This window comes from Theobroma cacao, chromosome 9 (assembly GCF_053813885.1).
Source record: "Theobroma cacao isolate CCN51 chromosome 9, ASM5381388v1, whole genome shotgun sequence".
Taxonomy (NCBI): Eukaryota; Viridiplantae; Streptophyta; class Magnoliopsida; order Malvales; family Malvaceae; genus Theobroma; species Theobroma cacao.
This window is the reverse complement of record NC_142647.1, coordinates 10,945,037-11,017,125: the sequence shown is the minus strand read 5'-3', so window position 1 is coordinate 11,017,125 and position 72,089 is coordinate 10,945,037. Positions and strand designations below refer to the sequence as shown.

General features: G+C 32.5%; 6 protein-coding genes and 1 long non-coding RNA gene across 14 annotated transcripts; 2 read left to right on the top strand and 5 right to left on the bottom strand.

Annotated features, from left to right (window-relative positions):
- Nucleotides 1–14,498: 14,498 nt before the first annotated feature.
- Nucleotides 14,499–17,189, bottom strand: LOC18589114 (uncharacterized). Its single transcript, XM_018127113.2, has 3 exons — nucleotides 17,120–17,189; nucleotides 15,783–15,868; nucleotides 14,499–15,274 (listed from the first exon to the last, which is right to left on the bottom strand). Exons 2-3 carry the CDS (start codon nucleotides 15,791–15,793, stop codon nucleotides 14,560–14,562), a joined length of 726 nt encoding a protein of 241 aa, XP_017982602.2. The 5' UTR covers nucleotides 15,794–15,868; nucleotides 17,120–17,189; the 3' UTR covers nucleotides 14,499–14,559.
- Nucleotides 17,190–17,670: 481 nt separating this feature from the next.
- Nucleotides 17,671–19,490, top strand: LOC148760714 (uncharacterized). The gene is made up of 2 exons (XR_016028549.1): nucleotides 17,671–18,105; nucleotides 19,297–19,490. It is a non-coding gene; the product is annotated as an uncharacterized LOC148760714 (long non-coding RNA).
- A 20,827-nt stretch (nucleotides 19,491–40,317) lies between these two features.
- On the bottom strand, nucleotides 40,318–41,521 carry LOC18589112 (uncharacterized). The gene has a single exon (XM_007013939.3). It carries the CDS (start codon nucleotides 41,451–41,453, stop codon nucleotides 40,497–40,499), a length of 957 nt encoding a protein of 318 aa, XP_007014001.3. The 5' UTR covers nucleotides 41,454–41,521; the 3' UTR covers nucleotides 40,318–40,496.
- Nucleotides 41,522–42,722: 1,201 nt separating this feature from the next.
- LOC18589111 (uncharacterized) lies at nucleotides 42,723–46,663 on the bottom strand. Of its 7 annotated transcripts, none has more exons than XR_001929633.2 (6): nucleotides 46,508–46,663; nucleotides 45,361–45,445; nucleotides 44,402–44,515; nucleotides 43,856–43,957; nucleotides 43,639–43,752; nucleotides 43,358–43,459 (listed from the first exon to the last, which is right to left on the bottom strand). XR_001929633.2 is itself a non-coding variant. In XM_088810041.1 (5 exons), the coding sequence occupies exons 1-5, from the start codon at nucleotides 46,651–46,653 to the stop codon at nucleotides 43,333–43,335; spliced, it is 564 nt and encodes a 187-aa protein (XP_088666167.1). In that variant the 5' UTR covers nucleotides 46,654–46,663; the 3' UTR covers nucleotides 42,723–43,332. The 7 variants fall into 7 exon arrangements, 5 of the variants coding, with proteins under 5 accessions (XP_088666167.1, XP_088666168.1, XP_017984027.2 ...); XR_016028430.1 differs by having other exon boundaries at nucleotides 43,358–43,449; XM_088810041.1 differs by lacking the exon at nucleotides 43,639–43,752 and having other exon boundaries at nucleotides 42,723–43,449.
- Nucleotides 46,664–53,864: 7,201 nt separating this feature from the next.
- Nucleotides 53,865–55,272, bottom strand: LOC148760713 (uncharacterized). The gene has a single exon (XM_088810039.1). The coding sequence runs from the start codon at nucleotides 55,033–55,035 to the stop codon at nucleotides 54,079–54,081; it is 957 nt and encodes a 318-aa protein (XP_088666165.1). The 5' UTR covers nucleotides 55,036–55,272; the 3' UTR covers nucleotides 53,865–54,078.
- Nucleotides 55,273–58,434: 3,162 nt separating this feature from the next.
- Nucleotides 58,435–60,011, bottom strand: LOC18589108 (RING/U-box superfamily protein). Of its 2 annotated transcripts, none has more exons than XM_088810044.1 (2): nucleotides 59,365–60,011; nucleotides 58,435–58,640 (listed from the first exon to the last, which is right to left on the bottom strand). In XM_088810044.1, exons 1-2 carry the CDS (start codon nucleotides 59,864–59,866, stop codon nucleotides 58,627–58,629), a joined length of 516 nt encoding a protein of 171 aa, XP_088666170.1. In that variant the 5' UTR covers nucleotides 59,867–60,011; the 3' UTR covers nucleotides 58,435–58,626. The 2 variants fall into 2 exon arrangements, with proteins under 2 accessions (XP_088666170.1, XP_017982151.2); XM_018126662.2 differs by lacking the exon at nucleotides 58,435–58,640 and adding an exon at nucleotides 58,789–59,079.
- Nucleotides 60,012–62,734: 2,723 nt separating this feature from the next.
- On the top strand, nucleotides 62,735–63,316 carry LOC18589107 (putative EG45-like domain containing protein 1). The gene is made up of 2 exons (XM_007013933.3): nucleotides 62,735–62,837; nucleotides 63,042–63,316. Exons 1-2 carry the CDS (start codon nucleotides 62,735–62,737, stop codon nucleotides 63,314–63,316), a joined length of 378 nt encoding a protein of 125 aa, XP_007013995.3.
- Nucleotides 63,317–72,089: the final 8,773 nt, after the last annotated feature.

The window sequence follows — 72,089 nt, the reverse complement described above, 5'->3', positions numbered from 1 at the left end:
ATATTTTTTATATTCCTTTTATTCTGTTTACTTTTGTCTTTTTCTTATATTTCTTCACTATTTATTCACTTCTGGTGGGTAGATGCATCTGTCAATTTCTGATGGTTAAATGTATTCTTATTATTAAAATAGTGATTAATATAATTGCTACAATTGCAACTATTATACCAATTACATCCATGACCATAATTATTAAATAATGTCGCGTTTACTTCAGGCCATGGATGAGATATATGATTTTGCATTAGTAATTCGTTATTCTTGCTTAGCCATAAAAAGACATTAAATCTAAAACAAGTCATATTTTCATATTACCTAAAGTATAATAGTTTTCACTTGTTATAAAATAGATATCATACGGCATTAATTTCATATGTTCAATTCAAGATGTATTGTGCAAAATCTCATAGTATTAATGATAGATTTACATATATTGAGTATAATTATATTTGAAATTCAAAGTAAAGAAATAATGTATTGATCAAATCATATTCTAATAGCAGAATAAAGAGATCATATATAATTATATATATTTGTATGCTCAATCCAATTTAATAAATCAAGGGTTGAAATATGATGTACACTATATAATAGCAAATTTACATTCCGATTTAATAAATTAAGAGACAAAATATAATATATACACATATATATATATATATATTATATGATAGTAAATTCACATTAAGGTTATTTTTAGGGAGCGAAAACACCAGAGATATATCAAGTCATTTGCTTGATTTGATAAAACTAAAAGTTAAAGAGCAACCATTGAAATCTTTTTTGAAGGCAAAAATTGAGAGATTAGAGGATCGTACTGATAACGTGTTAAAAAATATAAATTGAAAGAACAATTATAAGAAAAAAGTATTAATAAAGTAAAAAAAAATCTTATTCAAGTGTATATTAGCAAATGAAGCAAGTGAATTTTCTTTCAAGTTTAATTTGAAATTTTAATGAATTTTATCAAAGCTAATTTAAACAAAGGTCAACATATGTTGAATTTAGATATTTAAAATTTAAGTTATGCTATGTTATTTATAGATTTAACTTGCCGTAAAATTTTAAGTAAGAATAACAATCTTGCTTATTAGCAAAAGATAAAAATTATGTTAACTTTTTTAAATTACAAGATGTACTATTTCAATTGGATTTTGACCAAGGTTTAAGCAGGGTTAAAGAAAAGATGAAGCAAACAATTCCCCTTTATGAAGACATATATCCATCAATAACACCCCTGATGACTTAGCAACAATAATTCATAAAATCATACCAAAGAAACCTTAACATGTGAATTAAAAGAGATTAATCTTAAAATGTAAAAACTAAACATTGAAATGAGGCTCGGCATCGAATACGACCAGAACCAACTATACATTACCAATCAAAGATGACGTGGAGAGGTCCTAATGGTCAACGTGGCGACCTGATGATTCAACTGCCCAAGTCTTTGTCAGAAATTTATGTGTCTAAGGTTAAGGTTTGGTCTTCCTTTCTTTTCTTTTTTTCTTTTTAATTTTAATTTCATTAATTTAAAATTTGTAAGTTTCGGTTGGGACGCAGAAATTGATATTGGATAGCTCAGAGGTGAGGTGGATAAAATAGTTAGCAAAAAGGAAACTGATGCTTATAAGTGGGGCCTCGGTTTCAAGCCACGTGGGTTGAAAAGCATGTGGACCCCACTTTATCTACAAAAGCAGCTCGCTGGGATTTTCTGCCTAAATAAAAAGTAAAAACCACATTTTTTAAAATTAAAATAAAAATAAAAAAGAAAGGAAAATCTGAAGGTAAGCGACTAGGCGGCACCTTGTTTTAAATGTCTGAGAAGTCGGGTGTATCTTGATTAGGTGAGGTGAGGGACCCAACTCAGGACTAGCGAGTGTTTGGTTTGTATTGCACTTGGAGTCCACTTTTTTATATTAATAAATTATAGAATTATAGAATTATGAATTGTAACATATTTGATTATAATCTATATTTAAAATCTAAATATATTCCAAATCTTTATTATTTACAACAAAAAATGTTAAGTTATATAAAATTATTATGAAATCAAACTTAATTTATTTAAATTATTTTTTATTATAGTTATTAAATCGAAATATGTATTGGGTGCTAAATTTTATTTCTAAATATCAAATATCATATCTTATCATATAATATCATAAAAAATTTTAAAAATTAATCATAAATGAGATGTATTCATGTAAACAAACTAAAGAAAAAATTTCCTAAAATATTATATTTATTAATAAGATTGAGCATTATATGACATAAATTGTACAGATAGTTGTTTTTAAATTTAAACTGTCAATTAAATTCAATTTTATTATATTTATTACATTTAGGTGGTGTTTGGTGTTTTACAATACAATATGATTATAGTTAATTTAATTACAATTAATATGATTGTAGGGAAAATAAAATTATAGTGTTTAGTTTATAAGCAAAGTAATGATTAAAATACAATGAAGATAACATTACAGGATTTTGTTTATAAATACTTTGTTCGGAATATAATGTTAATTTTTAGAATTATTCCTATTTATTAAAATGTAAGTTTAATATTTTTATATTTTTTATTATTAATTTTTATATAATTTCATCTCTTAAATATATTTTAATATCATATATTTTATTGTTATTTCTTATTATAATCTTATATATATTATTTTCATTTCTTAATATAATTTTTTATATTTTATATTTTAATTTAATTTTTTTTAAAAATATATGTTTTATTGACAATCACCAACTCACCATGGCTATTAAGAATAATAAAAAAACATCTTTTGAAATTTATATTAAAGAAAACAAACTTTAACATTGCAAAATTCTTTTAATAAAGTAATAAAATTGAATGATAAAAATGTCTTTAACAATATTGCAGAGTACAATGCAATTTGATTGCAATCACATTACATCAATTGATTGTAATGTGATTGCATTGCAATCTTACATTGTAGTGATTTTTTGTTAAACAAATACTGTAATGTAATTTAATTAGACATATTATAGAAAATGTATTCTCACTTCCCTCATACCAAACGCTATTTTAAAAAAAGTTAGATTATATTTTCTTTCTCTTTTTTCTTCAAAGAAAGAGTTTACTTTTGTATTATATACTATACATTTTCAATTGGTATGTTGTAAATTAGGAATTTTACACTACACCACCATAAATAGTAGTATATATATATATATATAAATTGAAAGGAATCCAACCCTTATATCATGAAAGTTAATATTTATTTAATTGATAAGTTAGAAAGAGTTGCAACTTCCCAGGTCAAATATCTGATTTTAAATTCACATAACTGTAATTAAAATAATGAAATTATAGATTTTGAATATTCAATTTTCTATAAAAAATCATTGGAATCTGCCCTTTAGCATAAACAGTTTATGTTACTTATAAATACCATCATATAAAGGGGAAGGTAGAGACGAGTGTTGAAGTATCCATTGGCATATTTTATTTTCTATTTCCTCGATTGAGTACTTATTCACAAATTTTTTAACATTTTGTAAATGATTTTATTATTATTATTATTATTATTATTATGATTATTATTTTGTAACAGCTCTTTTATACATAAGCGTTTATAAAGATCTATATAATTGTTGAATGGTAGGTTTGTTTTATAAATAACAAATGAATTATTTTGCTTCTACCATAAGCAAAATAAATGCATTTATAACAAAATAAATTATTCTCAGAATCAAATTCTTTGCATTAAATTCTTAATTAAATTTCTAAAGTATGAGATTCTATTGTTTGCATTTAATTTCTAAAAAATTCCATTTAATATTGTTATAATTTTCTAAGTCATAGTATTTACACTAATTAAAGAATTGAAGTTTTGAAGTCTTATAAATTTTTATTATTCAATTGATTCTTTTTTTTTTCAAAAAATATAATTTTTTTCCCTTACGTATTACTAGCATTAATTTTGATATTTTAGCCAATCTACCTCTCACCCACTACTTTGATGCTGCAAAATTAAATTGAATGCAACGGTTGTGAGACCAATGAAATACCCTTTTTCAAAAAAATAAAATAAAATGAATGCATATACATGCACTTTATTTCCCCATAATATTACTCATTGATGTTTGAAAATTTTTAGAATATGTTGAAAAATTGGCCTTTTTATGCAAAATTCCATATAGACTTATCTATTTTAGATATATATATATTTGAAAATCAAAAGCTTATTAAAAAAAAACATTTGAAAATCAAAATATAACTGTGTCAAGAGTGTCTATTATGTATATATTTTTAAAGAAGTGCCTATTTGTGTGTATAGTATACATAAACATAAGTCATGCGTTGCACGGGTTAAAAACGAATTTCAATATAAAAGTAAAAAAATTAATATTCACTCAACACTGATTTACCATAACAAATCAAAATAAAAGTTGCACCTATAAAACTTAGTTAGGACTTAGCGGGTTTGTAAGAGCTAAAGCATCGGCTAACCTACGGATACAATAATTTTTTTACTTCAACAAATCATTATCAAACTTTAATAAAATGCCAAATATAAAAACTCCAAAATAGTTGTAATTCCAATCTAAAAGTCAAAAAAATTAATACTCCCAGCCCTAATTTACTGTAAAAGTTAATATAAAAATTACACTTATAAGAATCAAGTCCCAATGGGTGTATAATAATAAAGATAAAGAAGCATAACCCATACAAATGTCAAATCTAAACTAAACCTAATATAATTAATATTAGTCCACCAAAAAAACCAACAAAATGTCAAATGTTAAACACAATTTGAGACCAAAAAAATTGTCAAAGTGTCAACCTACAAAATAACAAGCATTATCCTAAAACATCACTTGAGTTAGTTTTAATATATAATTAAACATAGATAGATGTTTATTGTTATAAAATTAAGATAATTATAAATTAAAAATGTGATAAAATTGTCCCTAAAGGGGTATTGGATGCCACATACACATAGTGAGTAAATAAACTGCCACGTGTCAACCAACAACACCCTTGGGACCGTTTTTGTATATATAGCTTTATAGATTTTAAAATAGTATTTAATTTTATGGTACGTTGTGTTAAATTTTAAAAGAGATACCTAATCCAAGCATCAACTAGCTATTATTAGATATATTAATATCATGTTTATCCGTTTAGAACATTTTAAAGGAGACAATGAAAATAACACCATTTATGGTGGTAGGTGATACCTTGTAAAATTTTAAGACGAGCATTTATCCTCACTATATTATCCAATATCTTAAATTTAATTGATGTAAAATTTAGGGTTTGGTATTACTTTCACATATATATTATAATAAAAATAATTATTTGTGATTTATATTTGACATAATGTTGGTTATAAATTTATATTTACAAGAAAAACTCCAATGAGGTTTTTAAGCGAAATTCATGAAGGTTTTATTCTAAACAATTAATTAAAACAATTTTATATTTCAACTAATAAATATTAAATAAGATCCATATTTCCTTCTGTATGAGGTAATGAAGCATGCGACCTAAAATGATAAGTTAATTAAAGTAACCAATTACAGGTTTGCGGCACCGGCATGCAACTGATATGGGCAAGTTTAAGGTATGCTTCGGTTGCTTTATTAGTATTATATTGAAGAATAAAATGTCAATTATAATTAGGATCGAGATATCTTGTTAAAGATAAACAGTTGTAAGCTATAATTGAATATATAGAAAAAAACCATGAACGTGGATGTCACATGCCCGTTAACCTTGGATCTCAACTCATTGTTGTATACGCATCAATCTTGGACAGAATTTTTGCTGTGTAAAACGGCATTAAAATATAAAACCACACCAAACCCATTGGCCTCAAGCATGCTAATCTTGTTCCAAACTTTTCTAGTTTAATGAATTTTCCACCAAGTTGAAGCCTTGTGGTTGGCCAGCCAAACTATGTCCCTTTCCACACCGACTAGAAAAGTTTGTTATGGGAATTCTAATACGGTATTAATTGCTTTGATAATCCAAATGCCTTTTGGCCTTTGTGAATGGCTTGAAATTACAAGGAATATTTCATTGAATAAGATTAGTCCAATGCCGTCTCCATCCTCATTCCATGTTCAATTGGTTTTATTCCAAAGAATATTATTCATTTTTTTGTCCTTTCTTTTACTTTTTTCTTTCTCAACTGTTATTATAATAATTTTTTTTATCAAATATCAAAATCATAATTTCACTATAATTTGAATACTAAATATATGATTAACCCAATATAAAAGTCTTAAATACCGACTTGGAAGCATCAGATGCAAATTGGAGAAAGCTTGAATAGCTAATTAGTTATGATCGTTCAATGAATGTTAAAAAGGGGAAATTGTTTCCAGTTCTCTTTGGGTTCCGTTGACTAACTTCGTTTACTTTCGTCACATATAGCAAATCAATGTTTCAAGAAGAAACTCCCTAATTGGGTAGGAAGGTGGGGAAAAAGCAGAGCGAAAAAAGGCTAAACAAATGCGATATGTTTTTGTGCGTTCAAACCCAGTGTTGTCTGCTGCACTATACTTTTTAAGGTCTTCTCATCTTTTGCTTTGTCATTGGTTTTGATCGTTTCTTGGAATTTTCTCACCAAAATTATTTTAATTTCTATAGTCACCAAAATGTAGTTGATTTGATATTTTATTTTTTTTCAACATTAATTTACAATTGCCTCAGTTTAAGTGCCGTCAAGTATCGAATATTCGAGTTTGTTTCAATTGTATGTTATTTATAATTGTAATTTTATTAATACATATAATTTCAAAACAAATTAGAAAAGAACAGCATTTGAACTTGCACATGTTAAGCACATAAAATTAATAACGTTGTTCAACTTATTAAATCGGCATCATGTGATTGTTACGGCAAACAGTTTCATAAAGAGGAGGAAGAAAAAAAATGAAACACGAATGGTTTTCAATGTAACGAGATTGAGTTGTACAAGTTCAGTCTTGACTTTTTAGGGATGTGATAGGTTGTGCCAAAGTTATATCTCCGTAAATCGAGATTGCTAAAGAAGACAGCTAAAAGATAACAATAAGCTTTGAAAAGGAGTTTATCCCCAACTAAAAGGGGCAACCAATGAAAGTGATTCTTAAATTACTCAGCTCTATTTAATTCCTCAACTATAGTCCATAGTCGGCAAACCAACAAAAGTGGAACAAGTTAAAAACAGACCACCATTGAAATTGTTGGTTAGCAAGCCACCAATGCAACCACCGTCATAATCATCGTTGCTACCTCCATCGCTAATCATATGCCCAGAATAAGCAAATTAAAAGGATGTCTCCCTCAGCTCATGTCGGAATATCGGACCGATATTGTCTCTAATTTTCTAAATTCATCCCAACATGTCGTAAACAATTCCCTGTGTGAAACATTGAGTTAGTTTTGCTTGCACCATGATCTTCTTTGCAGTTGTGGCATGTGATCTGTGTACGGGAAAATGTTCCGATTGCGGCCACGTGGGGAATCCTTAAAGGGTGGTGTTTATAGACCAAGCGTTAGAAATGGTGGTGGAGCCCTTGCCCAGCTCAGTCCAAGCTGCCTCTCCTTGAATTCCCCTTTTGTGAAGTTGAATGGTTGGCTTGGTCCCAGCTCCCGCTCCTCCCCCTTCCCTTATCTCGTACTTTTTTGAGCCTTCTTCCAATACATATCACACGCAACAGCAAACAAAATTGTCAAGGATTTTTTTGTCCCTCACGTATCAAATAATATAGATTGATTAAAACATTAGTCAAGTTTGAGGAACCAATCAGTTGACAACATGTTGGAAGGTTTGACATGCTGTTGGTTGAGTGCCCAACGTATGGGTTACCTCAGTGGTCTTAAAAATTAAAATTAAAATAATCAACGTTAACGTTTTACGTTCCAATATTTATTAGATTGATAATAAATACCTATATGTATGTTCTTTATTTATAAAAATTATTGTAAATTTGTTTTTAACATAACATAAAATAAAATAAAATAAAATAAAATAATCAAAGTGTTTGCGGATATATACGACCTAGTAGGAAAGTGACATGAGCCCACCAAGATTTTTCCTAAGAAGAAGATTAGAGAGGAAGAGGACTTGGTATTCATTTTTTTGGTTGGATAAGTCATCAGCCCACGTTTTTGGCTGGTTTTGAAAGAGTTGTGAATATGTGTGAGAGAATGGGTCTACCTTTCACACCAGCCTCGCCTTGTCAATTGTTATATGCTTATCCAAATCTTTTTGTATTGTTTGAAATATTGAGCTATGTCCTTTCATAGGAAGCTGCCCACAACTAGAACAATGACAAGCTTTACCTAGTGTTTGAATTTTAGGAAACATGAACTAAAATATATTATACATAAAGAAACAAAAACATTGGATTCTTCTATCTTAAGTATTTCAATTTATAAGTAAAAGTTAATGTAGCAGTCATTAAAAACATATATTATTTCTTAAAATGACTGAACGTATAACTTTCTTTCATTTTGATCCTCATCTTTCTTTTTGGATTTTCCTTTTGTCATGGTTTAATCTTAACACAATTTTTTTTCGCTCTTGATCAATATCCCAACTTAGCTCAAGTTGTGGAGGAAGAAAATCTGGATAGAACTTCTTGTATTCTTATTTGATTTAAATGCTTTTAAATGACTAATTTTGATTTCTTCTTTATGCAGTCAAGCATAATTAATGGAGCTTTGTTTGTTCGTTTTTTTTTTTGACACCAGATGTAGATGTGGCAAATTAGAGACCCTTTGTTTTCGAGGTTGGTATAGCATCAACTACTCTATTTTGACATCATACCTATGAAGTCTGGCAGCGTAATACCTTGAACACGTCTCAAGAAGGTCTGGCAGTATGTACGTATCTATATAAAGTAGGAAGAAAAAGAAACCTTTTCCCCTCTATTATGCAAATGGACGGTATTGAGGTTGAACCAAATCCTTAGGGCTGCTTGAAGTGCACTCAAAAGGTTTAAATGAAAGATGATGGATGTTACCTGTAACATTAAAGCAACTGCATAATATATACGTTCTATATGGTTGCTGCTATAATATGACGGAAAAAGACCTTCAAGTTAGGTTCTTTCACACTGAGAGGTCAGTACTACTTCATTTTATTTGTTCTTTTAACTAATGTGATAATTGTAGGAAGTGTTAAATGTTGATAGGCTTTACTTTCAATAAGAGCATTTCGGCTGACATTTTTAATGAAAAAGCAATTTGTTATTGATGAATGTAAAACATTTTTTTGGAACCAATTTTTATTCATCCATCATCTCATCTCTTAATATTCTTCACAATCGATTCCAATCTTGACATCTGCCCCAGTCCCCTAGTGCCTGCTGGTTTATCTTGGCATATCCTGAAATTCTATGTAAATTTGTTTTCAAAGGGAACTGAATGCAACGAGAGTGAATGAAAGGTCTAAAGATAAAAAGGTCCATTGACTTAAAGAGGCTAAGAAAATAGGGGCTCAAAAAGGTGACCCATGGAACAGGCAAGCACATACAATGCATTTTGACGGGAAAATTGCAATCCTGGAAACGAATGAAGTGGTCCAGACTCCAGATCATGAATTCATGTAATCCCTTGCTTCAGCAATTGGCTAATTGAACCCATGGACCGCCCTATCTGATCTTCATTATTATTGAATCAGAATTAAATTGGATTGTTACAATGCCACTGAAACCAGATAAAGAATGACAAATTGCAAAGTCAGCAGCATGACACATCGCCGCCTAGCCCTAGAGCCTAGGACTCCATCTTTTGGGACATTTAACACCATATCCTTGTGAATCATTAACTTTGTGCTTTGTCTAACGCACATTAAATTAATAAATATCAAAAGATAGAGGGAGAGAGAGAGAGACAGAGAGAAAAAATAAAAGGAAATAATACAAAGAGGGACCACTAGCAAATTAATTCACTCTCAAATAAGTAGCTTTGTAGTACTGCCAATTACAGCAACCATTTAGTTTTTACCTCTCCTGAATAAGAAAACACACAAGACAAGAATTCAGATTTCTACCTTGTTAGTGGCATAGGCTCATGGGAGCCCAAGCTTTGAAACCGCATGTTTTCCAGGCCCACCTTTGTTCTATCAAGGTTTTGAGCCCATTATATCTAGCAATGAAATACTTCTATCAAGGTGGTAATTGGATGGGTTAAGTTGGTTTCTTTCGAGTCAAAAAAAATTTAGTCATTTAGGGTTTGGGTTGTTTCCATTTTAAGTTATTTTGGGTTCATGTCACGTTCAACAATTTATTTGAATTTAAGATTCAGGTTATTTGAGTTTGGGTCAGTCACATTCAAATTGTTGATTTTTTAAGTCAAAATTTAATCAGATTCGAATGAATAATTCATATTAAGTCATATCTTATCAACCATAATTAAATTATTTGAAATTATATTTTTGTCAACTTGTACCATACCTCTAAATTTTATATTTGATATCATAAGAATAAATTTTTGAAAAAAATAATTAAATCACATAAAACAAAAAAAGCAAGTGTATTAAATATCATTTATTAATTTAGAATACTTTTATATAAGAAATTAAAAATATTATTAATGATTTTTGGTTGAGTGATATTTTATTGTCGACTCTGTTACACTAATTAGTATTAGTGATTCACAATGATTATGGAATGACTTACAACTTATAATGTCAATCATAACTCCAAAAATTTAAAATGGTATTAATTAGCTTCCCAAATATTAAAATTTTTTTGAGATATTAAAAAAAACTATTTGAAATTTTGATTACAAATAAATTTTAATTTTCTCTTTAACTATTTGTAAAAGTTAAGATTTATTTTGTGAAATTTAAATCTTATTTAATGATAATTTTCTTTGAGTGTCATAAAATATTTTCTAAATCAGTATTATTGTTCCAGGTCAGTTTAAAGTCAAATATTTAAAATTAGATGTCAAAGTTAACTTTATTGAATTACTGACAATTATGTTTTAGTTTGGGTAAAATACATTGACCTCCAACTTTTGGCCATAATTACATGAGTCCATTAGTTTTTAAAATGACCACTCTGCCCTAAATGTGTAAACAACATTAATGCTTAGACATGATATGTTTGAGATGCCTTTCTTCTTATTCCACTCATTTCTTTTCTCTCAAACCTGCTGACGGCCCTTCTTTACACCAATCGGTCATTTTGCGACTGAATCTGGTTGTGGAAAGCCAGATTCAATCGGATCTCTCTTTAGGAGCGCGAGATTTGGCCACGCACTCCAGATATCGAGCTCCTTGGGGAGCACCCAAGGGAGCGCATGGTGCTCCCCAAAAGAGTGCTGTCGGTTGAGAGGTGGTCGGTTAAGAGCTTTTTTTTTTTGAAAAAGAGAGAAAAAATATAATATATATAGTCATAATTATTAAATTAATGAATGGTAAAATTATCCTAAAAATACTATCCCATCATCAAACTAATAAAAATATTGACAATTGACTAATGACATGATTTATGTGTCTAACGAAAATATCTTTTTGGGGCGGAGTGTCTATTTTGAAAACTAATAAATTCGCATGTAATTATAGCTAAAAGTTAAGAGATCAGTGTATTTTACCCTTTTAGTCGATAAATTACTTTTTATTTTTTTTCTTTTTTCAAGATTACTCTCTATCCATGGAGGATAGGATTATTGTCACCTATTCTAATTATTTATTTTATTATTCCTTGAAGTGAAAAAAAAACAACTTTTATTTATGATGTATTATTGTAGAAATTGAATTTAATAATAATAATAGAAAGAATTTGATTTTTTACTCCTAATTAAAAAGGGCAATATCCAAAATTAGGTCAAAATAAAAAGTAAAGAAAAAAGATTTTAAAACTTTTAATTTAAAGTTATTGAATGTCAGTGGACTTAATAGTTATAATAATTTTTTAAAATAAAATTGTACTCAATTTTATTTCGAATTTTTTCTAGTTCAAATTGACTAGTTTTCAAGTGGTTAACTTTTTCGGTCAAATCTAGTTAGGTTGATTTAGATTTGGATGGATTGAGTGGGTTTTTCGGTTTTGGATCAACTTTGACAGCTCTGCTTTAGAATAAGAAATAGTACTCTTGCGAGGTTTGGTTAAATTTAGTAAGCAACAAACAACATGCATCTAAAACAAATATCATAAAATGTTTTAAGATTACAATTGGCATAATGCTTTTAAAAACTTTGAACTATTTAAGAAAATCTAAATAAGTCTTTATTCTTATTAACTAACCTAGAATCTTTAGATCCATGACAATCAAGAATCTTCTTCGTAAGCAAAAGGGAAAATGAACAAATCATCCATTATCATTAGCTGAATGAAGAATCGAATAATATTTAGTGAAAGTAGTGAAATTCTTTGATGAGATACGATTCAAGAAAAAGATAAAAAAGGATTTGGTGAAATTTTATGATGAGAAATTGAGAATGAAACAATCTAAAAATGGTTTGGTGTAAAATCAAGTAAGAGAGAAGAGTTGATGTAAGAGAGAGGAAAAGTCGAATCATAAAAAAAAAGAATTGTTAAGACTCACAAAAGGCAGATTGTTTACTTGGGCTGTCCTAATAAAATAATTATATGGGCCATAGCTGTTTTTATTTTATAAGCTTCCCTTTCGCTTATCAAGTCTTTTCTAATTTATTTTAAGATATATCTATTATAATTTACTTTAAGTGATTACACTTCAAATAGTGCAGTTAAATAAAAATGTATTAAATGTTACAAGAAGAATTTAGTTACATTAAAATAATTGCAGCTAAAATTATGCATTAGAAAGTAAAATATGTTATAGTGGCCAAATAAGCCCTTATGACTAAGGGTTGATTACTTGTTTTTAGTTAAAACGTTTTTTTATCATTTTTATACACACGTGACGTTAATGTGACATTAACATGATGTTGATGTAGAAGGTAAAATTCTCACGTGGGCATGTCATCATACTACATAAACATACTGTGTCACTATCCATTATGATGTGTTAGCATGTTACGATAACATTATATGATATAAAATGACAAGTGATGCTTTAATTAATAACAGTTAGTCAATTATTAATTATAAAGCTTGTTTGGTACAAAATAAAAGTAAAAATACTTAATTGAACGTAATAAAATAATAAAGTTTTATTTAAATTTTTTTGAATAATTTAAAGATTTTTTTAAGCATTATATCATTATAATTTAACTCATTTTTTAAAGATAAGTACGTGGATTTTTTTGTTCTAAAAATTCAGATTTTAATTATTGTTTAACCAAAATATAAAAAATTTAGGATGAAATACTTGCTGAAGGTAATTTTGTCTTCATTTTTCTGCCCACTTGTATAATGAACGAAAACCGAATGATACCATATGAAAACAAATTACAAAAATTATATTGTTTCACATTAGGTGGAAAAAAAAGGCATGAGACTTGGGAAGAAGCCAGAGTAAAGGTGGCATAGCGATAAAGGGCTGGATCAATGTTATGGATTGGAAGAGGTATGACGTACATGATTACCATGTTTAATTTTCAACAATAACTGTAGTTGGAAGCAGAATGAATGGGTCCAAGCCTATTGCGTGAAAAAATTGACTGAGAAAACATATGAAGGCCATCCGTAAGACCAAGTATGACAAAAATCCCATTTGTTTTATTTCATATATGTTGAGAATTAATACATATAATCTAATGAAAATCATATAGCTATAAGAGAAAAGCAAAGTGATGAGAGTTATATTTCTTTCATGAAAGCCCATAATTTGAAGCACATGATGGTGATGCAATACGGATATCGCCACAGCCCTAACACCAATTACAGAGAAGGTCGAAAACCCCCAACTCCCTTTGTCTCAAAGACAAGATAAAAACTCTTCTACTTTTTACTATAATATTGGAATTTGGAAAGCATTGATTCTCGTCCAAGGTGATCATAAGCTTCTTGCAAAACCTAAATTTCTTTGACTATGCCACTGATTCTATATACCACCCTTTATTATATTCTTTAAATAAGATTAAGCTACCTAATCCTTTCACCTCATATGTTTGAAATTTGACTCTACTAAATAGACAATTAATTAAACATCCAATGCAATTTGGTATTGCGAACGTAATTTCTTGGCTTTCTCCATCCTCACTCACTATCCCCACTTGACTATTCCCTCCTTGATGGATTCCATTCCAAATTCCTTAATTTTTGTACATCTGTTCATTGTCTTGACTAACACACCAAAATAGAAAAAAAACCAAGTAACGTTTCCTATTTCCATCGTCCCTTTGTCTAAATTTCTTTCCAAATTATATCTGAATCCTTTTTCAATTTGCCATTCATGCATAAAACAATATGCCCGAAAGTTGGCATCTATAATACTCCTAATCCAAAACCTCATTTGTCTTTTGAGATTTCCAGTACAATTTAACAGATTCCACAAGCTTCTTGACATTATGAAAAATTATAGAGAACCTTACACTACAACATTTATTTTTTTGGAATGGCAACTTACTGCACAATATTAGCAAACGGAATGGTAAAAAGCATAAGCATTACATGACTTTTGATTTATATACAGGAAACTTTCCTGATTCATCATGGAATGTTTTCACTAATAAGTGGGACAGTGGGTATTTTGGTGTATTCCATATCTGCTTGCAATTCAACTTCTTCTCCATCAGTCTTCTTGCATTGGTAATGCAAAACAGTGTATGATGTATGGCCAAACATCCTCACCATCCAGATTGAATTCAATAGTAGCAACGTGATAACTATTAGGATTGCCACCGATTGCTTTAACATGATCGATCTTAAACACTGCAACAGTATTAGAGGTAATATAGTTAACAGAAGATTCAATATAAACCCTTGTAACTTCATGCCTTTGACAGTCTGTGCAGCCTTCCCAAGTGCTTCGATCCCGAATGGTTCTTCAAGTACGGAAATAAGAAGGGACAGATTCCAAACAACGGATAAATAAGTGTAGAAAACCATAGCTGAAATGGAGAGCAGGATAGCAAAAACTGATGAGGTGACTTCACTTCCAAGAATTAGAACAAGTGGAAGCAGAGTGACCAAGCAAAGAAAGATGTCACTAAGACCAAAGAGAGTGATGTAGAAACAAGTAACAAATGGCCTTTTCAATGATCTGGCTGTCCTCAATACCAAATCCTTGAAGGATATCTTTTTGCCACCATGGATTAAAGCTGATGCATGGGTCGTTGATATTGCCAAGAATGAGGATGCAACGGCGATGATAAGCAAGAAAATCCATTCAACTCCAACATAGATTTTGACGTCTTTCTGCATACTAATTAAAAGATTGGTAAATTTAAGAGTATCTGGAGTTGTAAGAAGAAGGTAGTTGTCGTAACGTGCGGGTTCGGGAACTCGATCGCTAAATATGGTCGATGTGTTAGGAGTTACCACTAATCTTTTTTTATCTAGGTGCGATTGGTTACCTGTTAAATTTGTTCTATTCGACGAAATTTTAAATTAATTTTAGGTCTGTCTAAAGAACAGTAAATCAGTTTGCGAATTTTTAGAGTTGGGTTTGAGAGTCTGGTTACTCACGGGAAAGAATTAGCACCCCATGACGCTCGTCCCACAAATAGTACCATTTAATCATATGTTATCCTATTGTAGCATAGACCATTGATTTTATTCTTATATTTCCCTAATCCTCGTTTATTTATTTGATTCTTTATTAAATTAGCAAATTAAAGCTTTGTATTCAGTTTTACGGGTGCACATGATGCAGTTATGAAATAATGTCATGATTTACCAATTTTAAACAATGAGTAGTGAAAACCTTGTACCGAAAAATCATTCGTAAACCATCCCAATGCTTTGGTGAAATCTCGAAGTTTTCTTCACCTAAGAATATCTTCGGAAGAACTCGTCTCTACAAGTCCTTCAAGAAAATTCCATCATAAGGGTTCTCATTCCATTAACAAAATAAACAACTCGTATGCTATGCCAAAATAAAATTATGAACGATGTCACATAAGCACGTTTATAATTTTGTTCAATATGTTAAATATTTTAATGTAATTTAACACCTCATTTATTATTATATCTTTTATATATATTTTTAGAAACATTCTATTTAAATCGATAACTTTTAATTAATATTATGGGTTAATATATTTTATTGAACTATACATTTTTTATTGAATAAACAATTAATTTTTTATTTGCAACAAATGTTTAAAGTAATAAATAACTATATCAATCTTCATTTAGATAGAACATTATATGTATTTATTTCTTTTATGAAGTTTAAGGTGGTTTCTTAAGTTAATTAGAATATTAGAATACAAAATTAGAATTTATCCTGACACTTTGGGGAAAATCCTAATTGAATCCTGTTTCTAGGAAAGTCATCTTGAAAATAACAACTCTTTGCCTTTTCGGATGAAATTCCATCATCGGATTTAATCTAATCAACCACTCTATTTTTAATGTTTACAATTTTATACTATGTTATATTCTTTTATATTCTATACACACCTATATATAAAAGTATGTATAGTTAAACATTTTATTTCTATTACATACCTAACTTATTTTTATTAGATATATTTACTTCTATTTACTTAATTCATTTTTATGTGATTATCTATTTTCTTATTATTTTTTTTAGTTTTTTTCTTAGTCTATTTTTCCTATGACTAACTATCTTATATGTTTTTACATACTCATACATTTTCTTTAGCTAAATTAGTTTTTCTAACTAGATATTATGTTACTTACTTAGTTCTATATTTTTACCTTAGCTAAATCTATCACCATGAACATATTTTATATTGTGACATTTACCTTCTATTTATATATGTATATATTCTAGTTTCCTAAACCTAGTTTTAATACTAAATTTTCATCCATGTTTATGTTCCTTTTATAGCTAAACATACTTAAAACATTTTTTATTATTTTGCTATCATTGTTATTATTTTTTTATTTTTTTATATTTTCTATTTGTTTTAATTTCCTGACACTAAAATATCATCTGAAAATTTTTTATGACATTTCCCAAAAATGATTTTAATTAAACCTACATCACCAAAATACATTTATTACTAAGTAAAATGGGTTAGATCTAAAATAAATCAAACCAACAGATCCATAAAGAAATGGGAAAAAGGGCTTTTACCTTACTAGGCAAGGAGTGGCCCAGGTTACTGGCCTGTGGAAGGGTTTGAGTCTGTTCCACCCCACCAAGTCTTCTCCCTAAAATGCACCGTTTGGTGCCTACAATAGCAGCTCCCTTTCCTCTCTCAAAACTACGCCGTTTTGGGCTAAGATCTACTTCCCCTTCACTATTCCCAAAACGACACCGTTTCAACCCACAACCCTAGGTATAAATCCCTTCTTTTCTTCTTCTCTCTTCATTTCCTCTTTTCATTTTCTCTCTCTACCCGACAACACTCTAATCGTTCCTTCTAAACAAAATCCTAGGCCTCCGTTCACCCCAAATCCTACTTCGGTCTATGCCGTTTCTCTCCTCACTAGATGAAAAACATAAGCCTTTGAAACCTCACTTCCCGAATTCCAAAAAAGTAGAAAAAAGAAACCTGTAATGCCCCACTCAAAAAAAAAAAAAAGTAAGTGGGGGTCGGCATGTGAAGAGAAAAAGGAAAGGAAAAAAAAGACAAAAGAGAAGAGAAAAGAAAAAAGAAAAAAGGAAGAAGAAAAGGGGGGGCCGGTTAAAAAAAGAAGGAAGAAAAAAGAGAGAAGAAGAAAAGTCAAGCTGCCAAAAAGGGAGAAAAGACAAGAAAGAAAGAGAAGAGGAAAGAGAAGGAAGAGAGTGGGGGACCCGAGGGAGAGAAATGAGAGAGGAAAGAAAAAGAGAGAGGGGGAGAGACGTCTTGAGGAGAAGAAAAAGAAAGAGAAAGAGAAGAAGAAAGAGAGAGGGAGCACGGCGACAAGGAGAAGAAGGAGAGGGAAGAAAGAAGAAAAAGAAAAAGAAGAAGAAGGAAAGAAGGAGCAGTTGCGGAGAGGGAAGAAAGAAGAAAGAAAAAGCAAAAAAAGGAGAGAAGGTGCAGCAGTAGAGAAGAAGAAAGAGAGGGAAAAAAGAAGAAAAAAAATAGCTAGATACACGCACGAACCAATAGCGAAATAGCGTCCCGCTATTGTGAGGTGAGTGGGTGCTAAATTTTAAAATTACGTCCCTATAGCATATATATATATATATGTTACATTTGGTAGTTGACAAAATTGGGGATAGCATGAGTTGGTAGAAAGTCTTAGGTTGTTTGTGTTTGTGACAAGGATTTTAAATTTATTTTTTTATAATATATAAAAATAAATATCTACATGTTTTTAAATACGGGGAAATAAACCTTTGATTGGTTTTCACTTCAAAATCATACCTTGCAAGTTTGTGTGATGTTTAGGCCAATGGCTTTTATATTGATTCATAAAACTCGATGATAAATTATTTATTTCACTTAGCATATTGATTTGGTAAATATGCCATGCTTTGAAATAAATTATGCATAACGTTTATTTTATGATTACACGGCTTTTAATTTGTCATGTTATGCAAATGTATTAAATTGCAATGATTTTATTTTAACGTGATTGAGATACTCTGGGTAGGACCTGTTACCACACTAGGTCAAGTGTGGTTTTTGTGCATAAAGTAAAAATTGTTGATTATTGATATTTGATTGTAAAGGGAGACCTGAAGCCTTGATTTATATTGGGTGGTGTGGGTAGTTCCCACGAGTAGGTAAAAGAGGGACCTAAAGCCTCGATTTATATTGGGTGGCATGGGCAGATCCCACGAGTAGGTAAAGGGAGACTTGAAGCCCCGATTTATATATGGTGGCATGGGTAGTTCCCACGAGTAGGTGATTATGTCTGAGAGAGTAAGCCTAAGGGCTATATTAAACCTACCCGAGGATGATGCTCACTTGTAGATTTTTATTTCACTATGCATGACATTAATACTTGAAATTTTTTATTTAATGGCAAGTGAAATTTACCTATTCATTGGTGATAAATTAATTCACCTTTTTATATTTTAGAATTTTTATTTTTCACTTGTCATTGAATTTAATGTTGACTGGATGTCGGGGTTGAAAGATTTTCTAGTATCCTTGATACAGTTGTTTTCATACATGTTTACTTGGGGATTATTAATTTTAAGAATTGCAAGGTATAAAAACAAAATCTCTCAGTTTTATGGAATGTATTTTCTACGCTTACTCTTGAGTTTATAAACATTCCACCTTTATGTTTGTTTCCCATCTTCGCCTACTCACGGGTCGATGATGATCACTGAGTCTATGAAACTCACACCCCTCTTATTTTTTCTTTTTGCAGATAGAGATCAATCTAACGTGTAACCATCGGTGCATACGGTCCACCGCAGAGTAGGTAAAGGCATCCCCTAACCTAGCTCCGAGTCACTCTGCTGTTTAGGGTTGTGTCGGAACGAAATTGCTAGATGTTGAAAAATATTGTTAACTCATAAATGTGAATTGTTATTATTTTGAATGGAGTAGACAGTTGTTTAATTTTTTTTATATATTCGCTTACGCACGTGATTATATGTATTTAATGAATCTAGCGAAAGTTTTAAATGAGGCTTGTTCGAGACTTAGTGGGAATTCCTCGAAAGTCTCGGACGTCGGTAACGACCAAGGAGGGGTCGTTACAAAACCCCTTTCCCCCATTTTAGTGTTCGACTTATCCTAAGGCTTTTAGGGTTTTTTTTTTATTTTTTTTCTTTGCTATTTTATGTGATTTTGATTGTGGTTGTGTAACACCCCGTACCCCTGTATAGTAGTCAACATAACCGTATCGATAAGACGAAGGGCTAATTAACGTGAATTTAAGTGTCAAAGAGCGGTGACAAGTGAAATGAATATTTTAGAGTAAAATATTTAGCACGTAAGGAAATAATAATTAAATAATAATATTTTAATTTAGGATGAATTAGCAAGATAAAAAGTGATTCGAAAGTGAATTGGGGCATAATAAGACATTTTGGGTTTCAAAGAGACAAGTGAAAAATTTTAGAATAAAATAATATTAAAATATTAATATTTTATTTGATGTCGAAATTAGTCATGAAGGAAGAGTATATGGTTAATCTAAGTAGGGGAGAAGAAGAACGATGGAATTTCAAAGAAAAATGACGTTAGTGGGGCTCGTAAGTCTTTATTAAATAAAGCTAGAATAAGTAAGTATATATTTAAATATTATGGTGATACCGCATTGAAGTGTAAACTTTATATTTTATTTGTACAAGTGTAAAAGAAGAAAAATAAAAGAAATTGGAATTAAAAGATTGTTGGGAAGACTAAATTTTAAAGGGTGGGAAATTTGGAGGACTAAATAGTAATTTTGCCATTATCTTGGTCAAAGCTTCCAAAGGAAGCTTTGACTCTTTTCTTTCTTTCCCATGACCGACCCTCACATTCCAAAAAGCATAATTTTCTTCTTCTTCTTCTCCCACCCAACGCCACTTTCCTCCTTGCAACCAAAATCAATTTTTTTTCTTTTTCTTTCCTTTTTTTTCCCTTTCTTTCTTCTTTTGATTCTTCATTCTTCTATTTCCCTTTTGTTCACCAAATCCACCATCCTCCACCCTATTCTCATGACAAACGAACTTTAGGAGATAGAAAAGAAAAAAATTTCTTTTTCTTCTTTTATTTTCTCCATTTTCCATTATACACCACTTTCATCACTACCTAAGCTTTTTTAGTTTCAGATCTGCGTTTTTAAAGCCAAAAGGTTTTTGTTGATCTGTATACCTCCAAGCTTATCCAGGTTCTAATGGTACTTCAGGACTTATTTGGATTAGGATCTTGTGGATGCTAGTCTTGTAAGGTGGCATTATTAAGGTGAGTGAACTTGCATTTAAAATGTTTTGAACAAATGTGCATGCGTTTGAATAAAGTATTTGAGTATTCTTGGTTCACTCTTTTAAAAAATATGAACGGGAACAAGCCTTTCACTAGTGATATTTTTATGTTGTTAAACGTATAACGTGACGAATCACATATTTGAAATATTATATTGAATTATCGATTGAATTATGGTGCGTGATGCATTGGAAATGTTGTGATGTTTTACATTAGTGGCATAACAGTTAATATTATTTTCTTTGAATGTCGGACTATGCAACTATGTGTATGACCAATAAAATAATGAACTTTGTGGAATGTATTATCATGCAAAGATTCTTGTTATATGTTGTTATGTGTGTTATGCTTTAAAAGATAATATTGATTGATAATTATAACCGTGCGTGTGCGGTGTGAGAATGCACATGACGATGATGGTGGTGTGCGGTGTGGGAGTGCACATGATGATGATATATGCCATGTGCGGTGTGAGAATGTACATGAGTTGAGTTGAGGATGGTGGTTGTGTGCGTTGAGCCATGTTGACTAGTTGGGAATGACCTTGATGTGTTGGATGTATGTTTGAAATGTCTATATATATATATATATATATATACACACATGAATTCTTACACACATGTGCGTCTGTCTCATAGAATAGAGATGATTGGAAAATGAAATGTGATTGCATTAAATGTTGAAAGTTGAATTTCCTAAATGTTTTAAAATGAGTTAAAAATCAACGTGGCATCGAGTTTGTTTATGATATACAAATTGCATTGTGTTAATACAAGTGCATCGTGTTTTCTAAAAAATCTTCCGTATCGTTTGCTTGTTCCATCCCTATGTTCACTCATTGGGTTTATACTCATTCTTTTCAACTTCATGTTTTAGTTTTCAGGTTCAGAGGTAGTTGGATTCCTAGGTCGAGGGGCTTCCTCATATTCATCCTTCGGTAGGTTTACCATGTCACTCGATGATAGTACCCATGCCCAGAGTCACTCCTCTAGTAGTCAAGGGTCTGTTGTATGTTTATATGTGATGGTTTAATGTAAATTGTGAGATTTGCTGTGAACTCTGTATGTTTAGTTTGATTAACAATGTCGTTTAGGGTTGACAATGATAACCTTATTTTGAGAATGGTATATACTTGGTTTTTACGATTTAATTTTGAAAAAGTTATTATTAGAAATTATGAATTTTAGATCTTAAAGAAAGAAAAGTGATAAATGGATTGTTGAATAGGTTTACATAGAGAGGCTTGCTTAGGTCTGGTGGGCTATGCCTATTGGGCCCATGAGCAGGTCATGGCCCGGGATTTGGGCTGTGATAGGTTGTGTGCGGCTAATAGTAAAAGCTAAGGTTGTTCTTGGTTCTGGGTTTTAATTTTAAGGATTTTTCTTGCAAAGGTTTCTAGGGATTTTTGTTCAAAGAGCGGTTAGGGTAAAAATTAGGATTTCTAGGTTTCTCTTTAAGGGATTTTTAGGGTTTTTGCTCTCTGAAATTGGTTGTAGCTAAGGTTCTTTTTTCAAAATTAGGCTCTTAAGGTTTCTTTGATAATCGGCCTCCTCTTTTATTTAGGAAAAGTGCAGCTTTATAGCTACACTTTGATGTTGGGGATGCAGCCATTTGTGGCATTCTAGCATCATGAGGCCATTACTAGACGTGAAAAATTCATGTCTGGCATGGTAAGGTCATCCTTAGCAAGGTGCAAATGCACCCTACTAAGCTGTTTATTTTTTTCATTTTTGTTTTTTTGTTTCTTTTATTTTATTTATTTTTATTCTTTTTGCTTCTAGAATGTTCTTCATTTTAGTTCATTCCTAATTTTGATTTGTTAATATTAATCTTGTTTGATCCATTTTACCTCCACATTAATTGTCTAGACCTATTTGGATTAAAAAGCCCGAACATTGGACCTGTCCATTAAATCCTATTCCCTTTTTAATAATAGCCCAAACAAAGTTTGGACTTCGTAAGTCCTATTGGATTTTAATTTGATTTGACTGAGAAAATAGGATAAAATAATAAACTAAAATAGATAAATGTAAAGATAAATGTAAAATAAAGGGAAAAACACACATAAAAATATTATTTATCCAAAATTAAAAATTAGTGTTTATAGTAGCTTTGCTTGGTTATCAAATTGGTGATCAATGATTTAACCGAGAAGACATTGAATAGGTAGAGCACGATGTGAAGGGAGATGATGAGTACTTGTCAGGGAGATGACTCCACAAACAAAGGATAATTCAATTCATTTGAGTCATACTTTAGCTCTTCAATCATAGAAGTTGTTTCAGCTTATTTTAAATTCAAATATAGTGTTATCTTGTATAGCTTCTCTATATATTAACTTGTATTCTATCTTGTCTGATAATAAATTTTTCATTTCAAATATTTTATATGGTATCAAGAGCTTTTTCTATCTAGCGAGATTAAGATCCATGGCCAATTTTACAACATCCAACACCACTCCCTCTTCTGCAACAGTAACCTAACTCACTACTGAGTCCTAACCAAAACCCGTAACCTTTTTTAGTTTTGGAGCACAAATTGCTTTAAAGCTCTCAACCAACAACTTTCATGCATGGAGACATTAGGCTCGATCTCTCCTTGCCGGAATGAAGTTAATTGGCTACATGGATGGAACTATTTCCCAACCATCAAAACTAGCTACTCAATCCGATGGGTCTACCACACCCAATCCAGATTTTGATTCTTGGTTTTGTCAAGACCAACTCATTGTGAGCCTGCTCTTATCCTTTATGATCGAAAGAGACAGCATCGCTCTTTACGCATGCGAGACCTCTCACCAACTGTGGATGGCTCCTAAAACCAAATACATAAATCCACAGTGTTCTCATGTTATGTCTCTCAAGAATAAGCTCCAACGAAGTCACAAAGGCTCTCTGTCAATCATAGAATATTTATTCTTTGTCAAAAGAATAGTTGATGAACTAGCTATTTTTGATCATGTAATTTCAGATAATGACATTATTCTTTATGTGCTTAATGGTTTAGATGTAGAATACAAGGCTATTGTTGCCTCCATCCAGACTAGAGATCTTCCATTCTCTTTTGAAGAGCTTCATAGCCATTTAGTTGTTCATGAGGAGTACTTGAAATGCAATGATGCTCTTACTGAAGTTTCTATTCCTACTGCCAACTTGCATAAAAAAAATAGACCTTTCAACAAGCACTTTTGATCCAATCTGTCAACTCAACGTGGCAATAGTGGGGCTTATCATAGCACCTCAAATACCATTATTTCACACTCACTTATGCACGACACTATCAATAGCCATGGTAATCAGCAGCCCAGACGCAATTACGATCCACTAGGTCGCAACAATAGGCCACCTCTTAAATGTCAATTTTGTGATCTCCAAGGGCACATAGCCAAATTCTGCTCCCAACGGATGCAACGTTTTATTAGGCCTTCTGCCAACTTTGTAGCATCTACCACTCCACCACCCACAAATTTGGTACTTGACACAAGTGCAAGTCATCATGTCACCAGTGATCTCAATAATCTAAGTCTGCATTCTGATTATGATGGACCCAATGGAATAAAAATAGGTGATGGTTCAGGTTTGCCCATAACTCATGTTGGTTCTACCCAACATCCCACCTTTACTTCTTCTTTTCTTTTGCATGATGTTCTTTGTGTTCCAAAAGCACGTCATAATCTTATCTCTATTTCTAAATTTTGCCAAACCAATAATGTTTGTGTTGAATTTCTTCCATTTTCTTTTTGTGTGAAGGACCTTATGATGGGGGTGAAATTGTTGCACGGTTAAAGTAGTGGTGATCTCTACACCCTCCAGCTTACAATAAAAATTTTCTCACCTACCAGAACAATAGCACTCTCTGCCACTCGATCCTCTTCACTTATTTGACATGCTCGTCTTGGTCATCCATCAATAAAAATTCTACAACAAATTCTCCAGGAAGCTAACTCCACAAATAAACCTGAGACTCCACTTTATTGTTCCTCTTGTCAAATAAAGAAGAGTCATAAATTACATTTTCATGAATCCTCTGTAACATTTAATTCACCATTAGAACTTCTTTATTTGGATGTTTAGGGACCTTTACCAATTACTTCAATAAATGGCTACCGTTATTATCTCATTTTTGTTTATCACTTCACTCGTTATATCTGCTTCTTTCCATTCAAATTTAAAAGTGAAGTAGTTGACATTTTTCCAAAAGTTTGAGCTCCAGTAGAATCTTTCTTTAATCATAAAATACGTTCTGTATATACTGATGGAGGAACTAAATATAACAAGCTCAAATCCTTATTTCAACTCCATGGTATTTACCACTATATTTCCCCACCTTACACCACTGAACACATTGGTCTTGCTAAACAAAAAAATCATCACATTGTCGAAACAACTCTTGCACTCCTTCATCATGCATCTCTTCCTGCAAAATTCTAGTGCTATGCCTTTGAAATAGCTGTTTATCTCATCAATCGCATGCCAACACTAACCTTGCAGAATGACACAACTTTTCATAAGCTATTTAACAAGCAACCATCATACAAATCCTAAAGGTTTTTAGGTGTCTATGTTATCCATGGCTTTGTCCATATTCAAGTCACAAACTCAACCCACGTAGCACCCGTTGTACCTTTCTTGGCTATTCTTCCTAGCATCATGCTTACAAATGCTTTGACCTAGTTACTAACAAAATTTATCTGTCCAGACACGTCGTTTTTTGTGAAATAGTGTTTCCATTCTCTCAAAATTCTAAAACTTCATCTTTATCCTCATTTTTCTCACATGGGCCCACACCTATCTCAACCAAACCATCTCTCCACAAAATTTGAACCAAATGCATTGTCTTCCAAATCAAACACTTCACTCACATCCTCTTATCCAACAATACTCTTCCACATCCCAAGACTTACGGTCAACTCTCCCACTTTTCTTCCCTTCACCAACACTTAATTCTTAGCCCATGCAAGTCACATCTTTCTCATTTGATGTTGAAAATTCATCTTAATAAATTGCTGACATATCATGTGATCATTCACCAAGCCTGCCATCCATTTCACCACTAGATGATCGTGCGCCAACATTCACTCCTTCACAGCCTACAACTTGTTCTATGCACAACATTTTTAAACCTAATAAGAAATTTTTTTTCACCACCAAACACACTCTTCCATCAACCATTGAACAAACATGTATCTTTACGGCAATGAAGTCTTCTGAATGGCGTGAGGCAATAAGCAATGAATTCAATGCTTTACTTGCTCAAGGAACTTCGAATCTAGTTTCAAAAGACAAGTCAAAATGTTGTTGGCTGCAAATGGGAATTTCGCATAAAAAGAAACCTAAATGGCTCAATATCACGGTATAAAGCAAAATTGATAGTTAAGGGATTTCATCAACGGTCCAAAATTGACTACTCTCAGACATTCAATCCAGTAATTAAACTAACCATAGTTAGCTTGGTCCTCTTTATTGCTCTTCCAAATCATTGGTCCATTAGACAATTAGATGTGAATAATGTTTTCTTCATGGCCACCTGACTGAAAAAGTTTTCATGGCTCAACTAGCTTCATCAATCCAGAATTTGCTAACCATGTTTGTCATATAACGGAATCAATTTATGGGTTCAAACAAGCTCACAGGGCCTGGTTCAATGCTCTATGCTCTTTTTTGTGCATTTGTGGCTTTCACGCCTCCAAATCAGACTCATCTCTTTTTATTCTCCATCGAGGGAACACTTTCTTATATGCACTTATATATGTGGATGACATTTTAATTACTAGTTCTTCCTTATCTGACATTAGTCATTGTATTTTCTCTCTGGCCAAGCAATTTTCAATAAAAGATATGGGCTCTCTTCTTTACTTTTTGGGCATAAAGGTCATTCCTACCAAGACAAGTTTATTTCTCAACCAACACAAATATATCTGCGACCTTTTGGAATGGACAACCATGGCTGATGCAACATAAGTTCAAACTCCACTTTCCACTAGCACTTTTCTCACTTTGCATGATGGCACCGCATCCGTGGTCCCATCTCAATGCAAAAGTATTATGGGTGCTCTCCAATATCTTTCAATGACCAGGCTTGACATTGCATAACCAATGAATCATCTTACTTAATTCATGCACATGCCCACCACCATACACTTAACAACTCTCAAACGTTTTTTGTAGTATCTTAAAGCCATTATATTCCATGGTCTTCACCTACACAAAAGGTGTCTTTCCTCTCTTTATGCTTTCAGTGACGCTGATTGGGTAGACAACAAGGATGATTACACATCAACATTAGCTCATTTGGTCTTTTATGGTTGCAACCTCATTTTTTGAAATCTTTCAAACAACGTGCAATGGCTTGACCATCCATTGAAGTCGAATTTCGATCTTTAGCCATAACTGTTGTTGAACTAACTTGGGTCTAGTCTTTGCTTTCTAAACTTTACATTCCAGTTCGATAGATTCCCACCATCCACTATAATAATCTCAGCACCACCTATCTTTCTCTAAATTCAATCATGCATAGTCAAATGAAGCATATAGCAATTGATATGCACTTTATTCGTGATCTTGTCCAGTAGGGAACATTGTGAGTTCAACATGTTTCTGCATCAAATCAGCTTGTAGATTGTCTCACCAAACCTCTATCGAAACAACGTCATCATCTTCTCAAGCACAAGATAGGTGTTCTTGATGGCACACCACTCTTGCAGGGGCGTGTTAAGGAGATGACTCCATAAACAAAGGATAATTTAAATCTTTTGAGTCATACTTTAGCTCCTCAATCATAAGAGTTGTTTCATATTATTTTAAATTCAAATATAGTGTTATCTTGTACAACTTCTCAATATATTAACTTCTATATTATCACGTCAATAATAATAAATTTTCCATTTCAAAGATTTTATAATACTGCTATGAAAGCCATGAGCCTCCCATTTTTTAGGTAGATTTTGTATATATCTACTAAGAATGTTAACAAATCAAAAACTAAAGGAATAAAAATTTCCATTGTAGAAAGGAAAGAAATAAGATGCTTGCTCTTAAGATCTTTAAATCTTTTATAGGTAGCAAGGAGCACAAAATAACTATCCATTTATATACTAATTAAACAATCACTATTTCTATGTATTGAATTAATCAGTGCCGTTTAAATTTATTGTAAAGACAAGTCTTGGCCAAGAGCGATTTTGTGTTTATTGGTCAAGTCTTCTCAAGCAAAATTTCAATAGGTAAAATAGTCTTGTAGAGTGGCGTTTGGTGGTAGTCCTTGTTAAGAAAAAAAAGAAGCTTCGGCTTATACTACTTATATTCTTATTTGACTTGAATGCTTTGAAATGACCAATTTTGATTTTTTTTTTATGCATTCAAGCATAATGGCTCTTTGTTTGTTTGTTCTTTCTTTTCTTGACACCAGACGAAGATGTGACAAATTGGAGACCCCTTTTTTTTAAAGGTTTGGTATGGCATCAATTACTTTATGTTTTAGCATTAATCCTATGAAGGTAGCCTGACAGCTGAATATCTTGATCGAGTCTCAACAAGGTCTAGTAGTTATATATGTGTGTGTGTGTGTGTGTGAGAGAGTTTGGGAATCTGTTCGCCTCGATGTGATAATTTTGAAAGTCGTCACCAATCTTATTTATAAAGTATGATTAACCACCTAGTTAAGTCTATTTCTTTAAAATGTTATCTTAAACTTAACCTAAGTTCATTTTAAGAAATAGGCTTTGATCTACATAACAGTTTTCGAGTTCAAAAGTATGGTTACACGTAGGGAAGATATTATCACCTAACAACGCCCATTCAAAGAATAGCACCAATTAATCATGTGTTATTCTTATGTGAGCCTTATATCTTGATCCTTAATTTAATTATTATTTCCCTTAATTATTATTTGGTTGTTATATTTCATTTCTTATTTTATTGGGTTGAAGATTTTCCTTAAACCCCTCTAACACTCTAATAGGGGTTTCAAAATCCTTCTCAACACAAGAATATTTAAAAAGACATGTTTATCCCTTCCAAAAGGCTGCATCATCAGGTTTTACTTATCCATGATGATTTTCAGTTTTGGATTTTATATATTTCATTTTTTGGTTATTTTTTATTAAATTATTTTTATTTATTATTATTATTATTTATCGATGAATAAATGAAATCTTCATCTCGGAGAAATTTTTTAAGACCATCCTAATTTTTTAGTGAAGTCTAAGAATTTCTCCTCTCCTAGAGTAGTTTTTGAGAAAGCTTGTCTCTACTAGCCTTCCAAAGAGGATCCCATTGACAGAGGTTGTCTTTCACAAATCGAATATACATTATTTATGCACATGATGCAACCACGAAATGATAACATGATTTTCCAATTTTAAATAATGGGAAAAAACCTTGTATCGAAAAAATCAATCATAAACCATCCTAACGTTTTGGTGAAATTTAGAAGTTTTTCTTTACCTAGGGAATTTCTAAGAAAACTCATCTCTACATGTTTCTAGAGAAAGTCCAATCATCAGGGGTTTTATACCCATTTGCAAAGCAATTGACTTGTATGCAATGCAAATAATGCATGATGCAAAATGAATATATTAATAAAGGTAGTATTGGATTTATAACTTTACAGTTATATAATTGATATTTTACTTTAATTAAATGCCTTTTATTCTTATTAGATTTTAAAATGATTATTTGAATTAATGGAGCTTTAGAATATAAAATTAAGATTTTTCCAATACTTTGGTGAAAACCCCAATTAAATTCCTCACCTAAGAAAATTAACTCGAAATTGTGACTCTTCACATTTCAAATAAAAATTCCATCATTGGCTTAACTCAAAATAACCATACCTAATTTATTTAAATTTTTTATTTTCATACATATATTATTATTTTACATATTCATCTAAGGTGAATGCAAGACCAAAAACAATATATATTTTTTCTGCTTTTCACATTTATATTTATTTGTTTTGTGTATTAACCTATTGCTATTATCATTATTTTCATTGTATACATTTTTTTGAAAGAAATAATTTTACTTTTTAACTAATTATGCTAAAATAACTAAAAAATGCAAAAAAAAAAAACTAATTAAAGAAAAAAATGGCCTAAGAAAATACCTTACTTTGGAATCAACTTAGGCCTAGAGAACACTTGACCATATAAGCCCACGTGTGACCTTTATGTGGGTTAGGTTCGTTTAACCCAGTCTTTTTCTCCTTGTTTTTTTTCTTTCCTTCTTCTAGTGGGCTGTTATTTCTTTCTTTTCGTTGGGCCATGCTTCACAAGCCTCCCACTTTCAATTGGGCTGCTTGCTTTGCTTTTTTTTTTTTTTTTTTTTGTTAGCTTTATTTTTGTATTGATATGACAAAATTGATTGAACTTCAAGAGTTTTGAACATAAATGAAAGATATTTTTGAATATGAAGAAAATCTTCTGAATGTTAAAGCTACACTTAAAAGAAAGATATGTTGAAAGGCTTTGATTATTTAAACATATTTTGAATATGAATGATCATGCTCTTGAACTCAATGAAGTATTTTTTAATTTTCTAAAAGATCTTTTGTTTTCAAAATTCAAAATGCCAACCTTTAAAAGGATCAAATTCTTAAAAGAAAAGACTTGAGTCTTAAATGATAAAAAAAAAAGCAAAATCTATTTCTTTGATTACATATAGAATTGATTTTTAAAAAGAAAAAGTCAGTTCTTAAGCAAAGATCAATAGTGAAGAATCAATTTTGAGAAAAGAAGAAGTCGATTCTTGAAAGATAGAAAGTTTAGAATTTGTGAAGAATCGACACCTCAGAAACAAAGGATCGATTCTAGAGAGACAGAATACAAAAAGTAGAAAAACAAAGAAGAAAGAATCGATTCTACATGGAGAAGATATCAGTTTTTGAAGCCCCAAAAGTACAATTCAGAAACTTGATGATCAAGAAAGAGATGGTACAACTAGATAAAAGTGGAGTAGCAAAAATCAAGCTGAAATTCAAATTTTGGCGCTAGACCACAATGAAGAACTGACACCTTAAGGCAAAAGAATCGATTCTTTAATATTGTAAAGGTGTCACCTTTAAACCCAGTTTTAGAAGAACTAACACCTCAAAATAAAAGAATAAATTCTTTAGAGACAGAAAGCTATAGACTTTGCGAAGAATCGACAACTCAACAACAATGAATAGATTCTATAAATGCGACAGAATTTTGCAAGTTGATTGGAACATAAAAGAAATTATCCAAATTTTACTTTAACAAGCAAAAAATCATAAAGGTTATTAATGTCCACCTTAAGGATGTTAAAATAAAGATGTCAAGAGATTTTGAAAGAGTTTGAATCATCTTCGAAGAAGAAAAGAGCAAAAAAAAAAAAGAGAAAAAGCTGTGATCATAAAGTTTCTACCTTTAAGCAAGAACAGAGACTAAAGATCATATTTTTATTCTTCAGCTGATCCTTCTTGAACTCAAACTTTCTTTTATCATCCATATCTTTGAGAAATCTCCCACACTTTTGATCCTAAACTTCTTTATCAACCTTTCTAAAGGTTTTGAGTTAGTGATTCATTAGAATTTACTATTGTATTGTTTATAACTCCAAGAAAAAGGTATAAGGGTTTTGCTTGATCCTTTTGAAGGTTGTATCTTGAGTAAAGGTTGTGTTTGAACTTGAAAAAGGTAGTCTCTTGATAGAGGTTACACCTAATCCTGCAAAAGGCATGTTGTAGAGGTTATGTCTGATCTTGTAGAAAAGACAAACTGATAGTAGATTCAAACTCCTTGAACTATCAAGGGAGAAGACATAAGCATTGGAAAGCCGAACCTTTATAAAAATCTTGTTTAGTATTTTTTATTTTTTTTATTTACTCATTTATTTTATACTCTGTTTTGTTGTTTCATTCTTTCATATTTTTGCTTCATCTTTAAAGATTTTTGAAAAAGAGGAAATTTTATTTAACAACCAAAACACCCCTTTTTTGGTAGTTTTACTTTAAGCTTATCTTTTTAACATTTTTTGTTTTGGTCCTTTCAAAATTATGTTGTTTTAAAACCTTGAAATCATAAGTATAAAATCATAATTTTCTTACCCTAACCTCCTTTTCAACCATCTTATTCTCTCTCTTAATCACATGGCTTTCTCCCCTTCTTTCTACAAACCTTTACACAAACACTCTTTTTCTTACCGGTTTGCCACCAATGGCACCCCACCCTCGTCTTTTTTGCCAAGATTGCTTATCAATAAACTAAAAAGCTTCCAAACCCCTCATTCCCTAAAAAAAAAAAAAAGAATCTTTCTTACTCTAAACCCTCACCAAAGAACCACCCCCCATTTTTTTTTCTTGCTATATGTATGTATGGTTGCTTAGATGTAGGATTGATCTTCTCTCCCTCCCTTTTTTGTCTTTCTTTTTGTTTCTCTTCTTATTTTTTCTATGTGTATTCTAGTTGGTAGAAATGTAAGATTAGGGTTTTTAGGGTTTTTTCTTTGTAGAACCCTTTTTTCTAGGTTTTTTTTTGCTCTCTTCTCTTTTTATAAATAGGGAAGAGGGTTTTGAAAACCTCTCTTCGCTTTTTATTGCCATTAGCAATGCTTTGTTGGCTGTATGCTGCCAATAGCAATGTTTCGGGTTTGGTAAGTTATCAAGCCTTTGACCATTCTAAAAAATTTTTAGTTTGTTTCATGAATTAGGGAAAAGGAAAAAGGTGAACTGTAAAGGTTACAAACCCTTTCCCAAAAAATGGGGTTACTTGATTTTGGGGGGAGAAAAGGTTGCCTACCATGGCAATCCAGCTTTAGTTGGCTTCCTCAGTAATTGCCTCAGTTGTCATACCAAGCATGGTAGCAAATCACAAATTTTCATTTTTCTCATTTTTTTTAATTTTTAATTTTTATGTATATATTTATTATTAGTTACACTTAAAGGCCTTTCAGGCTTGATGGATTGAAAAGCATCAAGCTTGAAAGGCATCAACCTTGAAAGGCCTACTTAAAAGTAAGTAAGGTTTCTTTGAGTTTTAACCTAAAAGAAGCCTAAAAGAAAATTGGATCCAAAAGAAGATTGGACCTAATAATAACTTAATAATGAGATAAAAGAAATAAAAGAAAAAATACAATCGGACACAAAATGGTGTCTATAGATCCATTTAAAGTTGGAGGAAAAAGAAAAGCCTTTCCCCCTATATGCAAATGGATAGTTTTGATGTTGAACCAAATCCTGAGGGCTGTTTGAAAAGGACTCAAAAGGTTTAAATAAAAGATGATTGATGCTTAAGTAAATGTGTGCATTGTATATATGTGTGTGCTGCTACAATATAATGGAAAAAGACCTTCAAGTTAGGTTTTTCCACATTTAAAGGTCAATAGCACTTTATTTTATTATCTTTTTAACAAATGTGATAATTGTAAGAAGTGTTAAATGTTGATAGATTTTAATTTCAATTAGAGCATTAAGTAGACATTTTTAATAAAAAGAGCAACTACTTTTTTATTGATGAATGTAAAACATTTTTCAAAAACCATATTTTATTCATACATCATCTAATCTCTTAATATTCTTCACAATTGATTCCATTCCCTTCCTCTATCTGCTTTTGGTTTTCCAATTTTGACATCTGCCCTAGTCCCCATGTTACGAGTTTGAAGCTTTAATCAAGATCCGTGTAGGGCTTAAGTCTCATGTGTGAAGACTAAGCAAGCCTAACTGTAATTGTGATGCTGAAGTGTGAACTAAAGAAGAAGATATGTGAGAAATAAAATGTATTATTCATCATGGCCCAATAGACTGATGTCAACTATTGGTGTGTTTTTCCCTTATGGTGGCAATTTGGTGCCTTATAATGAAACCTAAGGGGTTATTTATAATGATAAATATTGTATTAAACTTAGTAGAAATATGGCAAACCACAAATATGAAAATTGCCTAAATCTAAACCTACTTATAGTGCAAATAAAGTAAACAACAAGGAAACATAATTATGAAAAGTCTCCTAATTTTCATAGAACACTTAGCTGCCACTCGTCCTAGTAGCTAATAGATCACCTTTATATGGATCGTTTTCTTATACGCGATTTTTATTTGCGTGGCCCCCTTGCACACAACCTTCTAATGCACGACCCACTAATGCGCTTGTTGTGTGCTCGACAACCTTTATTCTTTACTAGCTCAGTGGTTGTCAAGGCTAATCTGGTCACTAATACTTGATTCGTGACATTTTCCCTCACTTGATTTCAACAATGCCTTTGTTGCTGAGCAGCTTGTTTCCACTGCATCTTGGAACTGCCACAATTCTTTTACTAGTCCCTCACTAGCTCAATTGCCCTTTTTGGCCTTGGAATGGCAAAAGTGTGTTGTACATCTCGCTTGTCGTTGCTAGCATCAGCCTGGTGGGTTTATTTAAGATTGTTTCTCATGAACGCCTCTAACACCAGTTGTGTCATTAATGCGAATCCCAGGCTTGCATATCACCTTTGGATCCTTTGTTGACTTTAGGATACACTACTATCTCTAGGACATACTTTTCCTTTAGTATCCCAATTGTGGTGGACTTTGGTGCTCAAGCTATCAGCACCATCCTACTTTGATCTCTAGCTCGTATGCCTTAGATTTGCCCAGCCCCCATGTGGCTTACCCTGCTGCACATATATGTGAGAGTGCTTGATCATACTACTGCTTGGTCATACTACTACCTTAGTCGTGAACTTTGTCTCTCTTCGTTCTGCCTTGACTCGAACTTGAGTCCTATTCGTTAAAGCCCTAGCCTGGTCGTCTAATTTCCCATGGTACATTTGCATGGTGCTTGTGTGAAACACGGGGTGGATCCTTTGTTCCATAAGCAAGCTTGACTTGCATATGTGCACACCTTCGTTGAAGCCTTATTGACCAAATTGCTTTTGCTTGGTCGTGACGTTGCATAGTGCGACTTGTTGATTTTTTTGGCCACATGCAACACGATCTCTTCAAGATCCCTGACGTGTTCCTCGAGTTGGCAGTTGTCATGCTGCATCAATGTCATCAACTCATTGAGCCTTACATCTCGATGGATTAGTGTATCCATCGCGTTGAAGCTCGTCATTATTGGACCACAGTTGTTCGTTGCTGATCTCAATATGCTCAAAGTTGTCCCACACTTTGTCAATGGTCATCTCCATGCGAGGTGCTCGACCGTCAAGTGGGGATAAGACACCCTTAGACTCGTAACGCTCCATCGCACCCATGTGCACAATTTCCCTGTTTGCAATGTCCATGGAAATCTAGATTAATGGGTCTAGGTTTGACTTATTCTTGTCACCAATTGATGTCATTCTTCTTTTCTGTAATATACCCAAAGCTCAATAAAGAGAGGGCTTTGATTGAATGCCAACTTTCCTTAAAAGTTTATGTTTGTTCTGATACCGCTTGTACGAGCTTGGAATTTTAATCAAGATCTGTGCAGCGTTTAAGTCTCGTGTGTGAAGACTAAGTAAACCTAATTGTAGTTGTGGTGCGGAAGCATGAACTAATGAAAAAGATATGCAAGAAATAAAATATATTATTCCCACGACCTAACAAACTTATGCCAGCTATTAGTGTGTTTTTCGGTTATGGTGGTAATTTGGTTAGGGATGGTAATGGATATCCTATTACAAGATACTTGCAAGTACCCAAATAGGTTATATAGGGTTAAGGTGCCCTATAATCGAGTTTAGGTAATGTTCATGAAGTAATTTCACTACCCATATCGGGGTTTGGGTACCATTCCTTAGGAACCGGATACCCAAACTCGATTATATTTTTTCTAATTTCATGTAATTAAAGACAAACCCATATTATTGATTAAATAAATTCATGAAACTATGATTATTAATTAACTTATAATAATAAATATACTTTATATATTATGTTCATTTTTAAGGAATACAATTACTTATATATATATATAGTTTTAGTATATATATTTCAAATATAAATATATTTACTTTTTATTTTGTGTTAACGTTACAAAAATTATAACTTATAAAATTATTAATTATAATATATATACCTAAAGAGAAGTGTGAAATTAGAATAGTTTTGAAATCTATCGATTTTTTTTAATTTCATGTAATTAAAGACAAACCCATATAGTTAGTTTTTTTTTTTTAAGCTGGAAAAAATGCAGGGCCCAGCTACCCTGTTAAATTTTATAAGTTACGAAATAAAAAGTACAAATGAGGGGGACATAATCCGAGCCTCCAAGTTACATGAGCATAAGAGAGTTTCCAAGACGGACCTAGAGTAAAAATTTAAAATCGAAAATGCTAAATTTCTTGATTCTTCTTTGGATTAGCGCGCTAGTAATACCTCTTTTATTCCCAACTAGCTACAAAGTTCACCGAGATGGCATTTTCATCCGAGTCCTCATCATTTTCCCCCATGTCCACGGCTTTGTCTGAGGCGAAACTTAATATTTTATCAATTGAAACTTCAGTGTCTGAATGTCTCCTACACCGTATCCTAGGATGGACCTCAATTTTTGTGAATTTTGTTTCAGAGAAAGAGGAAAACGAAGGAACATCATTTAGTTCTTTATTGTGCATGCACTTACCCGAGGCGAACTCTTGGGTGAGGGGAATGTCTGCTTGACCTTCCATCCTTTCACGCGAGCAAGCTTCTGATGAAATAAGTCGATGATGGGCATTTATGTTCTTGGTTTGACTTGTAAACTGTCCATCTGTTGGGCTGTGTTCCCCACTTCCTTCAATCATATCTCCTGGTTGTTGGAATTTGTTGGGCTGTCCATTGGGTTGTATGAACATATCTCCTGATTGTTGGCATTTGTTGGGTTGTTCATTACCCATATAGTTAGTTAAACTTGTAATGTTGTTTAAGTTGTTGTATAGATATTTGTTTTTAGTTATTTAAGTTGATGTTTGAAATATTTGTTTTTGATTATTTAAATTTAAATTTTATTGTTTGTGTGCTTTTATAAATTTAATTGTTAGTGAATTATATGGAACATGAATAGGAAATATTATCGTATATAGATACGGGTACGGATTCGGGTTCGGGTAATTGAGTACCCAAGAAGAGCATTTTAATTTTTTTTACATAATCAGATTTTTAAATGGATTCAGGTAATTATTGGGTAGTGGGTATGTATTAGGTTCGAGTTTGAAAAATATTTAAATAGTTGTAAGGTTCGAGTTCGGATACCTCAAAATTAACGGATACTTTGCCCATTGACATTCCTAAATTTCACGCCTTACAATGAAATCTAAAAGGATTGTTTACAGTGATAAATAACCTACTAAAGTTAGTAGAAATATAGCAAACCACATATATGGATATTGCCTAAACCTAGACTTACTTGTAGAACAAATAAAATAAATAGCAAGTAAGGAAACATAAATAAGAAAAATGTCCTAATTTTCATAAAACATTAACTTAGACGCCACTCTTCCTAGCAGCTAATATATCATCTTCGTACGATTGATCTTCTTGTACGTGGGCCTCAAGTGTATGGCTTCCATCAGTGTAGCCCCCTTGCCCGCAGCCATTGATGCGTGTGTTGTGTGCTCGGCGACACCCATTCCTTGCTGGTTCGATGTGCCTGCTGGTTCTCTTGGCGTTTTGTGTAAATTTGTTTTCAAAGGGAAATGAATGCAGCGAGAGTGAATGAAAGGTCTAAAGATAAAAAGGTCCATTGACTTAAAAGGCTAAGAAAATAGGGGCACAAAAGTGGCCCATGGACCAGGGCAAACACATTCATTTTTTATAGGAAAATTGCAATTTTGGAAAAGAATGAAGTGATCCACACTCATGAATTCATGTAACCCCTTGCGTCAGCAATGGGCTGATGTAACCCATGGACCGCCCTATCTGATCTTCATAACTATTGAATCAGTATCAAATTGTATTAGAACAATGCCACTGAAACTAGATAAAGAATGACAAATTACGAAGTCAGCAGCATGATACAACGCCGCCTAGCCCTAGAGTCTCAGACTCCATCCTGTGGGACATTTAACACCATATCCTTGTGAATCATTAAATTTATAAAAATGAACAGATATAGAGAGAGAGAGAGAAAAAAAAAAGGAAATAATACAAAGAGGGACCACTAGGACATTAATTCATACTCAAATAAATAGCTAGCTTTGTTGTATTACAAACACAAATTAGTATATGTTTGGCCTAACTTTTTTTTAGCTTATCTACCTCTTAAAAATAAAAGTCAGGCCAAACATGATTTTGTGATAAACTCTTAAAAAAAATAATTTTTTTTTAAGAATAAAATTTTAAAAAAAAGAACTTAAAAAAAAGCTCCAAAAATGAGATTTTTCTTCTCTTCTTTTAAAAATATAAGAGAATTTTTATTTTTATTCTAAAAATATCTTCATTTATTAAAAAAAATTACAAAATTACCCTTGTAGAAAAAAAAATACATTCTATGATAATTTTAACAAAAATTATAACTTATAAAAAAAACTTATGAAAAGAAATTTACCAAACAGTTTTAGTTTAATTTTAAAAATTATTATTTTTCATAAAAGCTTCGTAATAGCTTTTAAGTTAGAAAAAACCAAACCAAATGTTTACCTCTATCCGTTAGTAAATATTGTGAAATGTCCTTCTATGCCCATTATATCTAGCAATGGAATACTACTCTTATCTAAATTATGGAAGTAGTAATTGGGTGGGTTAAGGTGAGTTGTTGTAGGTCAAAAGAAATTTAGTCATTTAGGATCTAGGATCTTATCGGTTTAAGATATTTCGGTTCAGGTTACTTCAAATAATTTATTTAAATTTGAGATTCAGGTTATTTGGATTTGAGTCATTCAGGTTTAAAAATTATTGATTTTTAAAGTAAAATTTTATTAAATTTGGACAAATAATTCAGATTAAATTATATTTTATCAATCCTAATGAAGTTGTTCAAAGTCACATTTTCCTCAATTTATAACATACCTTTAATTTTTATATTTGATATTTTAAGAGTAATTAAATTTTTGCTATTTTACATAAGAAATTAATAATTTTCTCTTAATAAATTATTAATGATTTTTTATTGAGTGATTTTTTTTGTCGTTTCAATTACACTGATTATTATTAGTGATTCGTCATGATTATGGAATGACTTACAACTTATAAAGTCAACTATAATTTCAAAATATTGGAAATGGTATTAATGAGTTTCTCGTATATTAAAATTTTATTGATAAATAAAAAATAAAAATTATTTGAAATTTTGACTACAAATAATTTTTAATTCTCTCTCTAATTCAGTATTGTTCCAGGTCCTTTGATATCATTATCTAATATGCTTTTAAGGTGACATAAAGTCAAATATTTAAAATTAGGTGTCAAAATTAACTTTATTGAATTATTGACAATTATTTTTAGTTTATAAATTACTTTTTGTTTTTAAAGTTATTATTATCCATTCTAATTCTCTATTTTAGTATTCTTCGAGACTGAAAAAAACCTTTTATTTACGATGTATTATTGTAAAATTAAATTTAATAATAATAACATAAAGAATTTGGTTTTCTATTTATAATTAAGAAGGACAATATCCAAAATTATGTAAAAATAAAAAGTAATGAAAAAATATTTTAAAAAATAATTTAAAGTTATTGAATAGAACTTTTGAGAAAAAACAGTTCTTGAATAGCATTAGATTAATATATAATTTGTTTTGTAATATTTTTTAAAAATATATAAAATTATAGTCAATTTAAATTTGAACTTTGTTCGACTTCGAATTGATTAGGTTCGGGTGGTTAATTTTTTTGGCCAAATCGAGTTGAGACGATTCAAGTTTGGATGAATTGATTGGATTTTTCGGGTTTGGATCAATTTTAACTATGCGACTGATTCTATATTTCTATATATTACCATTTATTATATAATTTAAAGAACGTCAGCCACCTAAACACTTCAGCCCATACGTCTGAAATTTGGCTTTGACTAAAGAGGCGTATGGATCCTTACTCAAATACTAAACATGCAATGCTATTTGGTATTGGGAGCGCAATTTCTTGGCTTTTCCATGCTTTCTTGGTAATGACTATTCTGGGTGTCTAGGAATAAGCTCAAAAAATTATTAAATAAAAATCCCTTCTAACTAATTTTAAAAATTATTATTTTATAAGATAAAATTTATTCATTTTTCATATCTTTTTTTCTTTCTCTACTCATTCGCCTCGTTTTTTCTCTCTTTAAATTTCTTCTACCACTAGAGGGTGACGAAAAGTGATGACCATGAAATATGTCATAATAGTAATTTTATCTTATGAATCAAACTACATAATAGACTATTCTATTTTCATTTTTAAAGATATATTTATTGTTGAACTAACACTCCAAAAAAGAAAATAACTTCTTCTTATTTGGCTATTTCCATTGTCCATGCTATGAAACACAGTGGATTTGTCTAAATCCCTTCGGCAATTATATCTGAATCTGAATCCTTTTTCAATTTGCCATTCATGCATAAAACAATATGCCCAAAAGTGGGCATCTACAGCACTCCTAATGCCAAACCTTATTTGTCATTTCAGATTTCCAGTGGAATTTAACAGATTCCGTAAGCTTCTTGACATTATGAAAAATTACAGATGAACTTACACCACAATATTAGCAAACAGGACAGTAAAAAGCATAAGCGTTACATGACTTTTCATTAATATACATGAAAGCTTTTCTGATTCATCATGGAATGTTTTCGTTAATAAGTGGGGCAGTGGGTATTTTGGTGTATTCCATATCTGCTTGCAATTCAACCTCTTCTCCATGAGTCTTCTTGCATTGGTAATACAAAACAGTGTATGCTGTATGGCCAAACATCCTCACCAGCCAGATTGAATTCAATAGTAGCAACGTGATAACAATTCGGATTGCTTCCGATTGCTTTAACGTGATCATTCTTAAACACTGCAACAGTAGTGGAGGTAATATGGTTAACAGAAGATTCAATATAAACCCTTGTAACTTCATGCCTTTGACAATCTGTGCAGCCTTCCCAAGTGCTTCGATCCCGAATGTTTCTTCAAGTACGGAAATAACAAGGGACAGATTCCAAACAACGGATAAATAAGAGTAGAAAACCATAGCTGAAATGAAGAGCGGGATAGCAAAAACTGATGAGGTGACTTCACTTCCAAGAATTAGAACAAGTGGAAGCAGAGTGACCAAGCAAAGAAAGATGTAACCAAGACCAAAGAGAGTGATGTAGAAACAAGTAACAAAAGGCCTTTTCAATGATCTGACTGCCCTCAATACCAAATCCTTGATGGATATCTTTTTGCCACCATGGATTAAAGCTGATGCATGGGTCGTTGATATTGCCAAGAATAAGGACGCAACGGCGATGATAAGCAAGAAAATCCATTCAACTCCAGCATAGATTTTGATGTCTTTCTGCATACCAATTAAAAGGTTGGTCAATTCAGGAGTACCTGGAGTTGTAGGAATAAGGTGGCTTTGCTTGGTTATCAAATCGGTGATCAATGATTTAACCGAGAAGACATTGAGCAGGTAGAGCACGGTGTGAAGGGAGATGACGAGTGCTGCTATGAAACCCATGAGTCTCCCATTTTTGAGGTAGATTTTGTATGTATCTGCTAAAAGTGTCAACAAATCAAAAATCAGAGGAATGAAATTCTCCATTGCAGAAACGAAGGGAAGAATGAATAGCTAGGATACTTGCTCTCAAGATCTTTATTTCTTTTGTAGGTAGCAAGGAGCACAAATTAACTGTCCATTTAATTATATACTAATCAAAAAATAATAATATTTTTATGTGTTGAATTAGTCTGCTCCGTGTAAATTAATTGCAAAGAGAAGTCTCGGCCAAAAGCAATTTTCAGTGTTTAATGGTCAAGTCTTCTCATGCAAAATTTCCAAAACGTCCGATCGTCTAGAAGTGTGCAAAGTTGACTTCGACTTGTACTTCCTACAATTCAAATTTTTAATATGTTTTCTTTTTTCTTTTAAATTAACATCATGCGGATATGAAAATTATGTCGTTAGGTTTACTCAATGAAATTATAAAATATCTTTTTAAGTGTGAATGAATAAGATAATTTTTAAATTAAAATTATTTTGATAATTTGATTGAGTAAAATTAATGGTATAACTTTTCTAAAAACAAAAGAGACTATAAAAAAATTAAAACTTAGAACATTATTAATTCTCCCATCGTGTTATGATTAGTGTCCCAATTCGCTTTTTTCAATCAAATTTGTTTAAATTTGACTATTATTTGTTTATAAATTATCATTAATTGAAATTTTATAAAAAAAATATTTTTTAAAAAACTATATAACTTAATTTTCAAGTGTATATATTTATTATAATTTCATTTAATCAAATATTTTAAAATAATTAAAATTAAATTAATTGGGTTAAATACAAAATCAACCTAAAGAAAAGTCAACCAGATGTTAATTGGGTTAAAAGAAAGATCCTGGAAAAGAAGAACAATGAAGCCACCTAAGCATGAAAGAAACATCAAGCTTAAAAAAGGAATAGTTTTGTCGATTACCAATAATCGTATTTGGTAACAAAATTCTTGACTGTGTCCTTTTTCTTGGGAATTGACATAGTCCCAACCAAATTGCAAGCAGAATGTTGTCATCAAATTAATATAATCACCTTGTTAATCAAGTTAAGTAGAACATGGGGACACCTGTTACTAGAGAAAGCAGGGTGTTAACACAGTTTTGACTTTGCTTATCCATTGATCCACCTTGTGCATGCAGCTAAAGCAGAATGGTTGCTGTAATATTTTCTTTTTAATTTTTACTAACTATGAATTAAAGATGAAATTTAAGATTTTCCTTAACTTAGCTGTTAGAAACATTCTTCTTCACAATCCTATCCATCAAAGGCATTCAAAAGTTTCTAGGCAGCTTTCTTCAGTATTCTCATCATATATTTTCTCTGTCAATTGTTCAGATTTCAATGTTTTCCCAACAATCATTTGAACTTTTTCCCTCAACAATTTGTCTTTCATTTTCGTCCACATCAAATACCACATGGTTCTGATCCTAAAAGAAAAGTTTCTGCAGTCAATATTCCTGAAGCAAATCATGAACACAAATACAAAATTTGTTGCTTGCATTCTCAGAGGGAAAAATGATCCCACTTAACCATTGAAAAGTGAGAAAAAGCACACAGCAAACCATCAGCTTGGTTGTTGAAACCAATGTGCATCTTCACCTTTCTAAAACCCAAAGTCATTCTCCTGCATTTTCAGTCGTCCTATGTCCTATTGATATGTTGGATCTTCACCTTTTTAAAACTCGAAGTCATTCTCCTGCATTTTCAGTAGTCCTATGTCCTGCTGATACTATTTATAATAACCTCAGCTCAAAAAGGAATTCTTTGAGTTTGAATTCTCTCTGTAGAATCCTAACTATAACATGATATAAATGTGATAACAGTAAAAAGAAATGTACACTAAATCTGTTTGATGTTAACATGCAAACATCTTGAGCAACCAAGTATTTTCTGGATATAATTTTGCCTTCATTCTCTTCTTAGGTTAGAAATTAAAATTGATAAAATAATAATACAGAATCATATTGTTTAATATTGCGTAGAAGTTTGCTCCAAGTTTCTCACTTATTCTTGACAGCTGACAGAAATGCAGCCAGGCCCCCTGGAGAAACCTAGTTGAAGAACCCTTGTCAAACTCAATACAGCAACAAGCAGGAAGAAAGAATGATGTCATTTGTCATAACAAATTATCACACTTCTTATAAACGGGCTGGCAGAATTGCTGGGTACATACAAAGTAAAGGGTCACAAAAGTGGAAAAGATGAAACAACAATTGTTTGATAATCCTACATGTTTGATATGAAAAAGTAGTTCACGAATAAATCTGCATTCCGCAAATGATCTGCAACGGGAACAAGCCTATTGCACAAAAAGATGGATGATAGCAGACAAATAACCAGCCAACTGAGAAAAAAAAACCAACAATGAGCAAAGTACTCAGCAATCCAGCCAACTGACTGGAATTATTCTGCTCCATCATAGGAGAAGAATATTAAAATAACTTTACCTGCGCTAGAATACTTTTTCCTGTTTGACCTTCAATAACTAAGCCCGCTGTGAGACCAATCATTGCCCATGCCCCATTAATTGCTTCAATTCGGCGTCTTCTCTAAAATGACAGGAATAGTTCCAGCAAACAACCTTAGGTAACCATATTGATGTAAAAACCATCCCTATGACTGACATCTATTCCTACCAAGAAGGACATGTTTTGTCTTCTACAATGTAAAAACAAAATTACACCGCTGACTTCCCTCTAGCAAACCAAAGTATAAAATCTAAGGACAGGAAACGGAAGGGGACATAAATAAAGTAGCAGCTTGCATAAGCCAGAGCCCAACAGAGCACCAAACTTAGAAACACTCGAGATCTATAGAACAACACGTGCAAGTGGATATCAAAGAAATATCACAAGTTCTAGTAAATTTTGTTATTTTCCAATTTTCAATCAGAACTTCAGCAGGTAACTCCTGCCATTAATATCTTCTCGAGTGGTACCTACCAATGTACAAGCAAAGATAATAAATTCTCATTAACATGAAATCCTTTTTACCTGGAATTTCTCTTTAGCTTTAATTTGCTCCATTTGTTTGGCAGCTAATCGTTTAGCTTCCAAAGGGTCAACCATGATGACATCATTACCTGGATCTCCTTTCCCCAAAGACACCTATTAGATACAACGTGGAAAAAAGCCCATGGTCAAATAAAATTTGATATGAGACGTAGTACGTTTTCCTTTTATTGACTACTGCATAAATATGTGGCATTAGCAAAAGCATTTCTCCTCGCTGAATCACAAGTTCATTGAAAGACATGACAAGGGATTGGCAAAAGACAAGAAATATAATAACATTGCAACTCCAGCTAATTCAAAGCGATTTGAATGCAATACAGAATCTCCAGCAATAGAATAAAAAGTGAAAAAAATAGAGTAAAATTCACTGTTTTGAATTAGCTAATTTTGACAGATTAATTTAATATTTTGAATTATTCAGTTATAGAGTGTTAAAGAAATAACTATCATTAATAGGCACAATAGGTGCTTTTCTCACTAAGCTATTGACAGCAAAATCTGGTCAGTCCTCGCTCAATATAATTTTTAAAAAAATATTTTATTTGATACCATTATGTGTCATTTAATGGTTTATAGCCACAAGTGAGGCAAAGAGACAACCCATGAAGCCAAAATTAGGCTACAAAGTCATTTTGCAATGAACCTTTTTCATCAAGCACTGCCAACATCAATATAATTTCTATTTTCTATTCTCCATATGCACAACTGATATAAAACCAAGTCACAACAAATTAATGAGTCCATTTATATATTATGTACTACAAGAAGACAGTCACAGATTTACCTCTAAATCAACCAATATTCATCTAGACATGGAGATCTTTCTACCATGAAGCATTTATTGACTAAATCATTAATCACATACCTACAAAACCTTTCACCATATTCAAACCAAATATACTTGCATTATACATGAAGAAGCCTTGGTTTAAGCATACATTAGGATAGGCCAAGATTCGAAATGCCTGGCCCTTGGTTCTACTGGTATGTAGACTTGAATAATGGTGTCTTCCAAATCTCCACCTGAAATTGATAGAAAATTTTAGAATTGAAATAATCTTAAGATACAAATTAGGACTTCAACCTTTTGTCCTCTAAATTGATCATAGATCATAGACAACTGGTGACGTAAAAAAAAAATAATAACTTCAAACTTCAAGTTGGTCCAAGCCATAAGTAGATATCATGTGCAACCTTATCACATGCTTTGAACAAATACCTTTAATAACTGAAATTGGAAGAAGCATGCCCAGGATAATACTAATTTCTCTACAAAGAACTTCTCATGTATTGTCAGATTAATATGCAAAATAGGTTTCCCAACAGCATTCAACTCAGAAAAACTTTGGGCAGCTAAATGAAGCAAGTTCAACATGATATCATGGTATGAGCCATTTATTGGACAGAAGTGTTAACTTCCGTTTGATTCCAATTCAACTATTTCAGCGAAAGGAACATATTTCATCAGTAGCAAAGGAACTCAATTTACCTCAAGAGGTCCAAGATGGAAAGTCAACTAGCAACAACCTTTAGCATAAACCTCTTTCACAGTCCCCCTTAATCTAACATCAACTCGAGAGATTTATAACCAGGAAAATTGAAGCGAAAATTAAGAATTAAAACATCGTCAAGCAGCAGCACAAACAAAACATTGAAGTGTTGAATGAATTCAGAAACAGAAGCATAGCTAACTTTACTTTTGAGAAAAACTCCTGAAATAAACAACTCTTACTTTAGTCGTGGAAAATAATTACATAAGCTGTCAGAAAACAGACGCTCCAACCCCATTAATATTCCAACCCCACATTAATAATTAAAGTTCCATTTGTTTTCTTGTCTTTCTCCTTTCTTTCTTCCTTCCTTCCTTTTTTTCCCCTAGTAAGTGTTGCAATTACAGACACAATCAAATTTGTTATACACAAGCAACACTTGGCCTAAAATAAGGCGAATACCCAGATGGTAAAATCATAAAATGATTTACTAAAGGAGGACAAGGAAAAGTTTGAAGAATAAATGAGAAAGGAAATGCAAGAAAAAGAGCACACGGAAAGGTGGGTATTGGAGAAAAAGGAAAGTGAAGTTTACCTGAAGATGGCAGCAGAGCAACGATGAAATTGAAGAGTAGGAGAGGAGAAGGGGAGACTTCCATTGAAGAAAGGTTGTGGTTGTTGAGATGAGCACATCGCCATCATATCTTCCGGAGTTGTATTTTCTAGTTCCTCTCTATCCATTTTGACAAATTTGAGGGCCTTTTATAGTGGCCAAAAGATGGGAAAATTGCTATACCCCAACTCAAAACTCTCAAAATTACATCGTCACCTCGTTTGTTCTAAGAAATTAATTGATTGGCACATTACTATTTGGAGTACAGGCATCCAAAGCCCACTGGGCCAGCATTGTTTAAAGCCCATTTTATACATTGCTATGTCAATTCAAGTGTTGTTTATAATTATTAAAAAAATTTTATCTATTACTTTTTGATATAATAATCATCATTGTTGATATGCATAAGACCTATTTATTAATTGTAGAGGTCCATTCATATTTACTCTTCAGTCACATTATCCTTTATCCTATGCTAAGCAAGAACATTTGCCAACCTCACTGTCTTTTCAAAATCGAATTTGCCTATAAATATGATGTGCATCATGCTTGTCACTTGTTCAATGACACTGAACCTCACTTTTGAGTTTTTAGAACTTATTACTTATTCAAATTCATCAAAATTTAGATATTAAATCCACAAGATATTTCTATATCCATATCATATAATGATTTGACATTTAGTTTTAAACAATAATTTACATCAAAGTATTTTACCCATATTACTATGAGCTCATTTAACGTTATGATTGAAATTGGATTTGATTGCAATATGAAATCGGATTGTAAATGCGATGCGAACAAGATAAAAATTAGGACAAAAAATCTTACTTGTAATGAATTTATTCTTGATTGCAAAAGCGAATAAAGATCTACAATTACTTTAACTCAGGATGCCAAACAAGGCCTATGTAATGCTAATTACCAAGTTTTTCCCTTTTTTAGGCCAAGTAAGAGCAAGTTTATTGATAAGAATGAGTACAAGATCCATTGGATTACAAAGTTAGAAAGCCTAAGCCCCTTTATGCAATCCACTAATTTAAGTATTTGCTCAGCTCACTACCTATTATACGTAATGGGTTAGTATGATATTCTCATGATGAACGCATTTTTCTCATGATGAACGTGTTCTTACTATGATGTTCACAAACATTCTTCTCATAATTGACTTAAGTAAACACTCCAACTTAGTCTATATATAAGAGCCTTGATGATTCATTGTACTTATTGAAAACTCAATAAACTCTTTTTTTAAGATACTCTCTCAAGTTTTCTCTTGTTAAGCTCTTCCTCTGTTTTACCTTCTACCTTACTTTTTGCCTTGCTCTGCCATTGCTATATTTTTTGTCTTTACCCATCATCACCTACCATAACACTAAGTATTTCATCACCATTGACACATCCCATTTTACTTGTTGTAATACTACTTTTCTCCCTACTCTATAATTTGGAGACTACATTAGGAGAAGTGATTGCATAAAATAAAATATCATCAAAAATTATGTTTTACTAGAAGATATGGATAGTTTCATCGACAATCAAGACACATTTGTTCTCACCTACATCTAAGAGCTTATGAAAATGCTTAAGGCTTCCCACGAAAGTATGCAATTTTCGAAAGGCAACAACAAGCAAATGATGTAGATGATTTCCCAACTTGTACAGTTTACCACCACGATTTCTCAAGCTAAACCCATGCAACTTAATGGTAGTGAAAAAGTGACTAGAGGAACCAACAACACGAATGAGAATGGAGGAAGCACAACTGATACAATAATCACCGATAATGCTAATGCAACAAATCCTTTTGTTGTTGGTAATCTACTATAACAATTTTGCCAACCACCACTCAAGGCTTTGTGATAAAAGAAAAGCTCTAGAAACCACTTGACCAAAAGAACAAGAACCTAAACTTTTCAAAGTTTGACCTTAAGTTGCCTTATTTGGTTAGTGTAACTGCTAATCCACATCCTAAGGACTACACCAAGCCTAAGTTCAAATGGTTTCAAGATCAAGTCACGAAATTTGTAAAGACCTTTGGAGTAGCAAGATTGGACGATGACTTGAAGCTAAAGGAGTTCTCCAAGTCTCTTACTAAAAAGCTAGACTTGTTATGTTAATCTCACCCTTAATCTATCAAATCTTGGAGTCACATATGAAGGAGGATTGGAGAAAATTTTTTTTCTATTCAGGAGAAGGTTACTTTTGTTGACTTGGGAAAGGAGCAATAGAAGTTTAGGGAGAATCTCAGGGAATACATTTAAGGGGCATTTGGTATGTTGTAAGTAAGGAACTTTCCTTGTAATTTAATTGGGTGTAATGTGCTTATAGCTTTGGGTTTGCCAAAAAGACATGGGAAAGTCTTCCCATTGTAAAGTGATTACCAAGAGCAAAAGGAATAACATTCCCTCTCCTCATGGATGCAAAGTTACTTTCCCTTTGCAAAAGGAAAGTTGCAACTTTTATTATTTCCAAATTATCCTACCTATCACACGACCCTCTTTTCTTCTTCTTCTTCTTCCTCTAGTCTCTTGTAGGAACCCTAGTCGCTCACTTACACGTTTTAGTCAAAAGTAGATATCTGAATCTGATTTGTTGAGTGCTTTTGAAGGTTCTATCTATGTTTGCCTTACTTGGTTGCTTGGGTTTTTAGAGTCTTGAAGAGTGGGAAAGGAAGTCTTCACTTTTCGGTTCAATCTCATGGTGAAGGGAAGACTAAAGAAGGTGGAAGAATAAGTTGTAATGTGAACTAAGGTGGAGTGAAGACAAAATAAAATTACAAAAAGAATGGGGGTTGGCTTTTGAACAAAATAAAGATAGATTAAAAATAAGGATAGATTTAGGATCTAATTTAAATATATAAAAATGATACCTTAAGTTAGTTTAATCTATCCTTACTTTTTTATATCTTTTTATTTAATCATTTTAAATATAAACTTGCTCTTACTATTTATGTATACTTATAAATAATACTACTATTAATATTATTAAAAGCATTTACTATTTATTTCAAAAAATAAAAGGAGAAATCATTAGCAAAAAAACTTAAGATGAAAAAATTAAAAAACTCTTTAAATAATGTTTTTTATTATTCATGTGATAATTCTTGGTATTATTACAAAATTATTATTTTTAATAATTTTAAGCTTTATTACAAAACTAAATATTTAGTAGTTTTTCATATTTTCATATTAAATAATTAGTATTCAAATATTATGTTATTTTTGTCATGCTATTATTTATTATTTAAAGTGACAAAATGAAAAGTTAAAAATTTACACTAAAAAGAAGGTAAGTTTATTCAATAATTTTATATTTTCAAATATAAGGGTAATTTTGTAAATTTAAACTGCATTCCTTGTATAATGCTTCCAAACCAAGCACTACAATATAATCTTCCTACTAATCACATTCCTTACAATTATCATTTTCCTATGTTATACCAAACATTACAAAGTTATTTTTTCAACAATCATATTTCTAGCAATCATATTCTCTATAATCACATTCCTAGTAAAATACTAAGCACCACCTCAATGCTTTAAAGAAAGGGTGTTGAACATACAAGATTCTAATGATGAGAAGGAATTGGTGAAAGTTTGCATCCAAGATGTTTGATGAGTATAAGATGCATTAGGAAAATTTACTTTTTCTCACCTTTACTACTTTGGTTGAAGCCACACTAAAAATCAATAATACAATTCTTAGGTAAATAAGAGTTAAACATTTTGAGATAAGGAATACCTTGATAATGAATGCAATTCAAGGAAGAGGCAAAGAAAGAAGAGACCTTCGACCTAATATGTGTCCAAGATAAGACAACCTAAGAAGAAAACACGATGAAGAGATTGATTTTTCCCATCGTTCTCAATCCCATCAAATAGAGTGAGAGCACTTCTTTGCGAATGATTTAGGGATGGATTGATGAACTTCCCCTACATTCCACGACAACAAAAAATAAAAGAGAAGTCCAACCCAAGTTATTGTGACTATCATAGAAGAACCTTGCTTAAAATATTTTATAATTAGAGGAGACAAGCATGAGAAGTAGTTGTTTGAAACAACAGGATCTAGAACAATCCATCTTTCACTTATGTAAAATACTTCTAAGGCTTTAACTCTTGATTACTTCATATATTGAATGTTGACATTTCAGGAAAAGAAATCCATGTTTCAATCACAACTTTATCGCTTATACTTTGTTGCAATGATATTATGCTATTGGATGCAAGCTCCACCGCTCATTCTTTGGCCATAGTTCATTATTCACATTTAAGTTGTAATTTTATCATTCATAATTTAATTGCAATTATATTATATATGTTATTAGTAGCAAGCTTTATCACTCATTCTTTAGCCATAGTTCATCACTCATATTTCAAACGCAACTTTATTGCTCGTACTTTGACAATAACTCTATATTTTTCTATTAACTGTAATTTTATCACTTATTTCTTGATTATAGCTTGCTATTTATGAATTGGCCACCACTTTTAGGTTGAACTAATCTCTTTCACATTAGGATAAAAGGTAACTTTCCACATACAAAGTTGAGATTTTCCTTTTAGTTGTATACAGTAATATGAAGTAACATGTATATGAATACCATTACTCAGACAAGCTTGCTAAGGACTTGTCTATTGAATATTGGCAATCACAAGTCAACTTTCAAATTATTTTATTGTATATGTATTACACGAGTACTAGAATTACTAATAGCACCCAGAAATGTGAATTACTATATATTCTTACTTTAGAGCAATATGACTCTTAAACTTAACCAAGTATACAAGGAATCCTTTAAAGAGAAATGAAGAAACACAAGAGAAAAAGTTGTCAAGTGAAGGAGGGTCATGTGGTGGTCATACCCAAATTAGCGCGTTATGTTATGAGGAATGAGAGAACTTCACTAATCTCCCCTACTTTGATTTTCTTAAGAGGAGAAGCTCTTGAAAAGATATCTCATTTTTTGAAGATTTCTTCCTAGCAACAACTCTAGCCGCTTGCCATAATAGATCTTAAGAGGGTAATGAGTCTTAGCCATAAAGGAAAAAAAAAAGATCTTTCAGACATCAAATAAAAAATGAGATAAGTACTCATAGGTAATATCATTATCTTTACACACCCTATGACATATTTTAAAATGTGCTATTAAAATTTTTTTTGTCATTTTTATATATTTTTATAATACTTTTGTAGATTTGACTGCACTCACTTTTAAAAAAATTGAAAAAGTGAAATTAAAAGTTTAAATAGTTATATTGTTAAGATTTCATAAAAAAAATATTACCTAAAGAATTGTAATTAAAATCAAAATTTAGTGTAAAAGTTTAAATAGTTGCAACAGCGACCTATGCGTAGGAAATCCCTACGTGCAGTAGTTTATGCAAAAAAAAAAAAAAAATTCAAATTTTAAGGTAGAAGATGGATATTCTCTTTTGGGCTCTTGTACTTCTTTTTTTTTTTCTACAAGTCTTATTTACTACACTTATAACGTTTTAAAATTCTTACTCTTTGAACAAGTTTTACTGTATTACCTAACTTTTATGCAAGAAAAATTTCTTGATCTTTTAATTAAAAAAATTTATATAGGTGACAAAAAAAACTGTTTCATAAGAAAACAATACCATGTATAAGATAATGCATTACTCTGAGCTAATTCTTTTTAAAATTTTATTGTTTAGAAATTATTTTACTAGCAAAAAAATAGCACGCCTCAAATAATGTTGCGCAAAACAAGCACAGGCAGTATGCGTAGAACAATAGTTGCTCCCAAGGACCTAAGCAATGCCTCCTAGAACAAGTCTTGTCCATATATACTTATTCACAGATGAGATGAAATTACTTTATTTTTGTATTCTTCTTTGTCTCATTATTCTATTTTACTAGCAATGGATTGGAACTTCTTTTCTCAAGAATCCTCATGCAAGAGGTAAAATGTAAATGCTTGATTTTTGTTAGTAATTTATTATTTTTTAAGAGTTATTTTACAATAATTATCGTGCTCTACAGAAAATAATAAAAACAACTAGAATGTATGAAATATTTATATCACACGGACAATTGTGAAAGTAACTCAAACAAATGGTAAAGTTCATACCTTTGAAAATATTTTAAAGAACTTGATTTGGTAGTTCAAATATGGAAGGGGGTTGACAAGTCTTCCTCTTGATCTTTTATTGAAATATGAATGCTTCTTCTTTTCTCATTTTCTCAAAAAACACATGACACATTATTAAGTGTCACTAATTAAATTTCACAATATCATTAAACCAAAGTATATGCCCATACCTACTATACGTAGTGGGTTAATACGCTATTCCCATAATGAATGGATCCTTCCATTAATGAAATGTTCTTTGCATGATGAGCACGCTCCTATCATGATGTCTTCTAATGACTCTTGTTGTAACTGATCATGAGTAATTACTGTAATTTAGTCTATATATAAGAGTCTGGACATGTCTACTAATCACTCTTGTTGTAACTGATCATGAGTAATTACTCTAATTTAGTCTATATATAAGAGTCTGGACAATTCATTAGACACGCTTAAAAACTCAATAGACTTCCTATTTAAAATACTCTCTCAGGCTTTCTCTTACGAGGCTCTTCCTCTACTTCCCTAAATTCTACCTTTTAAGTATCTCAAAGATTGCTCTAATCTCTTTCTCCACCGTCTCCAACGTGTCTCATTTTACTCGTTGCAACATTACTTATCTCTCTATCACATAAGAACCCCTTTACAATGATTGTTTATATTTTGAACCGAACATATTTTATTAAATTAATTATTTCACATGTTAAATGTTAGTTGTGTAAATTCGCGAGGGGAGAGACAAAAGACACTGTGTATAAATACTTTTGGGCGCCTTTCTACTTTTTGCTATTGCTACAGCGCGGTGAGGACATGAACTTTATTCCGGAATAGGGTGCTGACACAAACGGTGACAGGTGGCAAAGCAGCGTTTCACAAGCTCGAATTCAGGTGAATAAAATCCGGGTTTTTTAATATAATCTGAGTTGAAAGGAATACGATTCCTGTCTCTTTCCATTTGTTCAACCCGCAATCTGGCTTCTGTTTCTTTATCGAACTTACCAATTGAAGATTTTACATTAATCTATTGCTTTACAATTCTACCAGAGCCTTCGTGACAATTTAAAAATGCATTCCCAAATCTAATGCCTCAAATGTAGGAGGTACTCCTCTTCCGTACCGGAATCTATCTAAACTGTCAGAATTAAACACTTCACAACTTAGGACTTGACCATGGTCATGATTTTCCCATTGCTCCGTACCAACTTTCTTCCACATTTTCTCAGTAATCAATCATACAAATAGATGGAACTATAATGAAACTTCATTTCAGCATAATTAAAAAAAAAATTCATATCTAAAAATATTCTTCCCGCCTCAAAATAATCCTATAACTATGATACAAGCAAGAAACAGCCTAGTTTTTTAATGGGGAAAATAGGAAAAAAATATATAAAAGTTTTTTAAAAAATACTAACATGACAGTGAAAAAAGAAATTTTCACAGCAAAATCAGTTCACCCGGCAACACTCGGGGCCTCGTTTACGTCCTTATTTATAAGCCTTTTTTTACAGTCACAGTAAAAAACCGCCGTGACAATAAAACTCCAAATTACCACCACCCCGTAAAACCACGACAACCCCACCGTTTCCCACCCCTTCACCACCGTCCAAATCCCCGACTTAACCGAATCCTCACCGTCCGTTAACTTCTCAAACTGATTCCCAGTCCATCCCGAAACCGCCACCAACATGCCAGTAACCAACCACCAACAGAACCTCCGCTCCGCCATTATATCCGAGCCAACCCGAATCGCATCCCACCCGTATGTCTCCTCTAATGCTGACACCACCAGGCCCAAACCCAACACCCCCATTAAGTAAACTTCGAAACCGGACCCGATTACCAAAATAGATAGGCTCAAACGAGGGTGGCTTCGAAATGCGGCTGTGAAAAGCTGCGGAAGATGGATGTAGAAGAGGAACAGGGCGTAGGAACAAATGGAGGTGACGACAACGCGCTTCCAAGCAAATTTGATGGCGCTGGCAGTGGAGAGAAAGGAAGGGCGGTGGGGAGGGGAGAGGGAGGCGACGTTGACGGTGGAGATAAAGGAGAGGAGAGAGAGAACGGAGGAAGGAATGGAAAAGAGGAGTTTGAGACGGAGGAGAGAAAGGGCCTCTTCACGGGATTCTTTCAAGACGTGACGCGCTTCGAAGCGCGTGGAGGAATGGAGAGCGACGGATTCGAGTTGGAAGATGTGGCGTTTGAGAGGGCGGGAAGAGAAAGAAAGGGAAAAGAGGAGGAGAGAAAGAGGGAGTGTAAAGAAAAAGAGGATTGGGAAGAGAATGTGTTTGTTTCGGAAGAAAATTTTAAAGGTATCGGAAAAGAGTTTAAGGAAGAAAGGAGATGGAGCAAAAGCAAAAGATTTGGTTGGCTTACGTTGATGTTGATCATGGTCATGTGTTTCGGACATTGTTTTTCTTGGTTGAATTCTTCAATGGTTGGGTAGATTGTGAACAGTGTAACTGAAAGTAAGGGGACGAAGAAGCAAGAAATATAGGGTGCTTTAGACCTTAGATATAGATTTTAAAGAGGAGACGTTTAGCAGCTGGGTTTTCTCGGAAATAGCCTTTTGTGTGATATGTTTTGTTCTGGGTTTTGAGGTTGAGTCACAGAGAATGTCTAGTAAATAACTTCTAATCAGATTGAGTATTAGAAGTCAAAACAAAGGATCCAAAAGTTATAAAGGTGCAAGTTTATAATTTTAATATTTTCTTAATTTAGTTAGAAGACTCATATAGGATTTATAAGTATAATGGAATTTTCTTTTAATTTAATTTATTTGGATTAAACTTTTGAAATAATCATGTTTTAATTAAGAATAAAATATTTATTTTATTTAAATTTATTGCTAACTATTTCAATTGTATTAGACAACTAAAAGTAAAGTTTCATTAAAATTTGAATTTATAACACTATAAATAGGATCTTTAAACTTAATTTTTTGAATCATCAAATAATATTATAGGTTTTTTCTCTCAATTTGAATTTATGTTTAAGCATTTGAAATTTGATTATATGCTGAAAGATGATGATTGTTGGCAGCAGCCTGTTGGTTGCCAAAAGGCCATTTGTTCTTGTAAAGGAAAGGAAGGTTGTTAATTAATATGAAGAAAGAAGCCTTAGCAGAGCTTGCTAATCCCAAAAGATAATTCAAAGTTGTTTAAGGGTGGGCATTGGGCAGGGGATAAAGGCCATCATCCATCATTAGTCATATCAAGATCTAAGGATGTGACGCGTGTTTTTGGTAAGCAATAATAAAGTTTGATAAAGGAAAATCTTACACATGCTCAACCATAACGTTAGCTGCCCTGGCTAATCGTACAACGCCTTTGACAACGGTGTCAATCACCGTAATCGGTCTAAGAGATAAATACTGGCACTACATGCTGAAACATATAAACGTCCGACACTGACACTGACACAAGGCTGAAAATGCTAGATATTTCATTCATGTTTGAAACATCCTTTTTAAGATTATTAATTTTAAACAAATATTAAAGTGTCTCACATTAAATGTCACTTATTAAATTAATTATTTTTTTAAAAAATATTCTTAAGGAATTTATTAACAAAATCTTATTTTAATTTTAATCTGAAAATTATAGAGCTAACTTGTCAGACAAGAGAGCCAAAGAATCGTTGGCACAGCATCGATGAATAAAATACACTGAGAAATGTGTGGTGAATTGTAAGCATTAGAAATTGATTATTGATTTATTAATGGAATCAAGTGTCATAGACTCAGTAGTAGGCTTGTCCTCAAAACGGATAAAATTTCTATATAAATACAAAAACATGCGAATATGTCCTTGTCATCACTAACTAACATCCAACAGTCCAGCTCCAAAATGTTGTGACACACCAAGCAATGAATCTGCCAAAACGGAAATTTCCTTTGAACAAACATTGCAAGCCCTATGAATTTGCCTTGCGCTAAAAGCCAATCCCTCAAACTACAAGTACAATCCACACTGCCAATGATCCTAACGTAAGCTTAACATTTCCAGGCTTGTCATCCATGGAATAGTGCCCTGCCCATGGCTAATTGACCATCCTATTAGTATTGCACAGGCTTGTGCACTGCCCATGGCTATTACTAAATCAGTGGGGAGGCATAAGAAATCTGCACCAACATTTTTGACTACTTAGATATCAAACCAATTAACTTACAGTAATCATGCTTAAATTCACATTGACCAAACCCAAATTGGACTTGCCAGAATATACAGATTCCTAGAAGACGACTACCCTTCACTGAAATTTTGGCCGAGTACCATGAATCTGACGTTCTGTTATAGTGGAAGGTTCTCACTTGTCAATTTTCGAGCATTTCTACAATGATGGAATTAAAGCATGATGTAATGTTGGACCTGCTGTTCTGTACTAAGAATGGCACTAACACAAGAACTCTCCACCACCAGCATCAGTTATGTACATTTGGTACATACAAAAGCACTCTTGTTAGATGCCGATCTTCACGAAATTGAACGAGGATTAGAGATGTCTGCTCGTGAGTTCTCGTGGGGGATCAGGTCAAAAAAATGGTCACCGCCGATTGGATTAGAGGAGAGGATAAAAGGAAGGGGCGGCTTGTTTGTAAGAGATTGGGCGGAGCAATGACATATTTTAGCTCATCATGCAATTGGGCGGCTTCCGGAGCCACAGTGGTTAAAACTCAATTTTGGACAGCTTAGCGATGGGAATTCCTCTTTCGGGTTTGCCCATGAATGGTGAGCAACCAATTAATGCAGAGCAGGTACTAAATGAGCTAATGATAGTGAGATGAGTGGATCATCAGGGTGGGCAAAGCTTTGCATCCAATAAGGGGCAATTTGCATTGGGGTTAAAGAGTTGATGGAAGGAGAGAATGGTGAGAGAAGTCCAAGAGAATGCTCAGGAGATAAGAAGAGAAGCAAGTTGAGCAGTGGAACAAGATAGGCCTTCTTATAAGAGTGCGATTGAACTCATAAACAAACTACGCACCATTCAGAAATAAGTTACCAACTCTACTCACAATGTTCTGGTGTCAGCTTACATAGCTTATATTTGTTCTTTCAAACATAATTACGGTTTTACTTAATTTTCTTTCCCGTGTTTTCCAATTCATACCTATCTTGAAACATTTGGCCATAACATTCTCTTCTGGAACTTATATTATTCTTAGACAAGTGAAAACATCAATAACTTGAGGACGCAAAATCTAGTAATAGAAAATTAGGAAGTCACCATATCAATAACTTGAAGATGCAAAATCTAGAAATAGAAATTAGGAAGTCACCATAGTCATGACCCGACTTTCAGCATTTTATAAAGTAAACTCTGCTGACTGAATATTCCTAGTCCATAACCCAGCTATCAGGGAAAAGTAGTGGATAAAAGGGCTGTGGTGCTATGACATCCTATACAGGTATGTTATCAATATAAGCAGATAGGGATAAACATAGGAAAGAAATAATGAGCAAGTAAAGTGTCAGCATATCCATTAACCATCCGAAAGTATATTCCATGGAAGTTTTGCAGTTAACATGAGGACTATGACAAAGATATTCATTCAATCCGTACAGTGATGTAGGACATCAATAAAGTGGAGAGAAATGAAAATAAAAATAATTTTATGGTCATATCAGACCATTTTGCAAATAACATTTAACCTGCAGAACTCTCAAATTGTTAGGAAAGACCAGAAAGCACGAATAGGATCTCCCAGCACAGCAATCCCTCATAATTATGAGAGGAGAAAGGATAAGAATAAATGATGCACAATGTTTTTGAGCCCTCAATAACAGAAAACACCATTAAACATGATATATAGTTATAACCCACAAGTAGGGAGTCTCATTAACATTTTATTATGTAATTTGGACCACTAGAGGCTGACATTAAGTTTGCTTTTATCTCCTTGAGGAATAAACTAAATGGAGATAGGGAAATCTCACTTACATTTTCTTATGGCATTACCTGTCACCACCTAGTGTTAAACGATATAACTTAGCAAACTGCATCATCCTCTAATATCTGGAGAGACAAAGACTAAGTGTTTTAAGAATCCCTGCCCTCATTATCTTCCTTCTCATTTTTTTATTATGTATACAGTAAGATTCTTTTTCCACACAATGGCCATTTAAATAAAATCCCACACTAGGAAATGGTTGTAAGGGAACCATTAACATAAATAAAATATCTTCAAAATTAATAATCATAATTAAACAGAAGACTTCTTGTTACAATTCTCAGTCCAAAAGTACATGTTTACCCTAAGATTTTTGACTTGGTCTGAGTAAAGCAAAGGACAACAAATAGAATAACAAGAGGAGTCACTTCAACAAGCAATGATAACAGTAATGAAACCTAAACATGCCCAAAATAGTGATGCTTATTTGATTTCGTTTGGTTTCCATCTATGAGATCAGGATACCTTAAACTTCATACCCAGCCCCAACCTCACTATAATCAACTGCAAATAAAGCAAAACCTAATAATCAAATTAAGCTAACAAAAACCTTCTACATCACAGTCAAAAACAAAAAATTGATAGAAGGCAATTGAACAATTGAAATTTTATATTTTCATGGGTGCTGAACAATTAACAAAACGATAAAAACGTCAGCAAAATTACAGTAATTTTAACAATGATTATTAAGAAAAGAAACTGTACATTAAGATAAATCCAAAATTTCTATAAACTACCAAAATCTTTCAAAAAAATCCAACCAAGAAAGAACTTACAAATCTAACATACCCTGAAAATCTGTTCTCCTTCTACCAAAAACCCAAATGTTTTTATCCTCGTGATCCGAGCAAACCCTAGTTCTACAAATTGGACAAGCACCAACTTTTGTTAACCAAGTATCCAAACACTTCCTATGAAACAAGTGGCCACACATAACAAGGTTCCTACACCACTGCCCTTGTTTAAACCCATCCAAACATATAACACAAGAGTCAGATTCCAAATGGGCAGTTCTTGTTCCCTCGGAGAATTTGAATTGCGGAAGCTTTTTGAGCTGTTTCGCAGAAAACCCAGTTGAGAGACGAGAGTGGCGGCGATGGCGGTGGTGCTGGTGGCGGAGAAGAAGAGGAAGGAGGAGAAGGCCAGAGGCTAGAGGGAGGAGGAGGAAGAAGAAGGAGATGAGAATCATCATGATTATGGCTTTCAGGATCAAAGACAGGAACTTGTCCTTGGATTTCGACGGTGGGGGTAGAGAGCCACCGCGGTAGGAGTCGTGGGGAGGTGGCAGCATGGCGGAGTTCTTTTTTTTTAGATTGAGTTTGTTGGAAGAACTGGGGGTGGTTGTGGTATATAGAGAAGAGACAAATTTATTGGAGAGAGGGGAGCGTGGCTTTAGATATTTACAATAATGACAAAGTCAAGGGTTTTTTGGTGCTCAGGGTATTTACCAGTTTTCCTCTTTCCTTTCTATGGGCTTTGCTTGCAAGTGTTGAAGAGTGGGCCCTTTATAGGATAAGTCGGTTTCGGTGGTAGGATATATAGGTTTTATTTGAGAATTTTTTTTTTATCTTTTCAAATAATTTTGCTTTAAATATAAATAAATTTCTATACTCAAATGATTATATTATACATTCCGATGTCAAATTCATTACCGATTAACCGCATCCATTTGATTTAGAAGACCAACAAATAAAAACACAATTATTTGCTCTTTCAACTAATTTCTTCTATAAATTGAATCATAAATAAAGGTTTTTCCCATCTCATTATATTTTTCCAAATTTATTATTTATTCGGTACATGTAATTTTGGACCAAAATAATATTTTCTTATTTTTTAAAATTTATGAATTTATAATCGAAAATTTTAAATTAAAATAATTTCAAATTCTAAGTATAGAGGATGCTTTCTTGAAACCTGCTTCAAACTTATTAAAATGTTCTAATAAGTTGTATTACTTGCAGAACATCGATCACCAAACGAGTACTTTAGGAAAGAAGAATTTCAAATCATATTTTTCACCACATCCATCAAGGTGCTATTACATCGAGGTGCTGTTACATCCTTTGACAACCTCATTCATTTGAAATGTCTTGATAGTATGTTTGGTTATAGGAAATGCCTTTTTTCCTTCTTTCTTTCTTTCTATTGTTTCATCCATGAGATGATCATTTTGAGAAACAATAAAAATAATTATTACTAACCTTCCTTTCGTAATAACTATTTCACACGAGTTGAAATAGATTAAAAATTTTTAAACAAAAATATTCTTAACTATTTTATGAAATAATTACCCTATACATAATACAATGTAAAAATTTTTCATTTTTCTCTTTTTCTTTCTCTCCTTTCCTTTTCCGCCTCACTCTTTTTGTCTCTAAACTTGCTTCCTTCCTTGCCATCGTCCTTCCAATGCGATGGCTAACGGATGCATCTAGCGCCACCTTTGGTCGTAGGGAGAATCGATTGACACTCCAACGAATAATCCATCTTGAGAAGCGCCAATTTGGAGCTCTAACAACCAGATTTGTTGTTTGAAGCATTGTGGTTTTCCATTGCGTTGGCCAAATATATATCTTTTGGTCAAGTAACAAAAGAGGAAAGAAAATAAAAAAAATAAAGGAAAAATAAAATGAATTAAAAAAATATATTAAAATTTTAATTATAAATTATTAATTTTTTTAATTTTTAAAAAATAAAAATAGGGATAAAATAAAATAATCAAATTAAATCTTTAATTAAAAATTATTAATATTTTTAATAAATTATAAAAAAGTTTAATATTTCAAATTAAAAGTATAAATTATAATAAATTGTGTTCTTATGTTTTTATTACATATTCTTTTGTTATTTTAGAGCTATTTTTGTCAACTAAACATTGGAATAATGTCAAAATAACAATTTCATTTCATAAATCAAATTACACAATAATTATTTTTATCTTATTCTATTTTTATGGAACAATTATTTCATTTTTCCTTTATTCCATTGTATGAACCAAGCCTGTCCTAAACATCATATATTAAGCAACTATTCCCCAACCTACAAATTATTAGTAAAACGTCTATGTTAATTATCTGCCCTTCAAAAATCAAAAACTATATGTCTTATCTCATTTTGCATAGCATTCTCCATTTATGTCAAATCTATCTACTTTTGGAATTACAACAGTACACGCATACATTTAGAATGAGAAATAGTCATATTAGATTTAGTAAACCCAAATTAATTAATTGATCATATTATCACACAAATTTTGAAAAAAAAAAATATTATTGAATAGCCAACTGCATGCATTTCGACATTTAGTTCATGTATGTTTATTAAAAAAGTTAGATTTGAATCTTTTTTCAATGAAAAAAAATAGCTGCTTAATCTGGCATATTAAGTCAATGTTGATGGGAATTGCTATGGAAACTCGAACGATCATGGGCGGGGTAGCTAATTTCAAGACTATTGAGGGTAATGGTTAGGGGGTTTTGTCTACGGTGTTGGTTGGTTTAATATACTTACGATGGAGCTTTTGGCTATTTTCTATGGTCTAAACATGTGTCGGGACAAAGCATAATGATCTGTTTTTGGAATCTGATTTGGCTGGCTGTAGCAATTTCAGAAATTCAGAGATCCCCTTTAGTCTTTGAGCATCATAGCTCACTCATCCAAGCTTAAAAGATTGGATACATAACTAGTAGATTATTTTGTCAAAATCTTTGGTCACCAACCTTCAAATCATGGAGATAAAAGCTCGTGTGATTATGCCACATTTTGGTCCAATTTTCTAAATTCATTGGATTCTAAAAAGTGATCCACATCCTATTCAATATCACTACTTTTAGTAACTAATTAAATTATTGTTTTGCAAGATTTTCTCTGAAAGACATTTGATATTTTAGAGTTTATAATTGGCAAGATGTTAAATAGATTAGGGAATACTTGTCACTAAGATGGATATAAGGAAACTATGGTAAGAAATAGATTCAAAAATTGGTTAAAAATCCATTTCATAACAAACTTTCCTACAATAATTAGCAAAGTCATAGGCAATTAGACTTATATGTTAGACCAGGCCTTGCAGGTTACTTTTGCAACACAGGCAAAGCTAAAAATCAGAAACAAAGGCTCTATTTTTCAATTCAAAGCAGACTTCAAAAGAGAGCCAATGGAGAAGACTACTCTAATCATTTTTGTTGGTATCACAGCCTGTCTTGTCTCCACTACTTCAGCAACAGCAGGAATTGCCACCTTCTATACTAGTTATATTCGTAAGTATTATTTTCTTTGATTTCTCCCAACAAGTGGATCGAATTTCTAATTTATTTATTTCTTTAATGCCATCTTTTGTTGTGTAATTTTTTACAACCTCATAAGAGTGTTGATAGACAGAGGATTCCAGTTTCTAACCATAACTTAATTATACTTATACTTTGATTTGAGACAATAACTATTGTGTTATCATTGTTGGTTAGCTTCTGCATGCTTTGGAAATCAAAACAATGGTAACATGATCGCAGCAGCTGGAGATGCTTTGTGGAATAATGGGGCAGTGTGTGGAAAAACATTCACTGTAACGTGCACAGGAGCTCGAAATGCAGTACCACATCCATGCACAGGCAAGAGTGTAACCGTGAAGATTGTGGATCACTGTCCAGGATGCCCCTCAACCCTTGACCTCTCCAAAGAAGCCTTCACTCTGATTGCTGACCCCGTTGCTGGTATCATTAACATTGACTACAAGCAGTAAGCCTAACACATTCCTTGATGGCCTAAATTTAAATCATCTCCATTTTCTACTAATATTTTTGTTTAATAACATGATTTTGTCTTGTGTTTTGTAGGCTTTGAAAAAAATTTGGCACACAATGCAAACTCAAGAAGTTTAGAGATAAATGTTCACTGTAATAAAATATTTCTGTTTGTAATAAATTTCCATAGTTGAAACAACACTGAAATGGAAAAATGAAAGCTTATTTTTGAACTTGATATCCCATAATTTGAGAAAATTTAAATTATATTCATTATGATTACAATTCTTTTGCAAGTGCATAAATATAAAGGAAACAAAAGTACCTATTAACAAAGAGTCCCCTTGCCAGGCTCTTGATTCACATATCAAAATATTGTTCGCTTTGGCCTATAATTGGACCTCATGATGTCAAAATGCGTCTTGGCATGTAGCTAATGAACCCTTTTATAAATAGAGTTCTTTTTTTAAATGAGCCTCATGCATAAGGCATTTTTGACAATAAACTTCTTTATAATTTTAACTATTTTTAGTCAAGAGAATTAAAATTTAGACAAAATTACCCTTAATGAAATTGACCCATTTATTTGGCTCCGCATCTCAGCCCGAAACCTATTAACGGGTTAAGTATGTTTAAGTTTGCGCCTCAAACCACCGTCCACCCTACCCTCTTTTCTTTCAAGGAAAGGAAGACTGAATTAAAGAAAGAGATCTCTGCTGAACTCCGTAATTTTCGTTGGAGTCCGTCCTAGTGAGCGCATTCTGAATAGGATCTCATTGATCCGGTGGTCGGGGATCACCAAATAGGGTCTGCCGGTATGATGCTCACCTTATTATTATGAAAAGGGGAAAGGGGCCTTTTAGCTTGCTGCTCGCTTCTAGAGTATTCCTTACCAAAACGTAAGCATTTAAGCATTTTGAGCATTTTTGTCAAACCTTATTCTATAAAATAATTACGACGTCATTTACATGCTCAATAGAATGTTTGCATATTTAGGAAGTTCAAGAAATCGTTAAAAGACGATATTGCCCCTAATGGTACCATTAAGTCGATTAAGCCTCGAACTAGTTCAAATAGGAATTTTAAGGTGAAATTAAAAGTTTCACAATCCAGGGATGACTCAAAATGGTAATTCGGAGTTCGAGGATCAATTTGGAGTCAAACCGAAATTTTCACTATTTAGGGGTAAAATGGTCATTTGTCACCTGAGGACAAAATGAAAGTTTTTAGAAAAGATTTTTTTAACCCTATTTGATTTATTGGAGTATGATTTGAGATTTAGAAGTGAAAAATTTTATTTCTCGGTGTTTTTGGAGTATAGGGGCAAAAACGATAATTTTACCGCCCGGGGGTAAATCGGTAAATTTTTACCCCCTACACTTGTTAAGACCAAGAGATTTTATTCATCATGAAAATGGATAAACATGAGAAATGTGTGGTGTAGAATTAAAGAATTAAAAGTCAAATATTTAAAATTTGAACCAAGAAGGAAATGCCATGTGTTATGCTTTTATTATTTTATTGTTTCTTTATAAAAAGGCATAAAAACCAGCCCATTTCTCCCATAGTGGTTGGTCAAACCAGAAGAGGAGAAACCAAGGAAGAACAAACCCTAGGTGGGAAAAATCAAAGAGAAAGTGTTGGAATTCAAGGATTTGATCAAGCAAAGGTAAAATTTCTTTGATTTTGCTAGTGATTTACCTTACCCATGCATTTCTTCTTAACTTCCATGGTTGGATTGTATGTTTTCATGGGGAAATCATGGCTGGCTGAATGAGTTTGGTGAAAGAAATGATGTTGGAATTGTTTGATTTTGAGTTATGTTGGTGTTTAGAGTTAGTTAAGCATGTTTACAAACAAAACAACAAGAAAATAATCCATTTTCCCCATGAACTTTCAATGGCCGAACCCTATGTGAAGTGTCGAAGTAATGAATTGATTTTGTGATCAAGTGAATTGGTTAAAAAATTGATGAAATGATGATTTATGGTGAGAAAATGGAATGGGAAAATTTTTAGTGATAGTGCACCACAATGGCCGAAATTTTCAAGAAGAATTGTGAGGGTTGTTAGGCTGAATTTTAGATTATTGGAATTGTATTTAGTGAATTGAAATATTAGAAATGAAATGGAGCGATTTTGAGCCAAATCGGACACAATTGTCATTTGATCGGGTAATAGACCAAATTAGGTCAGCACCGCATTTAAGCGGTAGTCGGATAAGTTGCATATCATATCATGCATATACACTGAGCTTGAATTGATTTTATAACAGTCAAGCATTAATGTGGTGAATTATGTATTGTACATTGTGGATAGGTGGTGAGCAAATTACACTGGTAAAAGTACAGAGATTGTGCTTGAAGATTGAGATTAGGAGTACATCGACTCCTAAAACTATGAGTGGACAATTTATCATCTTAAATATCTAGAGTAATTATACTTGTTTGATGCTTTTATTGAATGGTGAGTTTAAATTATAAAATATTATGTTTTTCAATTAAAATATTTTTTAATAAAAATGAGATTTATACTGGTTTTGAAATCAAATATTGTTTTGGAAAAATTGAGTATATGGAGACTGTGTTGAATTTATGATTTTATATGTTATTGAAATTGTGACTTATGACACTATGGTAGCATAATGGCTAAATTTTTGGGGTTGGCATGAAATATATGAACAGTTTTGGTTTGGTCTTGGTAGATTGGATTAAATTTTATTCGCCATATTATGTTATTGAAAATTTTATGGGTCTAGTGGTATATTAAACTGTCATTGCAGTGGTGGGGGTTTCCGTGGACTACCCATGAGAGGGGCACGGTAACCCAATTATATATTTACCTCCGGGAGAAGATGTTGGATAAAATATTTTCTGAGGTAAGATTTGAGTGCACCTCACGTTTGGGCCACCACGTGAGAGTGAGACTCAACCAATGCCAAGGAACGGCTGTGTGTCAGATGTGAAAACATGTTTATGGGTATGAGACATTTAACAGCCTTGGCGGTCTCAGTGGGATACCTTGACGAAGGTACCCGCGAGAATGATTTTGGCAGGGGCCAAGTTTAAGAAATTCATAAGCAGAGAAATTTTAATGAAAAGAAATTATTTGATAGAGATTGAAACGAATTTTGTGTTATGAATATTATTGAGATATAACGCTTTTATATTGTCTCCGTCTACTCGGCTTTAGATGCTTTTGATGGTAATTGTTTACTCACTGGGATTTTATAATCTCACCACCCTCCTTTCCTCACATTTCAAGCTTGGGGAATTCCATAGTTAGCTGACTTTGACAAGAACCTTCATTTGGACTTGAATCGACAAAAGCTGTAGGTTTTCAGCTTTCGATGCATTTTGGTTAGATGTGGGCCCATGTGTTGCTGTAAAAGTAATTTTATGCTTTGGTTATTTGCTTTATAGTATATATGAATATAATTAACTTTTACGTTATAAGAATCATTTACCGATAGCTTTATAAAAATTATTTTATAAGAAAATAGTTTATTTTATTGAATATTTTTTATTATATTCAAATGGTCAAATTTTCACTTCAAACGAATGTTTTAGATTTTAAAATTTAATTTAAATCATGAAATATGTGTTTCCACTTACATATTACATTTTTAAGGATTTTAAAATTTTTGAAAAAAAAAGACTAAAATACCTTTGTGAGGCAGAAATAAATTTTCATTGTTTTTGGATGGGAAAATGGTCCATATTGTTTCAAAGCACGATTTTAGTTACTGACGATCACAGGGGAGGTAAGAAAACTGATACGAAAGCCTTGCGAGGTTTCGGTCAGCAGTCGGGGTAAAGAATGTTTGACGAGACTTCGCGACGGTTGTCACGAGCTCGATGGGAGTTCTGGGTTGTGACAATTTTGGAGTAGTTTTTGATACACGAAGAAAACCTTTGAGCGTTTTGAGTATTTTTGAGTGATTTTTAATGTATGAAGAAAAACTTTTGAACATTTTGAGCATTCTTTATCAAGTAGGCATATTCGTTAATTATGTTGTTAAATGGAATATGGTATATCGTTTGAAGTTGTTGATCTTGTTAAATGGAATTCAGTAGTTTTTGTGGTTTTTGAGCAATGAGTGATTAGTTTTTAGGCATTGCGTGACTGACTTTGGGCATTGCGTGACTGACTTTAGGCATTGCGTGACTAGTTTTTAAGTATTGTGTGATTGGTTGATATGACATTGCGTGACTAGTTGATAGGCATTGCTTGACTTGTTAGCAAGGCATTGTATGACTTGTTAGTAAAGCATTGTGTGACTTAGGCATTGTTTAAAAATTAGTCACGTAATGCTTAAAACCAATTACGTAATGCCTAAAAACTAGTCACACAGTGATTAAGTCACGTAACACCTAAAAACCAGTCTCATAATACTTAAAAACTAGTCTAATCAATTTCAACTTTTCAACTTTTGGGTTTCATGAATAAACTAATAAACTCAAGAACCTAAAACACATACTTTTTTTTTTCTAAGCCATGAAATTGTGCATTTCATAAAAGATATGTTACAAAACTTTATAACCCTCCAAAGCAAGACAAAATATATTTCAATCGGGAAGGCCTTGCTCACTCCCTTATACAAAAACAAAATATACCCTATTTACAAAATATTCCCTGAATAATTTCAACTCAAAATCTCATAAAAAAAAATCAAAATCCTTAGCAAACATTCTTAACAATTATCTCAATCCCAAACACAATAAAATCGTGAACCACCATAAAACCCATCAAACATGCTTTAGTTGTTCTTTCTTCTTGAGCAAAATTGCTGCTTGCAAAGAGCAAAATCGTTGTTCATCACCCTTGAGAACCCCAAGATCCACCATCCAAAAAAATAAAATAAAATAAGAAAGAGCTTGATGTCACCTATGCACTTTGGATAGCAAAATAGACAGTATTTGATTAGAGAGAGAAATCGAGATTTTATTTTGAAACTTTTGTTTGGATGGTGGGATAGAGAAAACTGAAACCATTTTAATTTGTCTGAAATTGTTTAAAGGGTATTATTGTCAAGTCATGTAAAAAATTAACTAAAAATAATTAAAATTATAAAAAATGATATTTTTGAATTGGACCTATGAGGAAAGTTATTTCTCACAATTTCCTCTCATAAATATCTTCACTTTTTTGCATATGGGAAACATGGGATCTTGAACACCAAGCTTTTATTAACGAAGCTCTTATTCGCCACTATTTTAGGAATTGATGTCCTCATTGAGTGTGGCATGACTTAAGACTTGGCTTGACTCACGTCTCACAGTTTTGGCTGGGTTCGACTTTGATACCACCTGTCAGGTTTCAAATCCACATGTCAAGATATTATCTGCTTTGGCCCATAACTAAGCCTTTCAATTTTAAAACACATCTTGACATGTTACCAATGAACCCCTTTTATAATAGAGGGTGATTGCAAATATCTTGAAAGCAAACTCAAAACGTACATTATGTTAGGCCTTGATGCACTTAAATAAAGCAAACATCCGATTAAAATTTTAAAACTTGTGGCATCAACTTTAGCTTTTCCATCATTCTTTTCAAATGCTAGAAGAGTCGAAACAACCTTACATGATCCATACCAAACTTTTTCAACAACTCTCTGGCATACTTACATGACGCACAACAATAAATTTCAAAAAATTCAAAAAAACTCAATGGAAAACGCTCTCAGCTCAAGCGATTTTCCACCCTTCTCACGAATTCACGGCTTGGCCAATAGAAGGCCACCAGACCCTCCAACTCAACCATTGGACGTTGTTGCTCCTTTCACCCATAACCTTATGGCAACCTCACAACCACAACCGACATTTACACATGGTTTGAATGAAGCCATACATAACTAGACGCAATACCCTATTTCACCCCGATTAAAGAAAAAATCCTTCCTGTCAATTTTATCTAGTGACAAACCACGCTTAATTCCTTCAAGTCGAACCCCTGAAAGATTCAAAGACAAGCCGATGGTGGTTTTTTTTTTTTAAAGAGATTGTTGCCTTATCCAAGCCTTTTCAATATTCTGTTGTAGGGAAATTTACCTGAATGAAAAGGATAGAGGAGACTCGTAAGGCTTTCTTGGGTATAGGACTCTCGGGTTTGTATAATATACGATGGCTTGACTATAAACATGTTATGATCAATCTGTTGAATGAGTTTGATATTAAGAAAGTGTGAAGTAAGCAGATCTGGTTTATTGTAAACCAGAAAGTGTGAAATAAGCAGATCTGGTTTATTGTAAACCAGATCTGCTTACTTCACACTTTCTTAATATCAAACTCATTCAACAGATTGATCATAACATGTTTATAATCAAGCCATCGTATATTATACAAACCCGAGAGTCCTATACCCAAGAAAGCCTTACGAGTCTCCTCTATCCTTTTCATTCAGGTAAATTTCCCTACAACAGAAAATGTGTGTTTACAAATGGAGCACAGATTTTTATGTTCAGAAAGAATCGTCTATAGTGCCAATTTGGATTTCTTTTCTTAATTTAAAACCCTACCTGTTTGAGAAGTTGGCATTACTAGCAATTGCAAAAACCTTAGGGACTCCGTTATATGTTGATGAGTCAACAACAAACGAGCCTTGACCAAGTGTATCTAGAGTATGTATTAAATATGATTGTTTGAAGCTGTTGGTGGATTCCATTTAGATAGTGGTTGGGCATCATCAAATAGGAAATATAAAGGGAGGGTATATGCAGAAGGTTGAGTTTGCGAAGTTGACATATTATTGTTCCCACTGCTGTCATTTAGGTCATGCTATTTCCAATTGCATGGTCCTCGGTATTAAGCTAGAAAAAATAAGGGTAGTTAAGTCGAAGCATATCGAAAATGCTAAGCCCTCAAATGAGCAGAATGGTGTGTCAATTCTGGAGAAAAATAAAGTTCAAGATATAATGGATCATGGTGGAAAAAAGCAGTTGTTAATCGGGGTTGGAGGAAAATAGAAGGAAGTCATGGTACATGCATCACTAAAACAGAGCCTCCAATGGAAAGAGATTAGCAAAGTGGGCAAAAGTGCAGCAAAGGATTCAATGGGAGTGGAAATAATGACTGAAAATGATATTTCTAATTCTCAAATAGTAGTTTCTAATCGTTTTGATGTGATTGCAGAAGGAAGTGGTGAGGAACCAAATGAAAAGAAAAACAAAGAAAGAAAAGTATGATGAACAGTGCATTAGCTAAGCAACCAATTATTTTCTCTCATTTAAGATATTTGGTGGAAATGCATGAAAATTCTTTGGACAAGGAAAATCAATTGGTTAGCATACAACAGGTTGGAAATGTGGTTGTGAGTCAAGAAGAAAAAATGAGAAATGGTGCAAAGACAAAATACGTGGCCTATGAAATTGGGAGTCAACTGGCAACAGAGAAAAACAAACCACAACATGTTATGGAAGCTAGTGGCAATATAGATCGGTGAGAGAAGTAATCAATTATGAAGAATAATGCCTCTATTTCTAACACTGAAAAGCTGATGCATGAAGGCCATGATGAAACCAGTTCTTCAAGTGTTGATAGTGTGGAAACATCCTCGATTATTATGGCTGAAAATGTAAAAGAAGTTATGTTGTAGTGGGATCTTGAAAAGTCAATGAATATTACCAAGCATAGAAAGCATGGAAAATGGCTAGGGGTGATGACTCAAAGGCACAACAAGAGCATTCTTTCAAAATTGGGAAAGAACAGTTGAACTCAAGTATAGTGGCTCATTTGGAAGTAGTGCATGGGGTCGCATCTTTCTTACGAGGTGAAAAAATGAGGTTAGAAGAATAGACAATTAAACTGGTATCAACTTGGGATGTTCAAATGGAAAATTCTTTAAAGCTAGGAGAAGCCAACCACAAGGATGTGAATAATCAAAAATATGAGAAAGAGAACATACGGGTTGAAAATATGAGGACAAGGGTGTAGGCAAGAAAAAATAACGCAACGGACAAGGGTTCAGGTAATAGGGATATCGAGGTGCATCCATTTGCTGTTAGACGTAGAAAATCTGATGGTGATCTCTCTAGTAGGCCAATTGCAAACTGCTCCTCAAATGCAGTAGAAGATAGTGAGGAAAAGATGGTGTGCATGAGGACTCCATCTCTACAAATTTACCTGTTCAGCTTTCTCCATGATTAATTCATTGAAACGGAAAGTAAGAGGGATTTTAGGCAACGTGGTTCAAAAGAAGGCTAAAAAATTACAGCTGATGCAATGTATTAAAATTTTAAGCATTTTGGAACTTACGATGGATGCTTCTAAAATGGATTTTTTTAGGAGGAAGTTGGGATATGAGAAAGTAGTAAGTAACTGCTCTCAAAAGATATGGTTATTCTACTCTTATGATGTTAAATGTGAAGTCATATTAGATCATAACCAGTGTTCTCATGTTCGGTTTTCTCTTCCTTGATTAGCATCATCTATTTTTGCTACTTTTGTATATGCCTAATGTACTAGGTTTAAAAGAACAGCTTTGTGGAATTGTTTAAGAATTATATCTGCAGACATGAGAGAGCCATGGCTTGTGGGAGGAGACTTAATGTTACTTTGAACAAAGAAGAATGTTTATATAGGGCTGCACCGCATGATGGCTCCACGGAGGATTTTTTTACTACCTTGCTTGACTACGGATAATGGATGGTGGGTTTAAACGTAATCTTTTCACGTAGACAAATAAATATATGTTTTAGAGGTTAGATAGGGTGGTATATAATCATCAATGGGTAGATCTTTACTCTATCTCTCGGATTCAACACTTGAATAGA

What these genes read in the sequence shown, in the direction of transcription:
- LOC18589112 (XM_007013939.3), bottom strand. Translation starts at nt 41,453, where the DNA reads ATGGAGAATTTCATTCCTCTGATTTTTGATTTGTTGACACTTTTAGCA.
- LOC18589111 (XM_088810041.1), bottom strand. Translation starts at nt 46,653, where the DNA reads ATGGATAGAGAGGAACTAGAAAATACAACTCCGGAAGATATGATGGCG. An exon ending in AAGCTAAAGAGAAATTCCAG is followed by an intron (nt 43,958 to 44,401) that starts GTAAAAAGGATT and finishes CTGTCATTTTAG; the next exon opens with AGAAGACGCCGAATTGAAGC. An exon ending in GAAAAAGTATTCTAGCGCAG is followed by an intron (nt 43,450 to 43,855) that starts GTAAAGTTATTT and finishes AGGTTTCTCCAG; the next exon opens with GGGGCCTGGCTGCATTTCTG.
- LOC148760713 (XM_088810039.1), bottom strand. Translation starts at nt 55,035, where the DNA reads ATGTCCGAAACACATGACCATGATCAACATCAACGTAAGCCAACCAAA.
- LOC18589108 (XM_018126662.2), bottom strand. Translation starts at nt 59,866, where the DNA reads ATGCTGCCACCTCCCCACGACTCCTACCGCGGTGGCTCTCTACCCCCA. An exon ending in AAGGAGAACAGATTTTCAGG is followed by an intron (nt 59,080 to 59,364) that starts GTATGTTAGATT and finishes CTTTATTTGCAG; the next exon opens with TTGATTATAGTGAGGTTGGG.
- LOC18589107 (XM_007013933.3), top strand. Translation starts at nt 62,735, where the DNA reads ATGGAGAAGACTACTCTAATCATTTTTGTTGGTATCACAGCCTGTCTT. An exon ending in CTTCTATACTAGTTATATTC is followed by an intron (nt 62,838 to 63,041) that starts GTAAGTATTATT and finishes ATTGTTGGTTAG; the next exon opens with CTTCTGCATGCTTTGGAAAT.